Source organism: Corvus hawaiiensis, chromosome 7 (genome assembly GCF_020740725.1).
Source record: "Corvus hawaiiensis isolate bCorHaw1 chromosome 7, bCorHaw1.pri.cur, whole genome shotgun sequence".
Taxonomy (NCBI): domain Eukaryota; kingdom Metazoa; phylum Chordata; class Aves; order Passeriformes; family Corvidae; genus Corvus; species Corvus hawaiiensis.
Genome location: NC_063219.1, coordinates 24,199,310 through 24,252,941, shown reverse-complemented (window position 1 = coordinate 24,252,941; position 53,632 = coordinate 24,199,310). Strand labels below are relative to the sequence as shown.

The 53,632-nt window shown below is 39.5% G+C and overlaps 1 protein-coding gene across 1 annotated transcript; it reads right to left on the bottom strand.

Moving 5' to 3' along the window:
• Positions 1-12,034: 12,034 nt before the first annotated feature.
• Positions 12,035-51,125, bottom strand: PLA2R1 (phospholipase A2 receptor 1). Its single transcript, XM_048309593.1, has 30 exons — positions 51,009-51,125; positions 47,498-47,881; positions 45,082-45,249; positions 43,820-43,993; positions 42,551-42,664; positions 41,764-41,907; positions 40,588-40,776; positions 39,065-39,222; positions 37,618-37,725; positions 35,873-35,985; positions 33,625-33,794; positions 32,237-32,439; positions 31,795-31,940; positions 31,231-31,315; positions 30,721-30,853; positions 30,290-30,325; positions 29,621-29,778; positions 26,725-26,789; positions 26,286-26,389; positions 24,838-24,980; positions 23,919-24,036; positions 23,013-23,143; positions 22,312-22,447; positions 18,679-18,917; positions 18,023-18,191; positions 16,973-17,113; positions 16,430-16,546; positions 15,812-15,988; positions 15,095-15,124; positions 12,035-14,872 (listed from the first exon to the last, which is right to left on the bottom strand). Exons 1-30 carry the CDS (start codon positions 51,106-51,108, stop codon positions 14,655-14,657), a joined length of 4,371 nt encoding a protein of 1,456 aa, XP_048165550.1. The 5' UTR covers positions 51,109-51,125; the 3' UTR covers positions 12,035-14,654.
• Positions 51,126-53,632: the final 2,507 nt, after the last annotated feature.

Below are 53,632 nucleotides of genomic sequence, written 5' to 3'. Positions count from 1 at the left end.
AGACTAACCAGTAATAAGCCTCTAGGAAAAACTTCAGAGTAGATTTTAAGCTATAAAGGCTTCAGGATTTGGTCACTTCAGAGATCACTTCTATGTGTGACATATTTCTATTGTAGAAATCATTAGTTCTGTCCAAGCTGAACCTGTTCCTGGCTTTGAAAAAGCCAAGCCCACTCTCTTTCCTTTGCTGACGCTATCAAGGAGTAGCGCTGCTCTTTATGGTAGCTTCTGGAAGATACTTTACAATGCTGCATGAGTATCTCTAATTATATTTTTAAAAAGAGAAAAAAGAAAAATATAGTAACACTGTATATTCAGTAAAATACCTAAAGAGTACTATTATCACTCTTATATTTGTATATGTCTTAATTCTCAATATTACAAAAGAAATTACAAAGAAAAAAAAATAACAAGAAGTTATAGTAGTGAAGTGCATGTAGATTTCTAGTTAGTAATCTATTTAATTGATGCTTACCTAAATAGTTCTATTACTTTAAGAAGTGCATCTATATTTCTTGTTTTTTGGAGGCAATAATATGTCCATAGTATTAATCCATCAATTTTTTATATATTCTATTCTATGAAGCCCATAAGTTTCTTAAGGCTTGCTTGTATTTCAAACTGAAACAGTTTGGTCATGCAGAATAAACTGGGTTGGATCTATCATAGGCAGTATTTAAATGCCCCAGCAGGGATCTGTGACTCACAATTTAAGTCCCATCAGCATGCAAAACTTTGAAAGCATCAGAAATCTCTCTATAAACAGTTAACCTGGGAGAAATACTCAGATGTTGTTGAAAAGAATTAAAGAACCTAAGTCAAAGAATCACAGTATCTGTAGAGATCATTTAGTGCACTCTCTCACTTAGAGCAGAATCAACTAGAGCAGATTACCCTGGGTTGGTTCCACTTGCAGTTTGAATACCTCACCATGGGTGAAGATTCACAACATCTCTGGCCATCTCTCTGATGGCCACAACAGTAAAAAAACCCACCTTTTTCTTCTGTTAAAAAAAAAATCCTATGGATCAGTATGTGCCTGTTGCCTCTTGTTCCTTCACTGAATGCGACTGAGAAGAGTCTGGCTTCATCTTCTTTACTCTCCCTAACCTTAGATATTTAGATACATTGATAAGATCTCCCTGAGCCTTCTCTCCTCCAGCTCTCAGCCACTCCTCATAGGACAAACACTCCAGTCCCATAATCGTCTTTGTGGCTCTTTGCTGGATTCAGTCCAGTAAAACCATATTTTTCCTACCTTGGGAACTCCAGGATTAGATCTAGCACTCCACATGTGTCTTAATGCCAACTAGGGGGAAATGATCACCTGCCTCAACCTACTGGCAATACTCCTAATGCAGCCCACAATACTTTTGGCCACCTGTGCCACAAGGACACAGCACATTGCTGGCACGTGTTCAACCTGGTGTTCTCCAGGGCTCCCAGATCCTTTCCTGTAAAGCTACTTCCCAGCCAGTGGGTCCTCAGCCCCTAGTAATGTGTGTGGAGACATTACTCAACAGGTGCAGGATTTGGCATCTCCCTTTCTTAAATTCCATGAGATTCCTCTTGACTGATCTATCCAGCTTGCCAAGATCCCTCTGAATGGCAGCACAACTGTCTGGTGTATCAGCCACTCCTCCCAGTCTTCAAGTGTCTGCAAACTTGCTGAGGGTGCACTTGTTCTGCCATCCAGGATGGTTAATGAGGGTGTTCAGCAGTGTTGGCCCCAGTATTGACCTTAAGAGTACACCATTAGTGGCTGGCCCCCAGCTAGATTTTGCACCACTGATTAGAATCTCTTGAGCCTGGAATTTCAGCCTGTTTTCAATCCACTCCACTATCTACTTGTCTAGTCAGCAGTTGGTTAATGAGGATGCAGCCAGTGATGAAAGCCCTTCTGAAGTTAAGACGATTAACATGCTCTCTCCTTGCCCACCAAGCCAGTCATTTCATCACAGAAGGCTATCAGGTTGATCAGGCATAATTTTCCCCTTCATATATCCATCCTGATGACTCCCAGTCATCTCCATGTCCTTAATATATTTTGAAATAGTTTCCAGAATTATTTTCTCCAACATCTTCCTGGGCATTGAGATAAGGCTGACTAGCATGTAGTTTTCCCACATCCTCCCTCTTCTCCTTGAAGCAAGACATGGCATCTGCATTGAATTTCTAGTCCTCCTCTGATCACTGTGACCTTTCAAAGATACTTGAGACTGGCCTTGGAGTGACATCTGCCAGCTCCCTCAGCACTTGTGGATGCAGCCCACTGGGTCCCACGGACTTGTTAGTCTCCAGTTTGTTTAAATGTTTTGATCTTCTCTACTGAGGGTAAGCCTCCGTTGCTCCAGATGCTACCACTGGTCTCAGAGGCCTGGAATTCTTGAGAACAAATCCTACTAATACAGACAGGCCAAGAAGGCTTTGAATATCTCTGACTTGTCCACATCCTGTGTTACCACAATCCCACTCAGCAGCAGGCCCACATTTTCCCTAGTCTCACTTTTTCTGCCAATACACTTGCAGAACAGTGGACAGTGCAGAGCTATTCAGCTTCTCACTGTTCTCTAAACTGTCAATGAACTGGTGCCCTAGGAAAGTTCCTAGACAGTGAAAGAGAAAATGCTCTTGTCCCCTTTTTAAAACATATACAACAGTTTTTAGCATCTTTGCTATTAAAAACTCAAATGCAGTCCCTTTTTCTGAGTCTGAACCCACATTGATCCAGATTAATTCAATAACTACCAAGCTAAAGTAAGTGCTCACTGTTTCCTTTTGGAGCTGATGCACTTTATTCAAAGCACTGAAATATTTACTAGAGTACAAAGTAAAATTTATGTATCCCTCTTCCGTTTCCCCACAAACAAGTACTGCTACTAGTGGAGCACAGTCTCACTCATCTGAACTGTTGAATATTTACTTACTAGTATAAAGTCCAGTGGCTGGACTATGTTCCCCTTACAAACCCAGCCCTTGAGTTGACAACCTGAAGTCTTCAGAGAGACAAAGTGCTAAAAGTATGTTGATTTTAACTTAGGCACAAATATGGAATGCAACTGAGATCCTACCTTAAAAATAGGATGAACCAACCACTAACTTCAGAAGTGAATCCTTATGGCAAGAATAACCATATTTGTTAAACCTAGCATTTATCTTTAACCTTTACTCCCACACACTTTTATAACCACAAGTCCTGCCAGAGAGAACGTGACAGACCTGGAAAATTAGGAACAAGCTAAAGGGAAGCCAAGAGTCTTGGCTTTAAAAGCAAAGGTTAGTGGAGATTCCGAGTCAGAGTATATTTTATTATTCCAACAAAACAAGTTTTAACACAAGCGTTGGACATGAAAACAAAGTATGAGCAAACACAAATAGTGCTAGAGATCACTTTGCCTTCAATTAGTTTATTTTTATAAACAATACTGTGGATTTTGAAAGATTGCTAATGCTGTCATTTAACACCATTGGAACACTAATAGAAAAGTATGGGATGATAATCTCAAATTTTTAACCCAGCACATGACTGAAAATAGACTTAATTTATCCATTTCTCTACACTGTCATTTTAGCCCCTTCCTGTTGCTGCTATTAGCCTGAATTTAGAACAAAAGTTCCTTCAAGTTTAGTTGGGGAAAAACCCTTTGAAAATTAAATTTTACCAACAATTTTCTGAAAAAACCTGTATCTGTCTGGCCTTGGAAGCAGCCTGGAAACAGTGATGGAATGAGGTACTTCACACTGTTCCTGCAAGGGGGTCTCCCCTTAGTAACAAGGTGGTGGTTTTGCAGCTTGTGTGGTACTTGGCAATCTTTCTCAAAAGAACATTGCCAAAGAATAAGGTTTTTTCTCCATTTTTATAGGAGGAAAACTCAAAACAAAAAACAAGGTGAGTTGGCCAAGATGACATAGTGATAGTGAAGGCAAGAAACAAAGCCTGGACCTGCTCCCCAGCTTCCAGCATTGGGCAAATTCTTTTGCCTGCACCTGCCACCAAACACCACAACAGTAAAAAGCACAGTTTTCCTTTCACTTATCCCAGTTTTTCTATGAAACAGAGAAATAAAAACGGATTTATTCATGGACTCAATGACTAACCTTTCCTGTCATTTGGCTACTTACTAGTATTGTACCTACCTAAGCAAAGAAACAGCAAAGAATGCCCAAACATACTGAATATTGCACCTGTTGGGTTTGTTTGCTTGGCTGGAGGCTTGCTCTTACTGTCACACAGGCAGGATGAACGCAGCAGGACTCACAACTGAAGGCATCTCATACAGCTGACACTCAGTCCAGGTTGGGTCTCTTTTGCATTAATTCTTGTGCAAATGTGTAGATTTTCCCTCTAATCTTGAAGTGTGTAGTAACAAATTAGGACTCTCATTCATGGTCACTCTGGGATACATGAATTTAATTAGCTTTCTGTCAAAAATACTCTAAGTGTTCACTTTACATAACCAGTTGCAATTTAAGTCGGTCCTGGGAGGGACAGTGGGCTCTTGCAGCACTCTGGAAATGGCACACTTCATAATTACTCCAGTTCATCATTTGTAACAGCTGTCAGTACACACACACACACACAAACACACACAAGTGATGCCAAAGCAACTAAAGAGAGTTGCAAATAGTCAGAGAATGAACAAGTTTAGAAGGTACTTTGCTATCTACCACATTCTCTATGGGATAGCACTTTACCTAGGCATGCAGTACCACCTACACCACTAAAAAGGCAAAAATATGCATGGCTCTGATGTTAAACTAATTGTCAAGCAGTTTAACTTTAAAAAGCTTGCCTAACACTAAGGTATTTCTTTAATGACCTGACACCTAAAATGTCATCACACTAAACTATAGGGAAGAAAACAATCAGTTCAGCATCCCATATGACCTATTTGTTTTAAACAATAATGCATTCTACTACATCTATTTTGGCACTTACTTGTAACAGCTGATGTGCCTGTGCTGCAACCAGTGTGTCAAGCAGGAACACAGCTCCAATGTTAAGCAAATTGTGAAAGTTGTTCCAAATTTTTTTGTCTTTGATCTCTGGTTGTTTCATTTAGTTTTGGGTTTTTTTCCTACCAGGATTCCACCCCCTCCACCCCCCCTTATTCTCTTTTCTCTTTTTCCATTTCATGCTATAATTTTAGATAAGCCTGGCACTAGTTAAACACTGAACTGCACTGAATTTTGGTGTAGCGCTCATATCTAACTCTTCTTTTACTCCTAAAACTTCTGAAATGGAGGGAAAAATCCCCTGTACTTTCTGTACAGCCACCTCTCTGGCCAGGTTACAGAGGAAAGATTAGAACATCCAGTTAGAATGAGATGTAAATATGTCACAGCAAGCCTACTGTCTAAAAACTATTATACTTTTTTTTCTTTACTTTTTGGTATTTATGTTTTTACATTTGGGTATCTGAATAGTTATCACAGTAGCTTCTGAATATTTTGTAAGGCACAGAAAAGTGTGATGCTTTTCCCCACTTAACAGCTTTGAAAATCCCCCCTTTTCTTGTTGAAAAATGGTAATTTTCCCCCTGTAATTTCTATCACAATATATGTACAACCTCTCCTCATTCCCTGTAATAATTCCTTAATGTTAGATTTACTTCAGTCTCAGGACTGTTGAATCCTACTAGAGGGAGAAAAGAAGTCTAAGACTGAATTATTACCCATCTTGAGAATTTCAGTCATATATCACAAGCTGTCTCCTCCCTTCCTCCTAAAAATACAAACCACAGTAGTAAGTATTTATTTTCCAAAGAGATCTACATTAGGTTTTATATTTTCCCAGAATGTTTGGAATGCACATTTCCAATCCAGTCTGTTCCCTAGAGGGTTAATAATTAGCAAACTGACTTCCCCAGCTGGTTTTGTTCAAAGTGCTGTCATCCTCCTGAATTCAGTCAACATCTATCAGAAACAAAGACGTCAAACAAAACATATTAGACTTCAGTATTCTCTTGTGAAGTTTTGGCCTCCAGCCAGAAAATTTTGTTATTTTCTGTGTAAGCTTTATTTTTCTTTCCCTGACCAGCAGTTAGTATGGATCAAAAGAATGACTGCTTAAAAATGCAATCATAAAAACAATAAACACTGGCACTGACATAGCGCTGTGCACCTTTGGTTAAGTTTTGCATCTGTTCTGGGTGTCCCTATATTTGGGAACATGCTCCAGTGTGAGGTTTCTAGCTTTTTTCAGCATCCCATGAATGTTCCTCTCTCCCCAAAGGGAGACAGAAAACCTCCAAGCTGTGTTAGGGCTTTGTTTAAATATCTTTTCCAGAAAGAATGAAGAATGTCCACATCAGAAATAATTTTCTTCATTTTGCTGTTGTTATCTAAATGGATTAAATGTATCAAATTTTATAAAGGAAAAATTTAATTATTTTATGATCCTGGTAGAACTGGGGTCAACCATTCCTGCCCTTTCTCATAGCTTATGGCTTTGTTTCAAGTGTCATGGGCCTTGCAGTCTATCCCACAGCTCTTGAACAAGATTTGGCCACAGACCTACTTCAGCAGATCCACATGGAGCTAGCAACAGATATTTGTAAGCCTGCCAAAAGCTGTCCTGACAGTCAGTCATATCTCAGTGCTTTGAACCAGGCAGTTGTTGTGCAGGAAGTTGATGTTTCCACTACCATGTTACACAAGAGGAAGAAAGGGGAGTTTGGGACATTGCTGCCTCCTGCATAGCAGGGAGGACTGCTGCTTCTCCCCACAGGCTGTCCCCACCTGGGGTTCAGATCCAGACTCACTAAGGCAACTGGACCACTCAAAGGTGCATCACAGAAACATCCTCAAAGTACAGTCTGAGTAAAGAGGTCATCAGGCATCCCATCACCTGGGTCTGCGACTTCAAAGGCTAAAAACCAGGAAAAAACCAAAAAAGAGTGTCAAACAAACAAAACCAAAAAAAAAGCTTTCATTTTTTGCACATATCCTTCTATTTTTGTGCTCTTTAGGTAGTGATTATGGACCTTCACATCCTTTACCCTGGATTTGGATTTTAGGTACCCAGAGCAAGTTGGGTGCCTGTGTCCCACTGGCTGCCGTAGTAGATGAATTGGATGATTCAGAATCACCAATTTTGAAACAGCCTCTTTCTATCCAGAGGGAAACCACAAATTTAAGTGGAGGTGTTTCTTATGTCCCAGCTGCATGGCATTTGTGCCCAGAGATCCTGAATTCTGGCTGCTGAACACTTGTGTGGGTCAGAAAGCTGGAAGGTAGGTTTGGGCTAGAAGGCAGTGGGATGATGCATCAGCAGTTCCACAAAATATGCACACCAATATTTTCAGGTCAGACTTACTCATCTTTACCCAGGGTGACCTGAAAGGGCCATCCAGCAGTGCTGTGAATCAAATCCCCAGCAGCCACGGTGGATTGATTTGCTTATTTCTAGATCACAGCTATTGAACGTACCAGTGCACACTGACCCTACCACTTGCACTGGCTGCTTACTGTCAGCCCAGCTACCCCCACAGTTACCTATCAAGTATTTCCTCCTGTGGTTCAGTCACTTAATTCTTGTTCTAGTCTTCCCAAATAGCAGGAATATCTGGTCCCTGTTCTCTTTATACTTCCTGCTTTCACCAGTGAACGGCTTTTCCTTTCATCTTTCCTTCCATGAGGGTTTGCTTTGCGCTACATCAGAGCAAGTGGTTGAACAACCTGTAAGAGCAGCTGAGACTCATGCAACTTCCACTTTACATTCTTTCAATCAGACAAGAATTAAGCAAATTTACATGTAAATAGCACTAATGAAAAACCATATCCTCAGCCCAGACTAAATTCTGGAAGGTTTGAGGGGGGGGTGGATGGTCAAAGACCAGATGAAGTAAAGAGCCCACATTGGCTTTCTTCCTTCTTCCATAACTTAAGTACACTCAGATACCCTGACACGTGGTGTGTATGCTCCAGAGGTGCCACATCAGTGGGACAAGGCACTCCAGGAGCCTGCAGGGATAAAGGCTACATCAGCTAGGTTCCTGGAAATGGTGAGAGGGGAACAGCCACTCTGCTATTTATACTACAAGTATTTTAAAGGGTAAAGTAGCCACTGTTTCTGTAGGCATTCTAAATATCTGTCCTTTCCAGCTGGAAAGCCTCACAGAGCTGTTCTGATACATTTCCACATTTAACTGAATAGTTCCTCATGTCTCTTATAGCCACGATGTATCCCATATGTATAATTCCATCTTGAAGATTTGCTTTTGAAACAATAACTAAAGTCATTCAATTTGCCCCTCAGCAGAATTTTCGTTCCACAAGACTATGCAGCAGCAGAAATATTACCTTCTTACCTTTTCAGAAAGAATCCTTCTGGTATTCTTGAATATTAAATACCAGAAATATCATGCCTAGGTCATATAAGCGTTTAGATAGTTGTCAGATTTCAGGTACATAACACGTAAGCCTGCTAGCATGAAGAGTAACTTACCAGAAGAAACTAATATGGACAAAGCAGATTTGGGTTGGGACCATAACAAATGAAGCCTTACATGACTTAGAATATTCTTTTACTTTATATTAAAAGTCTGTGTACTCCAGCTCATTGGCAATGTGCAATGTTAGGGATTCAGCTTGCATACCTCAATGAACCTGGAAGCATCAAGCTCTGGGATGGTGTCCCAAATCCAGCATCAGTGAAGCCACGCAGCCCAAAGCTGCTGATGAGGTGGAGTCTGACTGTTCTCAGCTCTGTTGGGACTTTCCAGGGGCTTCTCAGCTACAGTGCACACGAGGTTTATGGCAGAAATATGGCAAAGCAGATTTGATCAGGTTATGGCTGGGATCAAAGGCCTGAGATCATGCTTTAGAACAACTGACCTGAATAAATAGCTGCAGAAGAGGAACGTATTTGCTGGGATAATTTTCAGCGTTCAGTTAAAAAAAAAAAAAAGTACAAAATAAATGGAAACTTTTAATTTCTAAACATGAGCATTCATCTATAAAAATCTGAAGAGATACAGGGATGCTATTGTCCTCCCATGTTTTCTGAGACACTTACCCAGCTATTGCTTTCTCCTGGTCCACACAGTGGTGTTGGATGGCCTTCTTGCACCAAGTGACAACCACCACTGCTGCTGGTCATCCACCTCTGCATGTAGCAGGCTGTTAGTTTAGTGCCTTTCTGTGCATGGTTCAGAGACAGGTTTCCTCATTTTCCTTTGCTAGCATGGAGAGGAGAGGGACTTTCAGCCCACTCTGCATTTCAAGATTTATTTTGTATCTACAAGTTTAGCCGTTGTTCTCACCAAAAGAAAATGTTTTCAAGCATTTATTTCTGAGAACCACAGTAGAAATTTTGTCTTTAGGCTGAGGTTAAGAAAGAAGTAGGATAAGGTAGCAGGAGTATTTTTGCTGTTTTCTAGCTGTGCACTTTTGGAAACAATTGCAGTTGAGAAACACTTCCGTGGTTACAAATTACCATGCTGTTACTCCTAAGTACTGCAGCAGGCTAGGTCTAGTACACTGCCTTAGACAAATGCAGTTGCTTCATCACAGGACTGGGAAAGTCTTGGAAAAGCTGCAGCGTAAGTAAATAAGATTGTAAGAACTAAGGCTTTGAAGTGAGGCTTGATTACAAAATTATCCTCAGTGCCCTTTTTTATGGTTAAGTCTCTAAGATTTAAATCCAAATCATGATCATCCTGCATAAAGATAATGGATGTAGAAAGGGATCAGGAACTCTTATGCTTTGGGCAACTTAAGGAATAAATTTGGAAAAGGAGAAAATAAATCTGCTTTCAACAGTGCAGTGGAATGATTACTTACGCAGTCATTTCTAGGTCTTAATTTTTCACTTCCTATGAAAAGTAGTAAGTAAATGCCTGCACTGATACGGTCAAGAAATAAAATATTAAAATAAATCCAGTAACAGAGAGATACATAGCTGAAGCATTTTTGGTGATTTGCCTTTCCATGAAAGGCACCAGAATCAAAATATAACACAAAGACATGCTTATATATTACTTAGGAACCCGGGTGGATTTTCACTTTACTCACCATAGAAATGAAAAGCCCACATACCAATGTAAGGACTTGCATTATCCCTTTCCGAGCACTCCAATGCATCCCAATAAAGTAGTTGAGAAGGAACACAGAGGCTTGGAAAGCCATCTGAACACAATTTTATAGCGTTGTGGCCATGGCTGAGAACCCACACAGTTATCTGCTGTCCTGTGACTTGGGAGTTTTGCTGCTTGTTTAACTAAACTTCTAAAGGATCCAGAGCAGATCCCTGTGATATTTTCTCTTGCACAGCTCGTTTTGTCAGCTCTGTGTGTGCCACTACCATCTAGTGGCCGAACCGAGACCGGGTTTCCAAGCACCACCATCCACCTTAATTCATTCCATCTCAGAACAGCAAGGACGCCTGCGGGTTTGCTCCTGAGGGTTACTTACACATCTGCATCGGGGCTGCACCAGATTGTAAGGTATCAGTGCTGGCCTGCAGGGATTTAAAACCAACATTCCACCAGTTTCCAAAGGAAATATTATAATATTGTTATAGCTCAAGTAGAGGCCTCCATTTTTTTTTTTTTTTTGTGGATTTGTTTTTGGTGCGTTTGTTTGCAATCTTTTTTTTTTTTTTTTTGAGCTGAGGATTTAGAGCCCAGTTGCTGAATGTGTGCAATTTAGCTCTTAACCAAATAAATCCCCTGGAGGAAGTGTATGCCATGGTTTTCATTACAGTGGGTTTATTATTACAAGAGACTGAGGATGCCTGTTACTTACACTGAAGGAGAGGTAACATGATGAAAGAAAAAAGCAGGGGGTTAAATTAAATGGGAATTTGTGCAACGGTGCCTTGGGAACCAGAGCTGGGCCAATGTCACAGAGCATGCAAACCCCAATTTTTTCCCTATGATCCCTCTGGACTGTACAGCACAGATTTCAAACAGCCCACAGCTCCTTCATCATGCCCCAGCCTCAAAAGTGTGTGTGCGTGTGTGTGCACGAAGGTAGCGCAGGCAGGAGAGCAGAAGGGAGGAGGATCCCTGCACAAGGAAGGGCAGCGCCCAGGAGAGGCACAGCCAGAAAGGGCTTTGCCGAGGAGTCATGCTGCCCCCTTAAAACCTTGTGCCCCAACAACCCTTTGCTCTGTCTGGTCATGCTGGACATCTCCAGTACACAAATGCTCCCATCACAGACTTGTGTCCACCTCGGATGTGGCAGCTGCACTGAACATCTCTTTTCCTCAGAGATATGCTGCAAAGATTGCTAAAGGGACCAGGAGGTAAATTTTCTCCTGGAATGGCATCTGCAGAGACAAGCAGACAGAATTTTGACAAACCCCAATATCTGGCAGACAAAGATGTTGTCATGTTGACCTGAATGTACCTGTCTCTGGTGGGGACACCTTTCCATCACCCAAGAAAGATGTGGTACAAAAAGATTTAACACTTCTCTTTGGGTAAGAACATTGAAAGAAGCTAATGTGGCAAAACCCCCTGCAACATTCACTTGCCTATTCAGGCCCTGGTGAACCCAGTTCTCCGACATATGAAGCATGTTGGTGCTATCCATGGAAGCTGCCGTACTGCAGTCCATAGATCTCCACCTCATTTGTGACAGATACAAATAGGCTCCCACACAACACAGCATCCACAATTCAGCAGGAAAATTCATCCAGCCCATCACTCATCCCTGATGGCCCCTGCTCCCTACTGCAGGGAATAGGCAGTAGGCTGGGAGAGTATCTGTGAATTAGTGCCATGATTCCATCCATCATCCTTACTGATGGTGCTGTGGCTCCCACCTCCTTCCAGCACATCTTGCACACATGTTCTGGGACATCCTCGTCTGTGCCCTGGGAAGCACTCAGACCACCTGAGTCTGTGGAGATCATGTGCAGTGCCCAGGTCTAGCTCAGTCACACAGCTAGAAAGGAGGCTGGAGTCAGCTGTCCTCACACAGGATGATCCAGTGCAAAGCCTGGGCACTGCTCTTACGAGACACTAAAGCCCCTCCTCCTAGTAAAGCTGCGGAAAGATTTAAGAAAAATTACAGCACAGACAACTATTAGTCATGCTTTAATTTTCCAGTTGAAATAATACAGTGAATCTCACTGCCAATGTCATCAAGGTCAGCAGTAAAACCATGGTCACCACATACTCTGATCAGGGACAGTATAGGAGACCTCTGATTAAGGGAAAAAGATTGAAAGCCATTGATAACAAAATCCAAAAGGAAGACTAGAAAGCAATCATTGATTACATTCTTGAGTGAATAATTTCTGCAGTTATAAAAAATTAAATGATGAAAGATTTAAAAACAAATATCTAAGGGTCTGTTCCTTCAAAACCATTTCAAAGTAGGAAGAAAACATCGCTTGAACTCTTTTTTTAATACGAGCTCATCTACATCAACATTAATCAACAATCACTATTTTGAGGTTAGGTTTATTGATTATGCCCTTACCCTTCAGATATATTTTAAGGAATAAAACATACCTCAAGGAAAATTGATAAAACATCTATGTCAAGTTTTGTGAAAGAATACAACTTCATTAACCACATCAAAATCTGACCAGAGTCTGTATAATATCAACAGCGTTGTAGCCTCGTAAATACAAGTCCTCAGAGATGACACACGTTACTCTTGCAAACAAAAACCACCCTGCAAGCTGCTCTGCTTGCTTTACTGTAAGAAGGCAGCATTTACACACTTGTCAGTGAATGTGATGAAGGGGGTTTGTTGGTTTAAATTCCTCCACCTATAGTTTGAATAGGTGAAATATTCATGGGGAAAGGTCATAAGCCTTTTCTTTTCTTTCGGTGGTAAGGAAGCTATCGCAGTAAATACATATAAACAACAGATTACTGGCAATTGAACTCAAAAGTTGCAGTCCACAAACTCTAATAGTGGACTGCAAATAAAAACAGTCCAATAGATAAATCTAGAGGACTAAACAAAAACTTTTAAAATATTACTGAAGACTAATATATGGGGTCAAACCATTAGATGGGAGGTAGACAGAAAACCTATTTATATTTTATATTACAGAAAAAATTTCAGATTAAGACCTTGTGATAGCTACAACATTAGAAGTCATCAAAAAGAGTAAACCAGTTCTGTAAACCAGCACAGAAATATTCTATGTACTAGATAATTTTTTTAAATATCCCTACACATAATTATGGCATGAACAGGCAATTTTTGGCCATGTGAAATCTAACTAAAAGGCAGTCATACATTCCTGTGCATGTGCACAAATATTGTGTAAAAACATTTCAGTTGGCAGGAGCTGCTTGCTTAATTCTGAGGAACATACCTCCATCTCAGGGCTCTTGCAAAATTTTTAGAATGAGTCATCTTAAAACAAGGAAACCAAGAAACTGAACAACAAATGCAGCCCTTTGCCGCAGCTTTTAGAGATGGTGGAAAACAACACTAAATACATTCTGAAGGAACCATCATTAAACATTTGGTTTTCCACACTTCAATAAAAATAAAAAATAAAAAATAAAATCCCTGAAAAGCTTCCAGGTATTTTCAGAGGGGTGGGTGGAGGACAGGTTAGGGTGGTGGGAATCCCAGGGAGAGTAAGCATTTCTGTCCTGGACTGCTGCAACTGAGATAGTACAGAGACCTGAGCTGGCGCCTTCACAGCCATCAGCCTGCAGACCAACAGGTCAGCAAAATCCATCTCCTTTCTTAGCACCTTAGTACAAACACTGGAAGGGAAAGCGTCTGCTACATGGGGTTAGAGGACTAGCACCCTTTGGGAACAGCAACGTGGCTCCCCACATGTTCCCTCAGCTTTGGAGAGCAGGGTCTCAGCAGAGTGTCCACAAATACTGCTCACAGAAACACTGCAGGTGGACAGAAAAGCCATTTGCTCCATAACTTCAGCAAGATTTTTAATAGGGGTTTTTCCTTCAGACAGATATTGCCCAAAAATGTTTTTAAGCAAGGTTGATGGGATTCCATGTCTAAAATAATCTAGGTGAGAGATGACATAGCTAAATCTTTAACAGGATGCTGGATGCATCTCAAATGAATGAAATAATGAGTTCAGGATGAAAGCCCATACGCCCTTATAACTCTACACTAATTTATTTTATAACGTGAACTAGGCGTCACAGGCCAAACCCAAATAACTTTTCATTTTGCAGAAAAAATAACTGTTTGTTCTGCCAGGAAAAAAAAAAAAAGAAAAAAAAAAAAAAAAAAAGTCAAAAAAGTCTTCCTCATAATCCTTGGAATAAATTTCAGAGTTCCTAAATTCAAGGCCAAATTTTAATGCCAGCTCATAAGCAGGTTCTGTGAAGTATAAAAACAAAACACAAAGGCCCAAACGTGCTCAAAGGAAAAAGTTGCATGAAAATGCCCACTGCTCTGGGACCTCAAACATGACTGCTCCAAGTGAGTGGCTGGAGGTTTATGGTCTATGAGTATTTTCAATTCCTGGCTTGTCCCAGAGAAGAAAATTTCTCCGTAGTTCTGCCTTGCATCCTCACCTCATCCTGCCACAAAGCAAAAGCTCTCCAAGGCTGGGAGCTCCTCCAGCATTGATACTGATGGCTGTGAGGGTTTCTCAGGATATGGGCACCCCGAGGGACTCTCAAGGATGAGAAAACCCCTGTAGGTTGGGAAGTTTCACGCAGAAGACAAGACCACTTGCTACTTCTGATCAATTAATTGTTCTCATTTCTCTCAAAGTCAGAAATGAGGATGCTTTCTTCCAAAGCAGAACTATCAGCATTAATCTGTAGCAAATAGGCGTTTCTGACCCACAGTATCCTGCGGAAGAGCTGATTATTCTCTTTGTGCAGGCACCACAGGAAAAGGGAAATGGCAGCCAACATCACCAATGTCACAAGAACACCCAGAACTACAAGTCCACTATATGATGCTGAAAGGGAAGAATAGAAATTGTTATTATTCAAATATAGCTACAGTTATAGATAATTCTAAATATAAATATATAGCTGTTTTATGGAAAACACATTACTACTCCTTATATGCCACATATTTTAAATTACAGGTTTAACAGTGAAAAATATTATCTCACAAAATATCAGCTCGAAATGTGTATTATTCTTTATTTAAAAAAAAAAATAAGCACAGAGCTTACCTTTTTCAGAGAGTTCTGTTGTATCAATATCTGAAATAAAATCCAGAACGGTCACAAAATGACCCACAGAGGTAACAGAGGTTATTATGTATACTCACTTTAAAATGGGTACTGAGAAGACAGTCTACCTAAACCCAACAAGAATAGGCTGTTCTTTGTTTAATTTGACTCATGTCAATGTTATTCCAACTAGCCAAGTCAAACATAATCTAGTATGTTATTTAAAATCCCTTTAATTTGGTGGAATATATTAATTGGCATTTGTGCAAGGATGAGCAGCAGTGTTTACCCAGTTTTAAAGTACAAATTCACGAATGGAACCATGCAGAGGTAGATCAATCTGGTTAGTGGGTCCAGCAGTGACTGAGGGATTTTGCGTGGGCTCTGGAAACGCTTGAGCTCTCTCACACACTCACATTCCTACTGCTGTGGTGCCTGTCCAGCTCTCCCAGGCTGGACCTGCCCTCCCAGCAGGGGCTGCGGAGGCCACCCTGATGCCACAGGAAGGCTCCTGCAGTTGGCACTGGTGCAGTGGCTGCCCGGGTTCCCCAAACAGAGGTCACCCCCAGCTGGCCGGGGCTTTTAGAGGTATTTTTTTTCCAGTGCCAAGGTACAGAATTAATTAAATGAAAATTGACACCAAGTAAGCAAGCAACAAGGAACAAGTAAAGCAACAGTTATAAGGACAGAATTGCCTTCTTTTATGGAAGCACATACCTGCATCCATTTTACATACAAAACCCTTTTCTTCTCTGCATGGAGATAATTGCCAGACTCCATCTGTGGTCCTCAAGCTGATGCAGAAATTCCCTTTGAGATGATCAAATTCAGGCTCTCTGATGCCCCAGTTAGAGTAATTTAAAGGAGAGCCATCAAACCAGGAGACTGTCTCATCTATGGGCAGAAGTCAGAAATTATTACAAAATAGAGTAGTATTTTGATAAATATTTCTGTTTCAGTTAGATTTACACTCACATAAAAAATATAGTACTACAGAATACCAGAATTTTTTGTCTGTTTGGCCACTATATTACTTTTTTTTCTGAAGGATTTAAAAACATCCTATGTAGTTAACACAGAAGACAGTCTGTAGTGCATCTTTAAGAAGGAAAAAAAAGCATTTACATGCATGTAGGCAAACTGAGTATTCAGAATACTGGTAATGATTGCAGAAAGCCTCACTGGCTTTACTGCACCATAATCAGGCAAAAATCAGTGAATCAAATCTCAAAAGATAAAAGTGTTTTGGAAAATGGTTATTGGAAATGGTTATTGGAAAATAACCAAAACCCAAACCAGATTCTTACATGCAGTACTATTCCTCCCCAAACTTACTGTCTGTAACAAGCAGAATGTTCAACCAAACCATTTGTACAGAATAACCAAAATTGTGTAATTCTTCCAAAATGAACGCATTTTCCTCTTCATCTTGAATAGTTAGAAGACTGGATCCTACAAATTAAACACAGAACAAATTTTCAAGCAATCCATACCATTAAAATGTAACACTGCATTTCAAACAGTTAACATTCTTAATTGAAAAGCTTGAAATAAATGTCTGGTTATACATTAGAAGTTCTTAAATTTGTAATTACTGTGAAAAGCTCAGGCAAATATAAAACTGTCCTCACATGAATTTAAAACAAATTTGAAGGGAAAAAAATTCATTTTATGTTTTATTGGAGAATTCAGTATTTTCACATGGAAAGGAACATTTTTTTGATGTATGTTGCCTCCAATTTCATAGTTGGCTTATGAGTTCCACTCTCGTTATCTTGAAACAGAGAAAACATATGCCATGATTTCAGTCATTTCAGAAAATAAATATTGTTTTAAGATATCACAATGACATTTGGTAGCTACAAAATAATCACTTACCTTGATTTTTGCAGACTTCATATGCAGTATCAAAACTCATGCCCTGCAGAACTGTGGAAAAGCTGTAGCAACTGTTTTTGAATTTGATCCAGGGTACAGTTTTTTCTGAACATAAGCCTTTATAGGCATTGAGTTTCTTTTCTGTGATAGAAGTAACAGCACAGCTTTATTGGCACAACAAAATACACATTAATATAACATTCCACACACTGTTTTGGAGTAATGCTAATAAGCATGTTATTGTGTTATGCCTCTATTTTTTTCAAAGTGAAAATCTAGCGGTTGCATATATTTGTATTAAATGAGTACAGCTGGTTTTATTTCTGACCAAAAACCTTGCTGGAGTACAACAGCAGGATCAGAACAATCTAACTGACAGTGATGTGCAGAGGAGGTCATGAGCAAACCATGGGCCCAGGTGATCAACACTGCTAAATGGGAACTATTTGGAGAACTGGATGCTGCCACAAGACCCTGCAGCCCTGAACTGAATGGAGCTCCAGAACTGAATTCTGGATTCAACTGAAGCCCAAGTAACTGACAGAGCACTGCAGGAAACGCAACATATTTTAGGATACAGAAAAATATTCTTACCCCTACGAAAAAAATTGCACAATCTTTGATGCGCTTATCAGCGAAGAGGTGATTAATTTTTCACTTTGCTCTAAATGCTTCCCTTCTCCCATCCCACAGTTAATTGCAGCAAACTGAATTTATTTCCCTTCGAGTTAGGTCATTAGCAATCCTCATTTTTCACAGATAATATAGTGTTCACTGAAGAGACAGAGTAAGTAATTTTCCTGTTTCTTTTCTATTATGAAAGTTCTCTTCCCATTCTCCTACAGATCAGACCTGATGGCCAATATTTTATTGGAAAAAAAATGGTTTCACAAATAGGAAATACAGAGAAATACTTCAGTTTTAAATAACAGTTAGCCTTGCTAAACTTTGCTTAACCTCTAACCAATTAACCTCCTTTCACATATTTCCACTGTCAGTACACACATTTACAGCTGCAAAGATTCAATATAAACCTTGACTCTGACTTACTAGGTGGCACATGGCAAACTGCTCCTTGCAGAAATTGTTCACAATCTGTGCTTTTCCAGTGCCCTGAAGTATCAATGTAAACACAGCTGCCAAAGGCCTGGGACTCGTCATCTGCCCAGAAGGTAAACAAAGACCTGGTCCCATCCGACCATTCAAAGTTAAGCCCGTTCTGCCAAAACAAATTCCAGGTTATCTTTCTGATATGCTTTAGCACCATAAAACAATCTACATTTAGAATTTACATTAATCTTCTCTTGGTGGCATCCTCACCAGGTATTACAGAATGCCTTAATTTTCTAAAGGTTTGGTGGATCCAGAAGGATCTACAAAGGCAGAGCCAAGGATCCTAGTTACTTTTGGGAGACTACAAACTACATGTAATCTTCTGTTTTCAGCAAGCAGTTATTTGGGCCTTTGGGTACTACAAATGAAATAATGAAATTTCAACATGGACACTACCAAATTGGCTCCCACTGGACTTACACATTATGTTGGGGGGGGGGGGGGGGGGGAAGTTTAAGGCTCGAATTTTCCAGGGTTTCATCTCCAGATGCAAACCTTCTGTGACTTCAGATCAGTAACACAGCTCACTAGCTTATTACTGGAAAACCTCCTTTGCAGCATTCATGTTCACAGTCAGGGAGTGTCCTACGTACATCGGAAGTGAAGAGCCCGATCCAGTGGTTGTATCCCAGCCGACTGACGATGACCGTGAGGAAAGCCTGGTGATACTGGTCTGTAATGCTCACCAGCTCTGCACTGTTTGCCATGCAGGCTCTTAAAGCTGAAGACCATGTAAAATTCCCACTTATTAGTTTATACATTCTGTTTCCGTATTCTAAAGTATCTGGCACAGGATACATATCAGATGCATTGATAACATGTCTGGATGTGTCTGTTACAAACAGAAAAAAAAGAACATTTTTAAAACAGACAACTTGATCACAGCTGAGCAGCTGCTAAAAAATCAGTATTATCCCTACGAGCAACTAAAAAAATTGCAAACTTCTTGGTTTTAGGAAGGCACTGTGAAATTTAAAAAGATGATGACTACTAGAACAGTATCTGAAATTCCATCACAAAACTCATTACAGGAATGACTGAGTTTAATGTATACAAAACCCCCCAAACCTGAATGAGGTTAGTTCCACTGACTCCATCTCTGGAGATCAGTAAGAAATCACCTGGGAACTGGGCATATCCCAAATGTCCAGTAGCAATGGGCTGCAGAGTGCTTTTATCCCAGATACTTTGCATGTAAGTTAGATTACTTTTTTTTTTACCTGTTATTATTAATAATTTCCAAGATCAGCTTACATCGGAAGACCTGGCCTCAAAAATGATTGTAGTGATACAGCCAATAGGATAACAAAGTGCATGTCTGGAAGCTTCTTGAGCTCATCTTTAATATCCATGAGCCAATGTAGAGAAGATCACAGTGTGGCACTTAAAGAGAAACACTCTGTGCATGGAGACTTAAATCTCTTTTTGATGATAAACTAACACAGCAATGTCCAAAACAATGAAAGGAAGAAGCAGGGTTCTTAAGTTTAAGAAATAAAGAGAGAGAGTCTCCCATGACAAAAAAAAATCCAGAGAGAGAGACCATCTCACCCCAGCCCAGCCTGTGATGCTGCTGCACTTGCTCTTTTACAGGAGGCAAATGCCTTTGCTAATGTGTGTGAATGCCTTTTAAAATGTACTTTACAAAATGCTACAGTTTTGAACAGTTTTGATCCCGTTTTTTAATTGGATTAATTATTTCTCACTGTAAAGCTTCTATGTGACTACAAAATGAAGTGGTTGCTTTGCTACAAGGTAGAATGCTTTTAGACTTGGTTCCCTTTATGACTAAGAGGAGGAGGAGTGTTAACAAACATCTTAAAATAGTAAATTAATTTATAACTTGTCATTCACAAACCATTTAAAATTAGAAATTTCTAAGCAAGAAAAAGTTCTGCTCTTGAGCTAACTGAAGCACCCTGTTTTGTTCCAGCTTTCAGTGTGTGTGCCACTGCTTAAAAAAAGCCAGAAAATGCTGTAAATGGCTGACACAATCCTAACTCAAGCATCACTGAGAGATCAGAGCCCAGTTCAGATCCCCTGCTGCTTTCTTTCATTTTAGTCTCCTTCAGAAAATAATTCAAAAAAGGGGAAATGGAATGCAGGCAGGATGGCAGAAGCAAAGCACCAGCTCATCTTTCCAGGACCTGACACATTCTTTTGGACACTTGAGCAAATTTAGCAGTTCACTGCTGCCAGCAAGAGGCTGTCTCACTACTCCTTTCCTTGCTTCTCTGCTCTTCCTGCTGCAAATTCCCTGGTCTGGCGTTTCCTGACCCTGCACAAAGCTGATACAGCCTGTAAAAAGCTGCAAAAAATGACATTAATTAGACGAAAATAAACAAAGCAGGAGGGGAGGGAAGAAAAAAAAAAAAGATGAGGAAGTTTTCTGCTGAATTAGCAAACTGAACTGCCTGATAGTTCGGGATAGTGCCACGGGTGTCCCACTGGGGAGGCAGGATTGTCCACTCGAACCCAGGAGCACGCTGCTGTGATGCAGCAGCGCCGAGCGGCACTGCAGCCACGGGCCACTCTCAGATTCACCCCCTGCCAGGAAAAACTTTAATGGTAACAAAAAGCGTCCACGCAAGCCCTGCGAATTCCTTCAGCTTTAAGCGACAGCGCCCAGTCACGTACTAACGAGTGCAAGTGGTTATCTTAAAGACTGTGGGCCTGAGCAACGCTGATAAGAAGGTATATCTTGACCAGCCTACATCACCGGGACTTATTCCAAGAAAATAAACTTCTTTTGGAGGGCTATGACCAAAAAATTTGAGGAATGGGATGTTCCCCAAATGGCCACCAGAGACCCTCAAAAGACCCCTACTCTAATGTAAATAAGCTCCGAGAAGTGATTTAAATATGCAAAAGAATTCGCAGGAACGTTTAGCATATATGCATGAGTTTTGTGAAATGTAATGAATATGTATAAGTTTCACAGATTTCAACTAGTCTGTTGGCTGGCTGCAGGGCATGGAATAGGAGGAGATACTCTCTGCACGCCTGGCGCCGAAATAAAGTAATGCAGCTTTCTAATACTGAAATTACAGTGTTGGAGAGTTTTATTCCCGACTTTCAGTGATCCAGCTGGGAAACGTGGGTAGGATCCTGAGCACCCACTGCAGCCCAAATCGTCGCCAGAACCCCGGCCACCATAAGGCAACTGTTTTCCTTCCTGCCTTTCCACGCCTTCTCCATCTGTCTCAAGCAGCAGCAAGGGGTTAAAATACAAACGTTTGGGATGTAACTGAAACAAACCAGCGGGAAAGCACATTTATTTATTTTTTCTGCACTAGGTCCAGGATCACTCCAGCCCTTCATGCAACTGTAGTTCCCAATAAATGATGTAAAATCCAGCTATGCTTTGCCTGAGTCACACGCGAGCGCTGCCCAAAGGTTGTACTTGTTCTGCTTCCCACCTGGCCGTCCCTCCCGTCCCAGGCAGCAGCAGGAGAGTGCTGTCGCTTTACCCCAGCGCTAAACCTCGGGGTGATAATACAATACAGAGCTGAGCCATACAAAACCACCCCCTTACAGGCTCAGATTACAGCCCTCCCTTTGCTTCAGGGTTAACGATGTGCTGCTGGTCTGCTTGGGCGTCCTGCTGCACAGCTGCTGACGGTGCTCAGCCAGGAGGCGACAGCGGAACGTGGCTTGAGGAAACACAACAACCCACGTTCCTCCCAAACACTTCATGCTTCTGGCAAGGGAACTTTATGGTACCAGAATCAGAGAAGTCTGGTACTAGAAAAGAGAAGCCAAGCTCTATTCAATAAGCCAGTTGGGTCCACACTGCTCAGAAAAATACATTTTCTAGAGTCTATTCTGATCTAACATCACAAGTTACAACCCCCCACTGTAAATCATATTTTCATCAAAATTACCCTCAGTTTAGCCTCTTGTAATTTCATTTACAGGGGTTACTCTGCAGCCATGAGAGAATATGAAATTTCATCTCTATTCCTAATTCAAAAATACACTCAGAATTCTCAAATTTAGCAGGAAAACTTAATAACAGAATATTTTTTAGCAATTACTTCTACATCCCAGCTACTGATTCATTAAATAGTGTAGAGCTCGTATGCTGAAATAGAAAACTGTCTTAGAAATCTTTATGCTCCTTGTTTAAAGACACTTACAAAAAGCTGCTTCTAGATAAAAACAAAGTAAGACAAATTCCATATAGTAAGAAAAGAGAACAGAAGCAAAGCAAGACAAAACCTTACCCTGAGTCTTTTGGCAGACAAACCCATAATTTTTCTGACAGTTTTCTAAGTACCATTTTCCCGTAAAATAAAAATTAGGGCTATTTGATACCAATGTACATAGTGGAAGTTGATCTTGAATGTTAAAATGCTGTCTCTGCAACCAACACAGAACCATGTATTAATTTTAAAATACACTGTGTGAAACAATGCATAATTATTACATCAAATTTAGGAGAATAATTATCTGAAAGTCTCCCTAACAAATATTTAGGTAGAACAATGAACAGTCCCATAAATACAATTTGAACCAATAACCGCATAATTAAATAGTCACAAGCTTTCAGTTGAATGAACTAAAATACTAAACCCAGCTGGGACTAATGTGTTGTAAAAGAATGTATTAAAATAGGAAGTTCATAATCTTGTTCCTAAACTTTCCTCAAGGATCTAATACTAACCATATGATTCAAACTTTGCTGCTTAAAACCAACTGCAAGAGAAAGAGAGTAGAGCCACAAATTATGCAAATGTGTGTCTCGACAGCGCCTTTTTTTCTACTTCTAGTTATTCCTGTAAATCTGTGCCCACAGTTCTTTGAAGTTGCAAAGATTAAGAGCAGCCTAAACTACTGTAACAACTTTGGCCTTGTCTTATGGAAGTCATGATTTTTATGAGTAAAACCAACTTCTCACTGTCACAACCCCCCTGGAAATACTCACATCCACTATGTCAACCGGCGACCAGTTGGAATACCTTTGAGGGTTTTCATTCAACCATTTTTCATAATCGTCACTCTGGAAACCTATCCAAACACTAGTTTTCCATCCATATAGATTCATTGTTATGAAAGCTAGGAAATGAAACAGAAACAAAATAAACCAGTAAGCATTTAGGGATAGATGAAGCCTCTTGCAACACACTAGAACATTGAAAAATTTATTTCCAATCAATGATATTACATAGAAAATAAGAATGAGTGGCATTTCAGTATCATCAAACCATAAATTCAGTTAAATTGATTGATTTCAACTAGGTTAGGATCTAGTCCATTAGCTAATAATACCAGCCCAATCATAGTACAGTCCAATTGAAGAAGCTTTCCTCAGTTTTAGTTGAAGTTTTCTCAGCTGAAGATAGCCAGTGAGATTCCTCCCACCTCCAAATAAGTGGTTTTACAAGTGTGTGAAATTCAACTACAGCTTTTTTTATGAATAGGGTTCATAAATATTTCCAAATTTGCTAGCATTTATTTCTCTGACAGTTCCAGCCTGGTGCTATACTATATATAAGACTTCAAGTACTACTAAAAGATAAAAATGACATAAGGTAGAAATTTTAAATAGCAAATTTTTAAATGGGTATTCCATTTTTGGGAGTATTTTTAAATCATGGTAAGCACAAAAGAATTTGCAATTAATCCTTAAAATGTACCTGTCATATATCCCAGTGAACCTTTAAATTTTGGGAAACTAAGAAAGAGAAACGTTAATGTGTTTAAAGCAGTGGAACCACGGGTAAGAGCTGAACAGTCTTCTTTCCTAGATCTGTATCCAAGATTAAACTTTACTACAGCATCCCAATGAAGATAGCGTTTTATTTATTTAACAATATTTTCAGCACTCTACCTTGCTCCAGTTCATCTTTCAGGATTGCAAGTGACCCATCATAGTTACTGCAGAATTCTTGTGCAGAGTACCAGTTTCTCAGATGTTCTGGATCCTTTGGAATTTGTATTAAAAAGCACTGTTTCAAACAACAAAAACAAACAAGCTTGTTTTGTTTGTTTTTCTCCAGTCATTTATCAATCACTAAGAGTGATCACTAAAACATTTCACATGCTGTTACTGAATGTTAAATATTTCACTTGTTTCTGTCCTGCCATGGACATCTCCAGCATGTTCAACATTAGTTTTCAGCTGTGATCTGGATTGCATTCAAATCAGTTATTTCAAGGCAAGCACAATCGAGGTCACTGCAGTGAGCACTGGCATAAATTCAGCCATCTCGATGCATGTTGCTATTAAGCAACTTAGGCATTCAAGAGAAACCAGATGAAATAGTTACCTTTTGACCCTCAACTGCAAATAAACTTTGGCTTATAATTATCTTTAATGAAGCCCATTTGAAACAGCATGTTTTACAGGACAGCAGCAATTAGGGATCGATTTAGGACATCAAGGGGTTAGAGACCTCTTTTGAAGTCATAAAAGACACTTGGAATTGTCCTATGTAGAAAAGAGAGGATGGAGCAAGCTTTTTATGGCAAAGGCACAAATAACAATTGCATAGCTTTTGCATATATGAGTATTTACTCCCTGAAACTAAAGTAAAAATTTTAACACCTGATTAAGACAACTTCTTAAAGTTTGGGAAGCTACTTAACAGCAATAAATCTTTGTGGCACTGTGTCAGCCGTTATAAACCCAAGGGCCCTGTTTTCAAAAAGCAAGAAAATCTTCAAATATTAAGTAATCCTTAAGTACAATTTCTGTCCTACATATGGAATGTATTTTGAACAATGAAACAGCATAAAAAAGGCTTTACTTTGAATCCAAAGTGCAACCAGCCTTTGGGACATACTCCTTGTTGGTTCGGGTCTTTTGGAATCTCTTTCTCTATCTTCTTTGGAATTTTACGTTTACAAATACAGGGAAGAGAAACAGTACAGTTTTCATCACCCCAGAGTCCTGAGTAAAAAGAAGAATCACAGTTCAACGTTGGTTGGAGAATTGGAAAGGGTTTTCTCTTAGGTAGCTTAGATATTGTTTAGTGTTTGAGTAAAAAGAGATTCTACATCAATTACATTTGGACATACTGCATTACAGTGGATTTGATGGTTCATGGAGCACGTATTTATTTCCAGTTTAATTTTATCGAGTAAAACCAATTCCTCTACACTGAGTCACATGAGGTATGACTATATCATCATTTATTTTAAAAATTAGATATGCTGGAAAAAAAAAAAAAGATGCCTTCCAGATAAAATAGTTTGACTTCCTTACATCGAAAATTTTTGGCAAGATCCAGGTGATGATAGAAAATGCTGATCTGCTTAGGAGGAAAACACACTTTTCAGGAAACTCAACAAATTTTTGCCCAGCCCCCACCTTAGGCCAGCTAAAGGGGGAGGGAGGGTGGGCATCTCTTCCTTTTATCTGACACTAACTATGGCAGTGGCAAACTCAAGCATTCAAAAGTCACGAATCAAAACCCCAAGATAATGTGGGGAAAAAAAGAAGGTTTTACATTTTTTCAGTTTTGACTTTCGAGGCTGGGATTACAAAACTGCAGCTGCATTAATCTTTTTTGTCTCTTTGCACAAATACCAAGCTGGCTATTTTTATTTTCCTTGGAACCTGATATGTTTACTTTATCACGTGACTTCCAGATCAGCTGAAAACAGACACTGTGAGATGATAGAAATCACTAAACCAGCAGCACCATGACTTTTATTTTTTTTAATACTCTAGTAAAATATGGAACTATGCCATGATTGAAAGGCTAGGACAAAAATAATGGCACCCAAAAATCCCTCAGCAGTTTGGCTGTGGGATCAAAAATAAGTACCTGAGTACTTAAAAGTCATGTGCTGATAGAAAAACAGTTTGTAGATGTAGGAAAAATTGTTGCTCAGTCCATCTGCGTCATTTGGTTCTGAGAAAACTGTCTGTGAGCACCAGCAATGCATTAACATTGTTGCTGTGCCACATAACAGACAATTAAAACTGAAGCATCAGTATCACTGGATCTTTGTATTCTGACATCAGAGAGCTGTAACTATTAATACACTTTTAAAACCTACAACCTAGTTTCTGAGCATATTAATATTTCCCTATTCTTTCCTTAGTCTCAGAAGCAGTCATGCAAATTATAACCATGGAACAGGACTTTAATATGGATTACATTTCTTAAAAGCAATGAAAAAAATACAAACTCTATGGCTAACAGAATCAAATCTCAATTCCTGCAGCAAAAGGAAATATAAAAGAAACCTGTTTGTGATGAAATGAAGCCACATCTTTTCCCTGGTTTCTGCAGATCTCCTTCCCTCCCTTCATCCCAGTTCTGGTACGTTACTGGTGATTCATCTCTCCAGCTGCACAGAAATATTAAGAATGAAGATTCACTTTTTCCTATCCTTACCTAAAACTACACCCTCCATTAAAGGGTTGATAAGGAGATGTAAGGGAGAAAGAAAACAACCAACCACCACTATCAAGGTCAATATAAATGTGTTCTACAACTCTGTCAGAAGGAATATTGCAACATGGAGATAAATTAAGAGCAATATTATTCTGAATGATATTTACATGAGAATTGAAGTTGTCTCTTGAATATCCCACTCAGTCACCAAACTGCTTTGGCCCATCATACTGAGACAGGGCATGCCAAGCACAACTCACAGCAGCTGTGGCATGCACGGATTCTTACCGAAATCCATCACTGAGGTTTTCTGCGCGCAGTCCAATCCACCAGTGAACATCACTATTCGACAGCTATAAAAGAAATGTTTTCCATGTGTTAAGCTGTTGTTGCTCTCCTATCAAGGCATTAACAAACTCCTGAAGTCACTGTGTATTCAAATAGCATCTCCATTGGGTTCCAATGGGAAGAACAGGTGCTAAATCCTGCCCATGTTAATTCATGTCACTTCAGTGAGCAGAGCATGATTTAGCTCCCGTATTTCCTCAGGATTGCTGATGCGTCTTCTTTAACCCAGGAATTTACAATTTTAGGAATTTACAGCCTATCTGGTTTGAAAAGACTGGCATCTTAGACCAGAATTTGTTTTTCGCCAACTCCTAAAATTAAACAATAGCAAATGTTTCCTTTAAGCACTAACATAGTGCTGATCCTCGATGTTTCCAAAATGCTTTCTCTGAACATTTGCTGATTTTGTATGGCTCATACCAGAGTTTTCTGGAGATGCTTTCCAGATTGACTGCTGTTCTCATGAAAGGATCTAGACCTTTGCTTCTAAAAGGCAAAGTGCTATGGAAAAGCCATGGAAATAATGTAATTCCAATAGCCATGGGTTATTGCTTTGTTGAATTGATTCTAGCTTAAGCTATGAACTGGTTTCACCTTCAGAGTTAGCCAGCCTGTCACAGTTTGGGGGCTTTTGGAAAAAGAAAAAAAAAAAAAAAGTTCTGAATGTGCAGGACACTAGAGAAGCCACCTTGTCTCTGTGAAGCATTTATTTTTTGTCAGAAAGAACTGAAGCCCAGCCTGTGTTGTGCTTCCACAGTGTCCTCGGAGTTACAGTTAAGATTTCTCCAGCTTACATCTTTTTTAGCAATATCAAATGAAGAAAATAGACATTTCTGACAAAGAAAAGACTCTGGAATGCTCTCTGACTTCCTGGCCCCCAAGTTTAGTTTTCTAATTACAGCACTCAGCCCACATATTACAGTTTTTAAAGAAATAGTGAAAAAAGTGATTCCAAATTCCATGCTAAGAAATCTTGACCAAGTTTTCAAATGACACATGCGAAGTCTATTTGGACTGCTGAGTATTATTTTAGTGATTTACTTACTCCTGCTTCCACAGGAAACTAGTTACAATCACTTAGGGACAAACTATGCTGAGAAAGCTCAGCCAAAGCCAGCAGGCCTTAAAATAGCTGTGTATGTTGTATTCTGAGACAAAACTTCTAGGAAGTTAAGCTGATTTCCAGTTTCAAGAGACTAAACTTTGCTTTTTTTTTTTGTAGAATGCTCACCAATTTTCGAAATGCCCACTAATTTTAATGATAAATCCACTTTTGAAAGATCTCATGTAAATAAACATGACTTACAAGCAGCATTCTGCTCATCCATTTTCAGTGATCTTAAGTTGGAAGAATATATATATTTTTAATTTTATATCATTTTTTAAGTCATAAATATTCAGAGTTAGGTAATGTAGTAATTATATCACATCACAGTCTCTGGTACATGTGGAAGAAGACAAGACAGCGTAGCCAGTTGTGTTACTCGTCACTGTAAGCTTTTTCTGCCATGACCTATCGGTTTAAATCTATTTCATCATGCTTTAATATAAAATTACTTAAATAGGAGATAAAAATTATACACAATTCCTTGGAAACTGAAAGACCCCATATTAATATAACACACTTCTATTTATGCTTTCTGTTACAAGTTAAAAGCAGGCAAGGCCTGTAAGTGTGGGTCAAGAGCTTTTCTACACATAACTAGGTGTTCTTTTAAAGATTACACTACAATATCCCCTTACACTACAATATCCCTTTACACTACATTGAATTTTGTCCTCAGTAAGGCAGACAGATTATTTGCATTCATTTTCAAATTTTCATTATTTTGGTTTTACTGAGAACCCCTGAAAGAAAACAGACTCAGTTTCTTCGGAATTCATCTGCTTGTGCAGCTATTTCTCATTTTCAAAGCTGTTTGTTACATCAGAAAAGTTGTAGAGAAATTCTGCTGTAAACCAGAGGAGGCAATTTAGAGGCAAATGTCTCTTGTTTCCCCACATAAAAATCCATAGTCAAAAGGGGATTTAATTCAGTAGACATCATACAAATCTGTGGACTCACTGGAACATTACCCAGGCTGGTGTGCACAGAGGAAAAGGTAGGCTGTTTTCCATGGTCATAAGCACCCTTCTCTATGATTTATAGTTCTAGCTATAATTAAGATGCAGAAAAATTGGCAATCCTTCGCTCTTGGCCAGCTCTCTTCAACAGTATCTTTCAAATGATCACGTTGAAGATTTGAACTATGGAGACCATTTCAAACATCTGCACTTGCTGCCCACGTTATGCTAATGCACACTCTGAAACATCCCTTTGTGTTGCTCCCTGATCACCAGCTGCCAAGTGACAAAATGGGAGTGGAGTAGAACTGCACTTGGGTCAGGAGACATCCCAGTGGATGCAGAACCACTGTGTGAATGTGAGGAACAACGACAGCTCCCCTTGGTCAGAGAGGGGTGGAGGGAGAGGAAGAAACAGAGAAGGATGTACACCACACATGAAACACACCTTTCTCTTTGCCCCCAATTACTTTCTCAGCTGTGGTATAGGAAGCTGGGGTTTTGCTTCTCCTGGGCTTTTTGAGGCAGATTGATCAACCTGCTCAACAGTAGAGCTGATTCTGCAGATTTGAAATGTTACTGACTTCTTAAGCTAAATAGGGCTTCAGGGAGAGGTATGGGAAATGAAGAGAGCAAGAACATTATTTCTAATGTAAAATGTCTTTTGGATTCTACCTGGAATAACAGGCAGACAGATTCTCCAAAAGACACAGCAGAAAACAGTCAGTTACCACCTGAGGGTTTATTTTTTAAAAGGGGTTGTTTTTCTTACCTTCCTTATTTTATTTTGAATAAAGGTTTGTTCACCAGAAGAATTTACTGTTGCTATTCCACCACGAAGCCAGCCACAGACAAACTTGCAGGTTTCCCATTCTGCAGGGCTGACGTGGAAAAGATATTCTGCTCCTTGATAATACAGCCAGGGCAGTTCTAGAAAATGAGCAAAAGAGTCAGTGCTGTGCAGGGGTAAAAAACTCATTTGAGGTCTCATCTTTTTTTTACCCCTATGGCCTGCCTGCAGCCACATGTCAGAGGACAAATATGCCACTAGGAACAGCAGAACAATATTTAACGTATCAATTTGTGGGGGAAAAAAAATGGACTATGAGTTGGTTTTCTTCTGTAACATTCTATCCCTTGACACTGCAGTAATATCAAGAGAGTTGTCCAGGCTTAACAGAAGGGCAGTTTTAATGTGATGGAGAGGTTATCAAACTCCTGTGCTTATTACTGGCAATATTCCTTAACCAAACCGAATGCTGATGCTCTAGTGCTCCTAAACAACAGTGGCAGATTTGATCTGCTAACAAGAAGTTTCTACAGAGTTCCTTACTGTAAATTTTCAACTTAGAATATTTTAGTTATTTTATTTTAACAAAGGCTCTAATTGTATTTCCAAGTTATATTGTTTCAAGATGAAAAAAAGAAAATATTGTCATACCAGCTGTGTACCAAACTGGACTCATGGGTTTAACACCTGCAAAAAAAATACAAACCAAAAATCATTAAGAACATTGCTATTCTTGTTCAGGGATTAAAAAAAAGGAGTTAAACATGGAATAAAAAAAAATAATTGCCACACTCACTAAAAAACATTTACAGTAGTTTTTATGAATAACAGCTTTGAATGAGTATTTCTAACTAACTGCTAATCTTGCTATATATTTTTAAACTGACTGTTCACATTATATCAGTTAACTGGACAACAAACATAAGTGGAGTAACCCCTCTGGCTTTGCCATGATTTCATGCAGAAGACTTTGAGAACTCCAGAGGTGGCTAAAAAGGAGACTTTTAGGTAGTTTTTTCCTTGTCTCTCCTGAATAGCAAGTAAGGTGTGTAACAGACGATGCATGCTAATTAACATTTTACCTTTTGGTATTTTGCATATCCATTCACGCTTGTCATTGCAATGTGCTGGAAAGACTGTTCTGTTTACTTTGAACACACCACAGTTTCTTGAGTCATCTTCAACATACGTGTGCTCCAGAAACGAAGATACAACCTGAAAACAGCACATTTGTTCTCTTTCACTGACAACCCAAGATGAAGCATTTAAAAACCTCATCATGGAGAAAAGGAAGGATTTAGACATGTGTGTACAATATGAATATCTAAGCAACAGCTAGAGGACCACCTAAATTATGATGGTGAAATACAAATAATAGGGTCCATAGTCATGTTCTCCCAATGTCCTGTCCAACTTACCTATCTTATATCAGACTACTTCTTCATAAAAATAACTGAATATCTGTTGAAACCTAACAACTTTTTGACATGACTATCAGCAGTTGCCCACATCTAAAAGCCTTTGCCTCGGTTCAACCTATGCTCAGATACGACTCGAAAGGTTACCGAAATACAGAGTAAACTGATAGTTACAGGTGTTTTGTCAGACCACTGCCATGTCCTTCCAGAAAGTGCATTTCTTTTATTAAATCCAATCCAGAACTGTCTCTCTTCTGTTCTATAACAGAAACAAAGAAAATAACATTTCTCATGCCCATTTTCCTTAGCCATTTCAGAAATATTTTAATAGTACAAATACATATATTAATTTCTTTTTTAATTGAATATATCATTCCATAATACATTTCTTAACTTTCTAGTATCCTTGAAGTAAACTCTTGCTTTCCTACTAAATGTTAGATTCTATTTTACAATATGAAAACATTTAAAATAGGATTAAAATTGTTGAACCTCCATTTCAACGAGGAATTTTGCTATTCACAAAAATAGCACCTTGACAATAAGAGCTGCTCAACATTTACCACAAAAATCATCTTCACAAAGAATCATATTGCAATGTTGCTAATGTATTTCACCCAGTTTTAAGTTCATGTTAGAGTAGGGACTTATTTCAACACTACTAAAGAGGATGGAACAACCTAAATTGTAGATTAGCATGATTCAGATAAATCTTGTTGGTGTTAAAAATATATTTACCTATCAAAAATTGTATATAATAGATTGTTCAAAAATGTCTCTTCAAAGATGTGGCTAAAACTAGCAAGATGTGCTCCAAAATCTTGGCATAATGCTTCTGCTTCATCCCATGTTCTTCTCATCAGAACTTTTTCATTGTGAAATATCTGCAATAAAATAAACATTGTCATAAAGTTAGTTGATTTTAGAGAGCAGTTTTTTCAGAAACTCAAAGAAATAAGGTATTAGTCACAGTTTTTCCGAGCTGAAGCCACGTATATTCCAAGTATAGCTCTGATTCTTGTTACTACTTTCACTGACTTTTAAATGCAGTGAAGGATGGTAATAGGTAATTTTTGTTTGTTGAGTGAAAGAAATAATGCATTATCAAAATTTTTTTAGGAACAGCATATCCCTAAGCTGGTGTAGATTCAGAAAAACTCAAAGCAAGTTTGACATGTACCTTGTAGCAGCTGAGCAGATTAGGTTCTGACTCCCATCCAAAATAGCAAGAACTTGATTGTTTTTGAAAGGTAAGTTCAGGTTCTTCGTAAGAATTAACTTTTTGCCTGCACAATGACATTGCTTTGAAGTCCTTACAGCTTTTCACCTCCCAATAACCAACAGGGTGCTGCCCTCGCATAGCCACACATCCTCCAGAATGACCTAGACATGGGAGTAAGTGTTGAAAATCAGAATAAAACATCTGAATTTTGTGATTTTTTTTGGTCAAGTGGCTGTTTTATCGACCTGAGTTTCTGGATAAAACCTTAATGAACTTACAAAACTAGCAAATTCTTTGGTCAGCAGCCAGTTTATCAGCCTGTCTTGGCCAGCTTGAGCTTGTAAAATGAACCATGACAAACAGTTCCTCTCACACAGGAGAAGAAATGCAGTTAAAACCATTACTTTTGCAAAATGCAGTAGTAAAACCATAAATGTAAAGAGTCCAAATCAGAGAGCCATTATTGAAATGGAGTATCTTTATTATTATGTCTCTGTTTTCAGGTATTGCTTAGTGGTTTATGTTTCAAAGGTTGAACGATTTCATTTTTTCATTTTTTGTTTCCTTGGAATATTTTCCTTAGAATTACTATAAAGCATCAAGATCAAACTAATGTGGAAGAAGAAGAAACCTCCACACAATGCTGCTATTCACAGAAATGTATCTGGCAACCGCTGGCCTATTTTTCATATAAAATGCAAATTTCAAACTGTGAGTTTTACTGAATAAAATTCATTACTTTTCTAGGACCTGTTGCTGGGAATCTCAAGAAATCCTTGAAAAATTCATAAAGAAATGTATGGAAAACATCAAGTATTGTTTTTGATGTTTTAAAAAAATATGGTGTATACAACAAATGTATTATAGTTCCTAAAGGAATGTTTGAAAAACACCTCATGGGACAAGAAGAATTTCAGGGATTTGCTGTGTCTGTAAGGAGGGCCCAACTGTGGGCAACTTCAGGCACAAGTCTGTAGCATAAGCCACAATTTTTCTCCAGTATTTTTTTCAGCATTTGATTACACAAAAGAAACACTAGATTAATATTTCCCTTGCCTCACGTGGGAAGAGTGGTGTCCAGCATCTCACCACAACCCAGGATAACAGCACCTAGGTGGAAAGCTGGGAAGGAAGCTCCAGCTTCTCCACAACTGCCAACTCACCTAATTCAATCCATGGTAGGAAGTTATGGAGCCAACAGCAGAGTTAAGTCTGCTGCTCTCTTGGCCAGGTAGAGAGGAGAGGACTGGCACTCTTTAGTCCCTGCTAAGCCACTGGTGCCATGGGGAAGAGTGCACACTCCCCAGTTTCCAAGCCATTGCTTTTTTTACCAGCATGCTACTCACGTGGCTGGTACTTGTTCCAGTTCGTGTAGCTCACGGAGCGATTCTTTCCTGCTGCACTTAGCCAAACATATTCTCCTGTGTTGTTAAGGTCTTGCAATCCTATCCAAAAATAAGTTCTCTCAGATTTTACCATGCTGCGGATCATACTGTTGATAAAAGCTTGCTCAAACCTTAATAAAATAATGAAGATAAAGTTTTTAGAATAAAATAGGTAAAGCGGTATTTTAGTGAACAGCTCTCATGAAATTATTTAAATTAATCTGAGAAGACAAAAATATAATAGAGGTCCTTAATTTTTTCTACAGAATGTTGTGGGGAACTTGAGGCACAAATCTGTAGCACAAGCCACAATTTTTCCCTATTTTTTTCAGCACGTGAGCACATAAAAGAAACACTAGAATCAGATCTTATAACCTCAATGCTCAAATTATGAGACGTAAAGACAGAATGTATTAATGATATGCAAATAAAAACAAGAAACTCCTTGTATGAAGAAAAAAAGTTAGTGGGGTCTGAAAAAGCTCCAGAAGAAAGAAAAGAAAAATCTCCACACAGAAGTGTCCTGTTGAAACCAGCAAATACACAAACCAGCACTAAGAAACCAGATCTGAAGGACTCAAAGGACCAGCTGAACTGACTACAAGGAATCACATTTTTCCTCTTTAATTTCTTCACTGAAGTTATGTGAGAAATATACGCCTCTTTGCAAGTTATAATTGTTGTGTATAGTAATCCAATTGTCACTTAAATGCAATTAGTTCTGATATAACTGGTATAGGATTATACAAAAATGTTTCCGTTTATGAGCACATTTAATCAGCTGCCTATCAGTTTCCCGGTTTGATGAAGACTTACTCGACTTTTTGGTTTCACAACCTTTGAAAAGAATGCCTAAGTACCATAAGGGTGACATTAGTGTAAAATCTGAATGTATCTGTAAAACTGTGAGTGACTCAGAACTTGTACTTAATTTGCATTTCCTTTGCATGTTCTCTTTTTATGTCTACTCTCCTTCCTCTACAACTTACTATCTAATGAACATTTTAGGATCAGTAACTGAAAAGTTTTTGCAGTTTTCACTCCAGAACAACAAACCTCAGCAGTAATTTAACAAAACCACTAACTACCATGTTTTTGCTACTCCTTGCCACTGCTGCTAACTGGAACTGGGAACTAACATCATAATTAGTGATGGCTACATCCAGAAGGGAAAAAAATAGAAATAAAAAAGCAGAAAAAGACAGAAGACATGATTCCAGTGATGAGCAGCATGCCCTCAGCTCTCTGCCACATTTGAGCTGCCAATGCTCAGCTGCAAGAATTTGTCCTTTATTCTCCCTGAAAGGACCACTGTTGCACTGCAGCTCAGTGCTGTACGCCCTGTGCACAATCCTGAAACCACCTGGCAGGACAAATTCCCATTGATGTAAGTCCTTATGTAGGGTAGCCAGTGTTTTCCAAAAAAACTACCTACTATTCATCTGATTGCTGGTGTCTGCTTCTCCTAGTCTAAAGGGAGCAGACATTTCCTCCTTAAACTTTTAGGGTTTGGGCTTTTTTTGATAGTTTGGTTTTTTTTAATGATAAATATGCAGCAGTTAAAGTACCTATGTAATTTATCTATCAGTATGTCAAACTCGAATGGAAAGCCAACATAAAGGGTAAATAACAAAGAGAGCAGAGAGAACCCAAGCATCCAGACATCTGCAGAGGAGAAAGCTCTTGCTAAAGCTGGAATAGAGGTAAATAAGAACAAGGCATGGAAAAACAGCGACAAGCGCTTTCAAACATTCTCTCTCTTACCCTGAGAGTTTGCTGAGAACTCACATAAAATGAATACATTAATAGAAGGATTTATAAAACGTTAATTGATTTGGATTAAAATTCTGTATCTTTTCATTATAAAAAGTATGTTTTCATTTTTCAGTACACCTTCCGAGGACACCAATGAAGTTTCTTAAAGATGTTACAAACCCCTGCAGAAAGCATATTCTTTGAATTCCTGCATGCCCAGGTGTACACATTGCTGTAAGTGTTTATTAGCCTCACAGTTGCTTTTTACTAAATTTATTTTCAATTAAAAATTAAAGCAAAACACATCCTTGATTTTAGCCAGTGTTAGTAATTACGCTCACCTCACAAGCAAAAATTATTTCACTATGGTCATATCTTTTGCCATGCAACACTTTATAAAGTTAGAACAGCTCTTGTTAGAGGTATCTTCACACTGTCTAATAGGATTAACTACCTGTTTGTTACTGATACAAGTGCAGATGGGCAGAAATAACCACTGGAAGCATGTTCAAAACTTCGAGGGGTACTGTCGATTTTGTAACAATATCCACCATGTCTTTCCCATCCCTTAAAAGAAATGAACATTATTTTATAGATTATTAAGTATTGTGTAGTTGTTAAAAACTTGTTCCCCTTTTGTACCTTCTGTCTGCTGATCCCTGGCATCCCTATAGACCTTTTCTTTCCTACCATGGTTGAAGAGCAGTTACCCTCAATGTCACTCGAAATGTGGATATCAGATGAGCCAGAACACTGAGTCAGTGGTCAGCCTGCCTCATTTCATCTCATTATTAGCCTTTTATTTCACACTATTCCCCCCTGGGTGTCCAAAAGACACCACCTGGACTGGTGTAAGTTCTGCTGGTGTGAGTTCATGCAGCAATATCTGCCTGGTCTTATGATTAAATGTTTTAAATAAGCAAGAGAATAAGGAAATAATACACTCTATCGGTCTTTTGATTAGCTGAATGTAACTTTTTGCATGTTAGAAATAAAAGGATCAAAGCCAAGGGACTGTAAGGGGGTTCAGCAAATGTTTTTACAGGGTGTGAAACATCAAAAAGCAGAAATTTATTCTGAGTAGAAGTTTGCCAGAGCAGATTAAAATACTTAAGACCAGTGGCTCAATACCTTGAGACTCAATCCTGTGGTGCACAGGACTGAGAAGAAGTTGAAGTGCTGTGAAACTGCTGACTACAGCTTGTCAAGAAAACCTTGATGCTCTGCACATTTTTCACCCAGTCAGGACTGTGACAAACCTTTCTTACACTAATGACACACAAAATTCTTGAGTGATGGAATACATTGGTCCAAATGAAATAAACGCATTCACCCTAAACTTTTGGAAATGTTAAGCTGGAATCAAGTAATAATGTCCATAATATTATGACAAGAACTCTGGTTCTGGACACTCTACATCTGGGGAAATCCAAACATTTCAGCTTCAACCTTCTTATAATTCTACTGAACTGGCTGCATTTCTTCATTTCTCAAGAAACAGGACAGGAAATTTAAAAAGGGAAAACAATGAGCTAAATAGTAAAGCAGGTTAGAGAAGAGAGATGTTTTCCTCCACAGTTTTGAATATAACAGAAATTCAACAAGTTTCCACACTGTGAAAAGGAACTGAATGCAAATAAAGCCATACTTTAACTCACTTCCTTTTACTACCAGAATGCAGAGCCTAAATGCCTGAAAATATGATGCAATGTCCCAGTTAGACAGCTGTGCTCCTCCTCGTTTGTGTTTGAAAGCAAACGGAATGCTAGTGTACGAGTGGAAGAGTTCACCCTCCATGTCAATGAAACGGATTGTTTTTCACCCTGACATTCCATTTCAATGTATGAAAACCATGTGTGGGGATGAGGCATCATATAACAGCCATTATTTACACAGATGGTGGACAAAAGGGCTTCACTTTTGATCTAGAAAGAAATAGGAACTTGGGTCACAACCACTGATGAAACAACAAGCCATGAAAGGCATCTTGTGAAGGCTTTTAATCTTACATTAAAATTTAGTTTACACATTTTTAAACCAAAAAATGAGATTTTTCCAAGCAAAACATGCATGTCTTTAATATGACAACCTAAAATTATTTCTCTATTTGCATCCATATGTTCTGTAGCTGTATTTAGAGGCTACCTGTAAGATTCTATGTCATAAGTATAGTTCTAAAACAACCACAAACCAACTTACCTCTGGACAACTCGATTCCAGTTCAGGTGAGACACTATTAAATTCACCTGCTTTTTTGCAAATATAGAAAAATTTGTCTTCGCATTTTTTAATCCTCCAATGTCCCTCCTAAGGAATACAAAGGAATATATTCTGTATATACCCATATTCTCATGCATATCTATACAAACATTAGATTACATTCTCTCTTTCTCTTTTAACTCTTCACTAAAAAATAAGTAATTTTTCTCACTCCATTTACTTATCCATTTATTTCTACCAATACTATCAGCAGGACATCTCCAATCAATCATACAAACAGGTTTGTCTCGGAATCAGTGTTCAGGATGTAAAGCATCTTAATTAACTAACACTATGGCCATGCCAGAGCACTTTTCTTTCTAGCTATCACAGTTCTTTGTATTTGAGCAGCCCTTACTCAAGATATTACAAAGTCTGTCTCATATAATTTTCACACATCTGTATATACTGGACATGTATCAAAAACAATGCTTGAAAAATTTTATCTTGAACCTCCTTTTCCGTTGTATTTTACATTTCGTTTGTTTACAGTTGCAAGCTGAGTAAAATACAACTTTGGAATCTAAAACCCCCAATTGTTCCAAAGTCCTATTTTCTGCTTCCAATAGGAACACACATTTTCCAGTCATTGTAATTGTCTTGGCTTTCCCCAAGTTAAAAATTGCAACCTGGACCCACTACTGTAGAGACAGCAGAAACTCTTCTTGATACGGTTTTCACGCTCAGAACATACTTAGCAAAAAAATTTTTTTAATTATGGTGCTACTTATGCAAGTCATGTATTAGTGAATTTAAATACTGTTAATTGCAAAATAAACTCATGACCACACTACAAAAGAATTGACAGTGCCATGAATACCAACAAGACAGGACAGTGTTGCTTTAACATTATTCCCTGTTTTACAACCCCTGACTGATTTGGTGTCAATCTTCCTGCTGTCAACTTCTATACTTTTATGTAGACCTAGACTACTATGATTTTGAAAGATGCTCCATAAAATTTATAGATATTTACACCAAGATAATAGAGGCACAGCTGACAGTTTTTCAAAACATGAATTTGAAACTTTCAAGGCCAGAACCTATGCATCATAAATTACGATACACATAATTACCTACTTGGATTTTAAATTACTTTATCAAAATACCCACTCATATTTGTTCTCTTCCATTTGGCAGGCTTTATATATGTAGCATTTTTTATTGAACATAAGCTCAAAAACTGTGATTAATTTTCTGTGCATCAGCACAGCAAAATGCATTGGTTTCTAAAGGCTGCACTGCATTTATCATAACATCACTACATTGGGAATCAAAAAACAAAGTCATACTCCAGGTCATGGTTTAAAAAAGTACGCACAGCAAGAAACAAAATTATTATGAGCTAAAAAAAAAAGTGCCTAATTCTTTTAAAAAGAAAACTTACATGTCCTTGTGCTGAAACACAGAGTTGTCCTGTTCTTTGAAAGGTGTTAGGTTCTTGTCTGTGCCAGTTAGAGAATTTTACTGGGGTGCTATCTGACCACTCAAAAACAACAGGGGCGTTGTTACTGTATAATCCAATCCATGTCTCTGTTACATTTTCTGTAAAAGAGTAAGTGAGTTCAGATTTTAATGGTGAAGTGACAAAGCCTGTTTTTTCTTTAACATCAACACCACCATTAAAAATTATTCATGGGATTTTTATAGGAATGTCCTTTCAGGAAAAAAAAAAGTTGTATAAACTTTAGGAAACCTTATTGATGAGACTATGTTCTACTACTCTTGAAAACCAAATAATTTCAAAAATAGATCAACATACATGATAATAGGCTTTACAACCCTGAAAAATGCAAATTAAGAGCATATGCACTTTCTTGAAGTGCATGGGGTAGAAAAATTGACATGGAAGTGAAATATTTCTTCATATAATTTTCCGTGGCACACTCAGCTTTAGGTTTCTCTGAGAGTTTATAGGGTCCAGTGACAGCACAGTTGTAACCAGTGTCTGACAAACATAGGAGAAACAAGGCTTGCAGTTTGATGTAAAGTCGTATTTGACCAGAGAAAAAGCAGAAAAAGCACTCAGGCTCTCAGGCATGTAAGCCCTTCTCCTGAAGAGAAGCCTGAAGCAGGCTGGAGAGAAGCAGCAGACTGAAGCTGAATACAAGTTGAGAACAATTACATCTATCCATTACAGCATCCCTGCAAATAATGGTATTTGGTATCTATGGAGGGTCTTAATAGAAGTGAGGAAGATGACATGGAGGTTAATCTCCTAATCTCTACATGTCACTGTGCCCCAGATCTGGGAGACAAACTCTCAACCAAACTGTGCAGCTCTGCCAGTACACTGGTAGAAAATGGTGGCAGGCAGAAAATACTAACTTTTCTTTGCTGCTGTTATGACAACAAAAGTATTGGCATTGCTGCATCAAAGAGCTTTTGTTCACTAATTTCCTTGTGTAATTATGCTACCTCTTAGGACAATGTGAACCAGCAGAACTGCTTTGATACGCCCTGCTGACATCAAAGTGAACTCTGCCCTCATAGTAACAGCAGCAATTTTGCAGTGTGGAAGAGGCCAGCTTGAAAGCAAAAGATACACTGAATTGGTTTTGCTTCCAAGCACAACTCTAGTATAAGGTTGATCACTGAATATTTTGCAACAATTTGCAAGGAACCAGGCAAGAACAGGAAAGGACAAAAGCTAGCATGTTTACTATGGCCTCACTGTGTCTGCTTCGTGGACTCGTATCTTTATTTAAAGAATGGTTACTGGAAAAGGTGACTCTATACATTTTTAAGACTCCTAGAATGGGCATGCAACATGATTTCATTTTTTGCAAACATAATTTGGGTGTGCCATGTAATACAGTGCTTAGATGGCTAACAATGTCAAAGAGCTGCACAGAAGAGCACCACAGAACACTTCAAGAAACACCGCACACCTGAACTCCCCAAACTCACCACTTTCAAGCAAGTTAAGCAGCAGCTCTTCATCTGCCATGGAGGATATACTAATGAGCCTGCTATTTTCACTTTGGCATGAGAGTGAAGCATCATTCCAGCTCTTCTCCTCTTTATGGAGTCTGTAGCAGTTGCGATTGTGTGGGTACCAACCAGCGTCACAACGAGTGGCATAATACTTCCATGTATCTTTTAAATGAGCACACCAAGTTCATATACATTAGATAGAATTGCCAAGCTTATATGTTCATAACACATTCAGAGATTTTTTTTTTTTTTAAATCTTCAAATGTTGAAAACAGAGTTGTCCAAGATGACTTAAGGAGGCCAGAACTCCTGCTCTATGGATCATCACCTACCAAGCAAACTGAAATTTCTTCCACTTTATTTGATGATTGAACTGTTTGGGCTGCTGGACTAGTGCAAATACTAATTCAGTTTAAAACACAGTTTATCTCCCTTATTACCTCTGAACCTGATTCAAAGACAGATAAAGCTTTTTCAGATGCATTACCTATAGAAAGTTTGGATAAGTCTTTCCTTATTACCTGAAACAGGCTGCTAAACTTTCTTTAAGTTACTAGGAAGGAGCTGAACCTATATATTTCTTACAAAACCAAAAATTTGGGTTAGAATAAACTCAATTCTGTGTTTAACTTTCTCACAGAACAAGAGCCTGACTCATTCTATGTATTATGTATCCTATACTCATTGTATAAACACTTGAAGTATATGTACAATGCTTTTTTAGTATGTCAAAAGTACAGCACATCATAAAAAACCTGAAAATTTTGTGCTGCATTTATACAGCTTTCTTCTCTGTGTGCCACTGGTTAATTCCATTCACACTGAAAACCTATTTTGCAACTCATAAGTGGGGCTTTTATTGTAATATGAAGGAGAATGAGCATTCTGATGGTGTAAGGAATCAAGTAAATGCTATTTGTATTAAAATTACCTGTTTGTTCTAAGACTCTCAGTGTGTTTCCAATGACTGAATTTAAACAGAAGAAAGTATTATTACATCAGTTAAAGTAAATAGTATTCAATTTAAACTAGCAAACCCACACATTTAGTGCAGCTGTGATCCTGTTTTGCTGCCTTTATAGTCAGGTGGCTTCTCTTGCTCTCCTTGCACACTCACAAACAGGATACAGTAAACACTGAGAGACTTACCCAGCCTGTCATGCTCTGTCTTATTTAAATATTTCTTGCATACAAAAGGCAATCCAGATTCACATAGATAACTGTTCCAGCCATACTTCAATCTTGGATTAATCACTGCACAATGATTTTCTTTAAAACGTTTATCAGAGACATCTGCAAACACATTTTTGAGAAGCACAAAATTACAAAAAATCAGTTCATAGTTTTAAAATGGTGTCATGAGGTTCTCTGCATCTTCCTGAATTAATGGATAAACATCCCTGCACACCCAAACTTCTAGTAATATTACACCAGTACTATGGACAGTTGAACACTGACGATGAATTACATGCCTGCTTGGCTGCTGCTCTCAGATGAGAGGCTGAAACAAGCTTGAATGTCTTCAACTGCTGGTGGACAGACTTCAAAATGTAGCAAACCAAGTCATAAAGTTCATGTTAATGTGCTAATGTTAATTAAGCTTGCTAACATAAACAAATTGAAACTCCTTTCCTCCATGAAAGTAGGTACAGTTTTTAAATATTCAACTGGAACCCTTAAAAACATCTTTAAAAGTAAATGACAAAAGGACTAGACCATTAATGCTTTGAACAGATCGATCTCACTTGATGTTACACCCCTAGAAGGGTTTTCAGTTCATGAATATGGATAAGTATTTCTACCAAAAAAAAGTGCACTCATTCACTTAATTCCACTTTCAAACGTAGCTGTAGGGACAGCAGTGTTGTATCAAGCTGTAGTTATAGAGAGCATCTCATTATGCTGCTATAACATATCCAAGAGGAACATCAAGTACTTGCTCTCCAGTTCACAAACATTAGAGGTGCTCCATCGGACCACTGCCAGCCAGCGTCTTCATCCAGGCGGTTCAGGCCTGTCCACAGCATCATGTCTGTGGTATTTAACTGCCCTGAAACAGAAAAAATAAACAAAGTAATACTGCATGCTTTCCCCAAGCTTTAAAATATCTACAGGCATAGACCTGCTGTCCTGACTTCTTACAACTGGAATAAAACAAAACTTCAAAGCAGTCTCCAGAAAGTTTAGGCTGGTTGGCTTTTTTTTCTGTCCTTAGAAAAAGTCTGTTACTTTGTTAATCAACACAGAGATGAAAAGAAATAGACTGAGAAACCTGAAATCCTTCAAAAGCCACTCATCCTGCAAACCTTTCCTGCAGAAGTTGTTGCTGACCTTAGAAGTTCAATCTAGAACAAGGAGCTACATAAATACTAGCCTGTTTACATAAACGCTAGCCTATTTCAGCTTTCCATAAACCAAACTACTTTCAGAAGCCTTTACAGCCCTGCAGGCATATCAAAAAGCTAATGAAATTATTTATAAAACTTCCATTTGGCTTATATCATTCAACTGAAAACCAGCAATAGTGGGAAGCAATGGATGAGAAACCTGAGGCAACCTTTGCATCAGAGCTCCACCACCCATTCCTCCACTTGATCTTCTCCATGCACATTAAAATACCCATGAAAGAGCTCTCAGAAGGCTCTGCACAATTGGCCTGAGACATTTGCTCCAAGAGGAAAAGCAAACTGCTTATCAGAGGAGAAGTAACATCCATTTATAAAAACAGAGCTGGCACTTTCCCCATACAAGATGTTCACGTCAAGCCTGCAGAAATGTTCTGTCATTCACATTTGGTGAAGTCCGGCTTACAAAGAAAACTTAGCAAGAGAAAGGGACACCAAGGTACATTGCAGAGAAGGTAAACACATGTATAATCCTCCAAAGGAAACAAACACACTCCCTAACCACAGCTGCAGGATGAATGGGAATCTCTGTGGGGAGGGAGAATTGAGCAAATTACACCCTCACGTAACAAACAACATACCATCGCTTCTGCACTTCAGTTTATTAAGGTGGGAACTTACCTTCGTCCTTGCTCTTTCAAGTAGCTCTACTGAGGTGTGTTACATGGCAAAGCCCCACAAGCAGCAATGGGAGAGACATCACACAGAGTATTAGGCTCCAAAGCGTACCCCTTTGCACAGGTAAGGAAGAAATCTAACTACAGGTTTCCTATGAGGTCCCCAGAGAAATGTCTACTCACTGCTTAAGTTACTTATGTAGTTCTGCTCTTCAGGGTCGGTGATACTGAGCAGGTCCCCTCCTTGCAGCTGACAAGCAGCCCGAGCCTCACTCCAGCTCAGCACAGACGCAAGGTTGAACTGGTAGCAGATGTGTGTGTCGGGGTTCTTCTCCCAGAAAATGTCACAGCCACTCTCTACTCAAAAACAGACTCGTCACCAACTGCCCAAGACTCCAAAACCAATCAGAAACATAAAACCTTGAACAATTAAATAAATTAATGACAGCAGTATCCCAATGGAAGCACGATTATGATCACCTTTCCTGCTCCTTTGTTAAAGCACATAGGGAAATAGGGCACTAATGAAATAAAATGTTGCTCCAAATTTCATATGGTTGATAAAATACTCGGAAGCTGATCTGCAGCTGGTAATGATTTTCACAGCTCTCATGAAGCTGACACAGCTACATTTTAATTTATTCTGACTAATCATTTGTTTCTAAAGCTGAATGTTGAAATATTCAAACTGTGAACACCTCACCCAACTCGTGAAGCAACAGTCACTGGATCTCCTTGGACTTTGTACTCAAGAGAATAAGCTTCCTATAATTAAAAGGATAAGCAAGGCTGCAAATACTATCTATTTTAACAGCTGCCCAGAAATACCCACTACAAAGACACATTTACAGCTGTTTTTAAGATGCTTTGGAACAGAGATCTGAAATGTAGCTTGATCAAGAAAGGCATTTCCAAACCACTTCTACTGATAGGAGATACTATTTTGCTTATTTACGCAAGAACCTGGAATATTCACAAAGATTATACATCCAAAATCTTTTCAACAGGAAGTACTTTTTAAAATACTACTTTTTAGGCCCAAGACATATTCAAGCAGTGCACAGAAGAAAAGGAATGTGCAAGATACAATGCAGTCAAAAGCAGACCATGACTTTGCAAGAGCAGCCCTTAGGTTATGTGTTCCACAAAAGCTGCCTGTATGTCACTAGGACAGAGGGGGTTGGCTGCAGGGTAAGCTCAATGGGCTGCACAGAATAAGGTCCTTCTGCTACCCCCTGTAGTTTTGCTGTTGTAATAAGGACTTAAGTCTCCAAAGGTCGAACAGGATAAATTACAATAAATTTGCTAAAGTCTTCCTTTGTGTTTTTTAAAGAGACGCTCCTCTCTAACAGAAGGGAAGTAATCCAAAACCAGACTGCGGCCTAGTATTACTAACGAAGAACAAACTCATGGAGGAGGGAGAGCGAAGACAAGTAACATCTTACCAGCATTTGGGCAAAACCCCCATTTTTCATCTTGCTCATAGTGAGTTGTTGTGGCACACCAGTCAGATTCCCTTCCATCTCTAGTACACTCATAATACCATTTGTTGTTATATTTAAATGGAAAAACGCATTGGAAACCAAAAGAATTTCCCAGCAAGGTGTATGTTTCTGCAAAAAATAAAATGCAGAGATTAAAAGAATGCAGACCACAAAAATTTTTCCCCCCCCCGTCATTATTACTGTTTTTAATAGCAGTGATAAAAATAAAATGTCTACAGTTCATTCTGAATTTTAATTTATAATTGATAACACAGCATTACAAGCATGAGCAGCATAATTTCAGTAAACAGAATCTGGAAATTATAATTTATTAAATTTGTCACGAGGCACAATCTTGTAACTTACTCCATTGACCAAAAAAATCCCAAACAAAACCACAACCCCCAAAATCTGATCAATTAACACAAAGTCTGCATTTACATGTCAGAACAACTACATAAAACAACAGTTAGTTAAATCAGTACACACTCAGATGCAAACTCTACTTATTTATTAGTCTATGACAGATGACTAATTTAACATTATTTCCCCTGCTTCTCCCACTCTTTATAAAGTGGATTTCTAATGTGTTTTCCATTCTCTTTGTCATTCTTTGGGAAAGGAAATGTACAAGACAAAGGAATATTAAATACACTTTCAAAACCAAGTTTTTGTCCCATGGAGAATAATAACATAGCTGAAGAATTGATGCTACATACATCTGTTGCCACAATCAATGCCTTACAAAATGTTTTCCTATTGTACTTTGAGGACCAAAATATTGAGAGAATCCAGTGCAACTGAAAGTTGTAAAAGCTTTACCTCAGTGAGTGTCCCCTAAACCTCAGAGCTTCTAAAAAAGGTCAAAGAACCACAGTCACTCTTTGAATGAAATTGTTTATCAAAGATTGCACGTTGATAGCTTTGAGATCAAAGTCCTTCAACTACAGAATCAATACATACTGCCAGGTTCCTAGAGGTTTCCATAGTTAATGACTGGCTGTGCACATAAAAAAGAGCAGTTTACACATGGTAAATCCCCGTCTGAGGTGAATGAACAGACAACACAAGGAACAAGTCAAAAAATAAATCAGGATTGCTTCTCTGTCTGCCTGCTACTGTGCTGCCAGCTATGGAGGTACAAGGGATTATCTCAGTCCTGGCAAGAAACCAAATTCAATTGCTACAGACCTCTTACCACAGTTGTGTGTGTGTATATATATATATATATATATATATATATATATGTTTTCTTTTTTCTTTGAAGGTAGCTATCCCCCACCCCCTTTGCTTGGTGGCTTGCGTTTGCCTGTGCATGAGCTGTGGTAGAAGTGGAAAATAGAACCTGGAAGTGAAAGAGATTCTGCCAACGCAATTAAATACTTTGGTCCTGAAACTAGGCTGCAAGTGCCTGTCTAAGGCTGATCCTCTTCTCACATCTGAGATCTTGCAGCAATAGGGCTAAACCAGGTCTACTTTCATCTCACTGTATGTACACAGCAAATGGGTACGAATTTTTATGGATTTTAATATTTTCTGCCTCGTCTTAAGCATAAATTCCACTAGGTTTTAAAAAAGAGGTTGGGCACTGTAGTGCTTTCCCAGTTATCAAAGGTCCCAAAAGAAGGGGTTTGGTGAGACCAGAGGCTGAGCACAGCTGCACCTACAGGGGAAACCACAAAGACCAGATCCAGAACTCAAACACCCAGTTCAAGTGGGGAAAATCAACAGCTTCAGTCTGAGACACTGTGCAAACATCAGGTCTCTCCCTCTACAGAAATGCTGAGGAAGGGGTAAAGGTACAGGCTGTCTGTTGCTTTTTGAAGTTGACGGGTTTATCTTAGTCCGTCCACCTGGAAAACTGTTCAGGTCTGCAGACCTGAATCTTGATGTACATTTCTACACCTTCACTAGCTCTATAGCAGGATTTATCATAATTCTGATCTCTGTTTCATGTTTCTGTTTGGCATGTTCAGAGTCCAGGTGCTGAACGTTGCAGACATTAGTCCATGCACACTGCAATTACAGACTGATTTTCAGTGACAGGAACTCCAAATCCCCTCTTATCTGTCTTTGGGTTTATCTGTTGCAGGATAATAACAGCAAATCCTTAGTAACCCTTTTAATTTTGCAGGTGATTTGAAGTGAGCATTTCCTGGTTTGCAAATATACTGGTGGTTTTGGGGGTCAATTTAACAAAAGAGCATCACTTATGTGATATGCTCATCTCAACCACTGCACATAAAAAACCTCCACAAACTTTGAGTCCCAAACCGCAATAGAGACTGGAAGGGATCATAAGCACCTGACCTCCCCCTTCAAAAGAACTTCTGAAACATTTCCCACCTACACTTCTATGACAAAATTTTATTCTTACCTTGAAATGGGTGTTCACAAAGGTCTTCATCATAGGACATATACTGTTTCCATTGACAAGTGGATTTTTTTTTGGCCACAATATCTTTGTTGTTTTCAACTGCTAATTTGTACTCTGATACACCAACTAAGGCTTTTCCATCACAGCTCCACCATAATGAGTATTGACTTGAATCACATTCCAGCATTGTTAGTGGCTGTTCTGGTTTGCTGATGTTCAGTCCGAGACAGGTACTGCTGCCTATGTTGAAAAGACGATGGTTGGATACCCATTTCCATAACATCTTTTCTGAGAGCTGACTGCAGTCTTCCAGAACAAGGCTAGCTCGGTCCACTTTAATGCATAAGCTGGAATTTTCACTCTGGATAATAAATATCCCTTTATCTGTAGGGGGGGAAAAAACCCAACAAACTTTCAGTCTGTAAAATACTGAAATTGATTAAATAGTACCAAAACCCAAATGTTTTAATTGCAGCTATTTAGAAAGAGAAATGAAAATATCCTTCAGAATAACTGACACTCCAAAAAACTACAGAGTACTGGTCTAAATTTACTGCCAGATGATTTTTTTAACACGTGGACTAGTTGCAAGCTCACAAAAATAAATCCAGGTAATATTTCTCAAGTTGGATAGCCAAAAAAATCCTCAAACAAAAACAAGAGGTGCCAAAAACCATCAGACTGTTTAAAGAAAAAAGCTCCTGGTCACCAAGAGGGAATAAAGGTCACAGTAACGGAGTAAAGGTTTAAGTATTACAAGAAGTCATGCTGTATATTGCAAAATAATTCCCAATGTAGATTGGAGAGTGCAATTAAAGTAAAAGCTAAAAATTTTAAGACTGACATTGCCATATTCATTCTTCACTCTGCCACTACAGAGACAGAAAGAAAATAAGTTGCATTGTCAATAGGACACAGAAATAGTAGAATTTAGTTATACCATGAGAACTGGTGGCCAAGGGTTAAAGTATGCCTTTCCTATCAGATACATATTTTTCAACCATGTGTGACTGCCCTCCACAAGAGCAGATGTGGAGCTAGCCTGACATCCCAGATTTCTTGGAATCATATAGAAATTCACTGAAATATGTGACATCATGTTGTAAGTATGTGAAAAAAGTCAGCTGTTTAATGTCTTGGGAGCAAAAGTTTAACAGAGCATATAGACTGAAAAAGAAGAGGGCAGCTGAGGAACTGGAAATCAGCAAAATGTAAGCCTGTAACAGCACAGCTACTTGATTCACTCTGAAATCCAATGGTAAATAACCCAGGGACTTCTGCTTACATTATATGTGAGATATTTATTTTATGCTTCAAGAAATTATGTGTTGAGAACCTGAGCAGCACTTGCATTTTGCCTTCAAATTTTACAATGAGAATTTCTGCCATGCATACTTTCAAATTTCTGTAATTCACTACACCTAGCATACTGAAGCACTAACTATGATAATAAAAAATCCCTCTCAAATTGACATAGCCCACAAATAAGTATGAGATGCAGAGGTCCACCCAGATGTTGTGTCTGAGTTTAGTGCATAGAGCTTAGGTGTGGCCCTAAAAAGGGAAGATGCTTCAAGCAGCACTGTGACAGTGCTGTGTAACAGGCACACAGGAGATCAGCTCAACAATGTAATATGCACACAACAAACAGAACAGAGAGGATATAGATTGTGGAGAGGGTTTTGGTTACAGATTCTGCATAGAGCACATTATGACTTACAGAGAGGTGGCACTGCAGATTGTGGCACTGGTAGCAGTGGCTGTTTCCCCCATGGCTATAAAGATTGGCAGTCTGTGATAGAGCAGGAGCAAGCCCTTCTGACTGGCACCAGGTGAAAATACAGCCTGATACATGAAATTGCATCTTTCAAGCACTTGGCAGCCGCCCTACATTGAGTCCTTAACCAGTTAGGGGTGAGCAAGTTTCCTTTGATCCATGGTACCTCTACAGCTCTCAGTGTTTGAGCTCACTGAAAACCCATCAGACACTGTGAGAGATACCCAGATTGGCCCTTTGCTTTTGAGTTTTCAGTGAAGTTTTGCAGTTTGTACTGGTTTCATCCTTCTTAGCCAACCCAATCCTCCATGGGCAACACAGGTGTCTCTATCTACATGGCCAGAGAGTTTCTGCCTCTCATGCTAAGGGTATGTCTTTTCCACAGCAGTCTTATCTTCGCTGACCAAAAAACACAGTTAATTTTCTAGATACAGGATACTGGGATTCACACTTGGATTGAGAGTTTGACAAAGTTTATCGACATCTGCAGCATGCAGCATCTCCCATACAGCACCTTCCTGGGGTGGGGGGGCAAGACCACAACCCAAAGGTGAAGGATTCTCAACCTTTGAAAGCCTTTATCTGTAAGGCTCTTAAGAGTTGCAACGACTGCTGAGAAAAGATAAGGTTCTTTCCCAGCCTACACAAATAACCCATCTGGATGATCTCTGTGAATAACGTTCCTTTTTCATTCTGGGGCAACTTGTGCCAAGAACAACCAGACCATAATTCTTGAGCCCCCTTCCAAAAGTGGTTTCCATTCCCCACATACAAAATGCAATTGGCAAGAGAGCTGTGCTGGCCTGAGGACTGCCAGGAAACAGCCAGCTCACCGCAGAAGTAAGAAATGAGAGATGGCAGGCTCAGTGACAGCTCCATGAGCTCCAGCTCAGCTCTGTCTTCAAGTGGGGCAATGAGACAACTGGAGAAACATCAAGCCTGGGAATTCCTCCACGCTCACCTCCTTTCAGCTTGCAAAGCTACACCATCCATTTGCTCACATAGATGGGTTTTGTTACAAAGCTCCTGGTGTCAGGGAGAGGTCTGTGCCCAAACTCCTGCAGATGAAGAGCTGCAATGGAGCTCTGTGAACTTGCAGGCCTCAGAGGACCCAAAGAAGAAAGGAGATAATCTATGCTTTAGAAACTGAATGGGTGAAGGAAAGCCTTTGGAATAGATCTGCTTCTCCTACATCCAGGACCCTCCACACAAGGACAAGGTGACAAGAAACATACTCCCAGAAGCGAAGCCTGGAGCTGATGTGCAGCCCCAGATGAAGAGCTGATTGCTGAGCAGTACCTCCAGGTTCCTGTTTACTTGGGCTCAACACAGCTAATCGGGAATAAACGGCTGTAACAAAACTAGGCGAGCACGATAGCTTCATTTCCTTCCTCCTTACCTCCCATTTCCTTCCCTCCAAAAAAGCAGCGAGAATTGCTTATGTGATAATAAAGTAACTGGGATTTACTGGAAATGAGTAAAAAAAACATCCCTATGCCCTCCGGGTGCACGGAGGACCGCAATGGGCAGTGGAATAAGAAGCAGTGAGGACGCACAGGGCGCGAAGCAAATCCAGCCGAGCAGGTCCCCAGGGGCTCCGCGCCCGCCCCCGCCCCTCGTCCCGGAGCGCTCGGAGCCGCCGGGGCTCGGAACGCCCGGGGCGAAGGGCTCTGCCCAGTCCCCGGGCCCCCCGCGCCGCTCCCCACCCCCGGGCCACGCCGAGGCGTCACTCACTCCGCAGGGAAGGCACCGCGTCCCGGCCGAGGGCGGCGGCGCCGCGGCCCAGCAGCAGCAGGAGGCAGCCGGCCAGGAGCCGCAGCCGCACCGCCGGCATCGCCCCGGCGCTGCGCCCGCCCGCTGCCGCTCTGCTCCGCTCCGCCGCGGGACCGGACCCGCCGGCCCTGCCCTGGGGAGGGCAGAGCGGCGATCCCACCCCGGCGGCGAAGGAGGGGCGGCCCCGGGGGGCGGCCCGCGGGCTCCCCCCGTGGGGCTGCGGGAGGGGGCGGGGGAGGTCGCCCCGGAGCCGCCGTGGAGCTCTCCGCGTTCCCCGAGTCGGAGACCGCTCGGCCGGACCGGCATGGGAAATGCCGCTCATGCAGCTCGGGCCGTCTGCCCAGGTCAGAGCTGTGGACTCAAGCGGACAAACCGCTCTGTAATAACCTTATTTTCCATTTGAAAATAACTACTTGCCTGTACCCCAAGTACTTTTATCTTAAAAAGAACCAGAAAACACATAGAGACATTGGCGGTGAGAGGTCACCGTCAGCACAGTCCGTGTTCCCAGGTTCGCTGTTTGTACCTGAGCATCCCCACTGTCCCAGCCCCACTCGGAGACTAGTTTTTTTAGCTGGGTGAGCTTTGACCTCGAAGTCATTTTATGTTTTGGCATGGGTAAAAATAATTGTCATCTTCCATTTTGTTCGTCTCTGTGTTCAGTCGAATATTTGCAGGAGCTGCCCCCCTTGCGCTGAGTTTCAGTCTTGGGGAAAGTCAAAAGCAGAACCTCTTGGTTAAAAATAGAGTAACTTTACAGGAATCCATGGGACAGTTTGTTTTCAATCTGCAAAAGCAGTTTCTGCTCTGTCCTTTATGCATAGCAGACAAGTAAGTATATAAACGTACATAAGTGTAAAGAAAACCAAATGCAGTGTTGGAGCATAACTGAACTGAGACTGTTCCCCCATGTCTACCTCAATCATAATACAAGGATGGAAAACAGAAGCCTCTGGGCTTGGGGAAATCTCTGATAGTTTGGTAGAAGAAAGACTTGAGAAGCAAGAGAAGCCAAATACTTAGAACTAGATAAGTGGAGGTGTTTCTCCCCATTTAACAAATGACAAAAATGTCTTGACAGAACAAACAGCAGGAAATACTGCTGCAGAAGCTGGTCCAGGAGTAACCTGGCTTTGCAAGACAGAAGGATTGTAACTCTCATGGAGCTGTGATGTACCTCTTCTCAGGAAAGCTGCAGCCTTCTGAAATTTTCAGATTCTGAGAGAGAAGCTTGTTAATGAGCCATTTATGAAAATCTGGCCATTCTGAACAGTCTACATTTCCTCAGGAGTGTTTGGCCACTGCTCTGAGTACTGAGCTCCAGAAAAATGCTTTCTTGCTCCAGAACCTGCTGCTGGGTCACACTGAGAAATTGTGCTCTGTTCATGATACAACATTTAAAAATAATGGTGCCAGAGAACAAAAATGAGGCTGCTGTGGGAAGGAGCTCCACTTCAGGTGGATTTTTTTTTGCTGATTTCAGCAAGATCAAAGTAATCACATTCTGGTTATGTATTCCTAATAATTAACTTATCAAAGTATTTTTGTAAATATTTGGCTAAATGCAAATTAGCAACTTATTAAATCTAAGTGGGTTTCTTTGCTATTTTTTCTTTTGTATTCAGATCTTTCTCTTTGACTAAACAGTTTTTTACTATCCTCAATCTATTTTGTTCTGACCAAACTGGTAAATCCTTTGTAGTGCAGTTATACTGACCTGGCCATTTACAGCTGAGCTATACCTACTTATTTACAATAATAAGACATCTTGGCTGGCATAGTGGCTTGTAGAACCAACATGATAGGCAACATTTTCTGAAGTAAACTTGATGGCAGTTTATAATACCTTGCACATTAAGTGGCATAACTTTCCAAATTTTTTTTTTTTTGAAGCGGAGGGGGCACGGGGGATTGCTTGTTTGAGGCTTTACCTGTCTTCCTTCAAGGTATTTGCTGTAGTAATTTGGAACCTTTATTTTATTTTCTGTCTGGGACCCACTTTCCATATATATTTTTTCTTAATTTCTCTGTTAATGACCTGTTCTCTTTCTTTTTGTGTATACTTGTACCCATGTACATATATATATATATATATGCGCATATACACATATGCACTTGTTTGAACTGATCTGCCTTTGCTATTTAGGTACTCTACACAAACATTCAATTCCTTTCCCTCTCTTTTCTTAGACTTCACCTTCTGTGTGAGATCTGTAGAGAGATATGAATCCAGTGCATGCTCATTACCTGCATCCAAAAATAAAAGCTGTCATTAAATTCACACTAATTCAATTTGCTTACAAACCCATTGCTTTTGCAAGGCACACACACGGATCCAGTGTATCATGTGCTCAGCACCTCCTTACACAGTAACTTCTGTTCATAATCTGGAGTCTGAAGACAGGTCTCATTTTTTTCCCCAACCAGCCAGAATGGGAATACCAAACCAGAGAACACCTGGGAGGAAAAAGCAGGCCCAATATTCCTTGCATTAGCAGTGCCCAGAAAGCAATAATCCCATATTTTTTGGAGGCACTGTCCTATATGTTGTTTGGCTTTGAAAAATCCAGGCATCGCAAATCAAC

Coding starts and splice junctions, on each gene's coding strand:
- PLA2R1 (XM_048309593.1), bottom strand. CDS start 51,108: ATGCCGGCGGTGCGGCTGCGGCTCCTGGCCGGCTGCCTCCTGCTGCTG. Junction 22,448..23,012: donor CGCCGGTTGACATAGTGGAT/GTGAGTATTTCC, acceptor TGTTGGTTGCAG/AGACAGCATTTTAACATTCA. Junction 16,547..16,972: donor TGAAGTCTGCAAAAATCAAG/GTAAGTGATTAT, acceptor TTTAATTTGTAG/GATCCAGTCTTCTAACTATT.